This window comes from Peromyscus leucopus, chromosome 4 (genome assembly GCF_004664715.2).
Source record: "Peromyscus leucopus breed LL Stock chromosome 4, UCI_PerLeu_2.1, whole genome shotgun sequence".
Lineage (NCBI taxonomy): Eukaryota > Metazoa > Chordata > Mammalia > Rodentia > Cricetidae > Peromyscus > Peromyscus leucopus.
In genome coordinates, this window is record NC_051066.1 from 145,381,748 (window position 1) to 145,442,695 (window position 60,948).

General features: G+C 49.7%; 1 protein-coding gene across 1 annotated transcript; it reads left to right on the forward strand.

The window, feature by feature from the left end:
* Positions 1–14,086: 14,086 nt before the first annotated feature.
* Positions 14,087–60,164, forward strand: Ntsr1 (neurotensin receptor 1). Its single transcript, XM_028885329.2, is given in 5 exon segments — positions 14,087–15,326; positions 53,388–53,601; positions 57,473–57,563; positions 58,629–58,756; positions 58,759–60,164. Coding segments are annotated over 5 exon segments (1,269 nt in total). The 5' UTR covers positions 14,087–14,609; the 3' UTR covers positions 58,878–60,164.
* Positions 60,165–60,948: the final 784 nt, after the last annotated feature.

The following is a 60,948-nucleotide window of genomic DNA, read 5'->3' on the forward strand; positions in this document are numbered from 1 at the left end:
AAGAGGGGTCTCTTTTGCCCCTTGGCACTGCAAGTGACTTCCTGCTCATCCTGCATTGGAAGATGGACAGATGGATAGATAAACAATGGACAGACACAGAGAATAAGCTCCTGCTGGTCTGAGTCACCCAATTAGATGATATTTGTCACCAACCACATGAAGATCTCTCAATAGCTCTGGTAGAGGCCCCTCAACCAACACCCATTACTGGGAGGGGTCTTCTGTGATGAAATGTCCAGGTTCTTTGTGTCTTGAACAAAGAACTGAGCAAGGCACAAAAAAAGCAGTAACAAAGGGATAGATTCATTAAACGTGAAAGCAGAAACCACATTCTACAGAGCGAGAGCTGCTCAAGCAAGTCACTCATTTCTGGGTCCAGGGACTTTTAATACACAAGGGGAGGGAGTGGGTCTTGGACTAATATAGGTGATTGACATGCATGGATTACATCACACTATGTTTATTGTGCATAAACAATCTCATGATCCTGTGTTATGATTATAATCATCTTTTCCTTAGTGTATGCATGAATCTCAAGGAGAATCCCCCCACTGGGTTTTACTATGCAACTGTGGTTGGATTTATTTGTTTGCCGGAAGGAATTTGTACAGTTCAACGGGTAATCTGACATAGCACAAGGGAGACCATTATTTATTTATTTATTTATTTATTTATTTATTTATTTATTTATTATTCTGGTTTTTCAAGATAGGGTCTCTCTATGTAGCCCTAGATTGTCCTGGAACACAGCCTAACCTAGAACTCAGAGATCAAGCTCCCTCTGCCTCTTGTGTGCTGGGATTAAAGGCATGTGCCATCATCACCCCAGCCAGTGAGGAAGTCTTTTTCAATGATTGGGTCCTGGGATTAACTTTCCTCTGACTCCTAGTCATGTTCCTCTGACCCTTCCTTCCTGCCTCAAGCCCATTCTGGTTGATGCTGGCCTTCTCACAGCTCCATCGCCCCTGAAATACATATTTTGAGTTTGTATGCTTGGTCGCCTTTGACAGGGAGTCTCTAAGGTTGCTGGGTTCTTCTGATGTTTCTTTGATTCGATAATTGGTTGTTTTTGTGAGACTGCGTAGGCTGTCCCTGGATGCCTGGCAACCTTCCTGTCTCAGCCTCACAAGTGCTAGGGTTATGGATGAGGGCCATTATACCTAGCTTCTGTGTTTAAAACCCATCCAGAAAGGCTGCCATATTCTTCAATGTTGTAGCCCTTAGGTCTCCCAGGAGCTGTTGAGCAGTTCCCGTTTCTCAGGCAGCCTGAGTGTGAGTAAATGGCTAGGTCAGGATCAAGGAGGGATAAGAGAAAGGACAGGTTAAGTGAGGGCCAGCAGGGGAGTGAAAGCAGTTAGAGCCTTACCTCTGCTTGACCCCAGTGAGCCCTGGAGTATAAACTGCAGCCCAGAGCTTGTCCCATCTTGAGGGACAGGTCTGGGCTTTTGACTCATCCCACAAAGGTTAGTCAAGGGGGGTGGGGCAGGGGAAGGGGGCGGTGGCAGGGTGGGGGGTAGGGGAGCAGGAGGAGGGATGAGAGGGGCATCTGTGGTTGGTATGTAAAATGAATTTTAAAAAATTTTAAATAAAAAAAATAAGAAAAAAGAAAGGTTAGTCAAGGGACTCAATCAGCCTGAGACCTCAACCAACTTCAGCCAACACCTGGGCAGGGTGTGGTGATTCTAAGAATAGTCCTGTTGGGGTCTTGGCTTGCACTGTGCTAGCATTACCTCCAGAGATGTCCCCACAATACCTGCAAGGATGGAGAGCCTCACTCACCTTAAAACACTGCACTGTGGCTCAGGAGTGGGGTATATGTCTTCTGTTACAGGAATGGATCTGAGGCCAGAGGGCATCCACTAATATTCCCATCCTCTTGCATACCGAGGAAAAAGAAAAAGATTTGGACAGAGACACATGGCTAGTAATAGAAAGGCAGATAGTTTGTTAAGAGAGAAAAAATTTTTAACTTGGAAATGGGTCTGAGCTAGAGAGGTCAAGGCTCCAGAGAGACAGAGAGAGCAGGGCCATGTGGTTTTTCTATGAGCTGTTTGCATATTGTTCACTATGCCATAGAACTGTTCCCCAAACAAAGATGCTCCTGTTACCCAGGAATTCACAAAAGTCAGGGCTCCATGTGGAAAACTGGAACTTCAAATCAAAGGCTCTCCTGGTGTCTCCATCATCACTCAGGAAGTTACAAGGGATTTAGGTGTTCTGTGCCAGGGACTGTGGCTAGAGACCAAATGCGTCACAGTACCGTGATGTCACTGTGACAGAAGATTTTCAGTTCATGGTTTGGGAGAGCACAGCCCACCACAGTGGGGAAGGCATGCAGAGTTCACAGCATCTAGTAGCTGCTTGCTATGTGGCTCTGAACTTGGCTGAAAGCTGCAAAGCTGGACCCCTCCAGTCCCCCCACCAGAAGCAATTTACCTTCCCTTACAAAGCACTGCATCCTAAGGTTCCATAATGTCCTGAAACACAACCATCAGCTAGGGATGATGAGTTCAAACACATAAGCCTGTAGGGACATTTCACATGCAAACCATAATGGACGGATGTCCTGATGCCTGGGTGGGCTTGCAGCCATAAGAGCCCCTTAAGGTGAAGAACCACCTTGGCTGTACAGGGAGTCAAGAGGCTGGGAGCATGACTAGTTTGCAAAGTGCTGCTGCTGGCACTGAGCTGGTCTCTGGGTCAGGATGGGGTGAGTGTTGGCGTGGCAATCAACAATAGGCAGAGATAGGATCGCAGCCATGAATCTCTTCGAAGTAGCTCATTACTTCTGGAGATAAGAACATGACAAGCAGACACTGTAAACTCCCAACCCATGGGCTAGCTGTTCCACTCTGCAGCCTGTGCCATATCTGAGGGCTGAGGTACCTTGGCAGGTTTGGGCATTCTGAAGCACACCTGAGATGTGTGAGGCACCTTGTTGGTGATGGCTGGTGGAACCTGTGGCTCTGGTGCTCCTCAAGAGACTCCAGGAAGGAAGAATCAAAGAAGTATGTGGTTCCCAAGAGTCTGCTTTGATAAGCCACGATTTCCTTGATTGTTTTTGGAAGCAGCCATTCCCATGGGAAAGTTCCAGAAGTTTGTTGAATTGCAGGTTTGTTCACATGGAGTCACACATTTGACCATTGCTTTGCAAACCTATCTCATGGCTTTCTCTTATCACTGCCTGGTGTGTCCTCCTCTGTCCATATACCAAAGAGCCTGTTCAGTCCTTCTACGCCATGGAAAGACTGAAGTGTGGCAGGCCATGCCATCTGCCTGAGGCTTTGGTCACAGGCAGTGTGGATGACAGGGCCCGGAGTTCCAGCTCAGTCTCCAGCCATTCTACAATGGATGCCTCTCAGGACAGAGTTCTCCACGTCCTATACACTCATGGAGGGAGCAACATTTCCCTCTCCAAGGCTTGTTCAAAGTATAAGGCCATTTCGGGGACACCAGCATGTGGTCTCATCTCAGAAGCAGTAACACACAAGTGTACAAATGAGACACATGAAAGCAAAACAATGTGGATATGTGGTAGCTTACATGCAGGGCCACTCCCCGAGGTTCTCTCGGGGAAGCACCCACCCCCTTGTGAAAGACTCTCTCTGTCAATACCATGGCTTTCTCCTAGCTCCATGAGAAAGGAATAGTCCTTATTCATGCAGTTGCTACAATGCCACCAGTACCAGAGGGATTGGTCAGATGACTGATGAGCCACACAGCTGGGCTCTAATGGCCTCAAGTGGGCTGGCATCAACAGCACAGAAAGATGGACCTGGAGGGCTGGAGAGATGGCTCAGTAGTTAAGATCACTAGATGCATTTCCAGAGGACCCAGGTTCAATTCCCAGCACCCACATGGTAGTTCACAACTGTCTGTAACTCCTGCTCTAGGGACTCCGACACTCTCATGCAGACATATATGCAGGCGAAATACCAATGCAAATAAAATACAAATAAATATGTTATTTTAAAAAAAAAGAAAGATGGATCTGTATTGATGGTATTGACACTTAGAACCAACCCTGCCTAAAGAAAGGACTGTCTTAAGCCGGGCGTTGGTGGCGCACGCCTTTAATCCCAGCACTCGGGAGGCAGAGCCAGGCGGATCTCTGTGAGTTCGAGGCCAGCCTGGGCTACCAAGTGAGCTCCAGGAAAGGCGCAAAGCTACACAGAGAAACCCTGTCTCGGAAAAAAAAAAAAAAAAAAAAGAAAGGACTGTCTGGAACAGACTCCTGGAAGATGCCTAGAAACCTTCCCTTCCCAATGTACTGTCTGATAAGTGGACCCTGGTTTGCCTGGGGTGTTGGGACATGATGGATGCTGCATCGCCTCTGTTAATAGTGGGATTTGTGGTAGCTCTCATGGCTTCAGTCAGTCTTAGAAAGTGTTAGAAACCATAGTTAGCCAGGTAGGTGGTTGCCTCTGTGACTGACTCCAATAAAGGTCCTGGACACTTAGGCTTGAGAGAAATGAATGCTGTCTAGACTTTCCTGGTAGAGGAAATGAGACTGTGTTTGATCTCTCTTGAACTGTCCTCAAGCCCCAAAGACCTGCCCATGTTATGGTGACCTGGCCTATCTGTATGTGAAGATAAAACTTGTGTGATTTGTCCCCAAGGTCCTTAACTATTTAACAAGTGACAGTCGTGACTGGTGCTCCTGGATCATAAAGATGATTCAATTTAAGTATCAGGCAGAACCTACTACTTGGAATTTACACAATGATGAGTCCAGGCAGGGGCCACATCATGGACAGTGCAGAATCAAGGCTGCACCCACATTCCCGGCCTCTAGATCTCAGAGAAACCTAGCAAAGCGTAGAATGGAGAGTAGAGAAGAAGGATCAAAGGCAGTCAAAGAGCCTGGCCAGGCAGGGTCCAGACCTTCCTTTTCTCCCTCTGGAAGGCATGGGAAGAGGCAGCCCGCAGGGTTAGCACCTGCATGTTATTTTTAGGGAAAGTTTTACACTCAATTATCCATGTTAACTCAACATAATTCATCGTTTGAAAAGAAAACATGCAAAAATTAGACACAGCAGCCTCTGAACATTGCTTAGGTCAGGCTGAGCCAACTGAGAACCCAGTGTGTGTTCTGGAAGGTGGGATAAGGGAGTCTGCCTTTGGGAGCCAGTGTCCTCTGTGGGGCTGCCGTGCCAAGGACGGATACCTGGCACCTTTGCCATTTATTGCTTGTTTTTCAGCCCAGGGGATGGAACTGAGTTCCTGCATACCAGACAAGTGCTGTTACCGAGCCACATCCCAGTAGGGCAATCCTTGCTCAGCGGTCCCACTCGAGCTCTTAGTCTCCTCAAGAGACTCAGTTTCTCCTGAGGGCAGACTTAAGTCCCCTTCCCTCATCATACTGAGAACTCCAAACATCCAAACCACCCAGAAGGTGAAGAATTAATGTTAATTCACAGAGGGTTTTCTTGGGACATTCTGGAGCAAGTGACCCAAACCCAAGTCAAACCATGTTGAGAAAAACAGAGCTTATGTGACCAGAGTCCAAGGGACCAGATAGGCTGGGACAGGGACCCAAACCAAGGCCAGGAAACTACAGCTCCATTTCACCCCAGAAATGGTTCAGGGAAACAAGAATCTCAGGGACCAAGGAGCCCCTGGATGATAAGGGGGCCCTGGGGAGAAAAGAGTCCCAGAAAGACATGTGGCTGAGAAACAGAGGGTCTCCTCCAAATTATATGTGAAAAACCCCATGGGGGTAGTGTTGGGGTGTTTTGTGGGGTGACTAGGCTGTGGGGGTTCACCTCATGGCAAGGACTAGTGCTCCTATACACACACACACTTATGAAACCCCTCATTTCTCCTACTGAGTGAGGACCTAGCAAGAAGTACCATCCACAAAGCAGAAGTGGCCCTTACGGGACATGGAATCTGTCTTGCCCTTGGACTTCCAGTCACCCAGCATCTAACCTTGTTTTACAGCCACTCATATGGGCTAAGATAGATTCCTCCTCTCCCACTGTGGGGCATTTTTTGTCTAATGACTGCCACCACAAACAGATATTACTCATGGGAACCAAAGAAGGAAGAGATGCCGGGAGGTGGACACCCTTTCCACATATCCTGAGGCAGAAGTAAGCTGGCACACCCCATCAAGAAATGGAGTATTCACTGAGCCAGGGTGAAGGGGATAGAGGATGTAGGGACCCCTGGTAGACACTAATAAGAGCACTGACTCACTGTGTGGACTGGGTTAGTGCCAGTTCATAGCCCAGTCACCCCTTACCTACCTCGAGGTGTCCAACAGCTTCTGCCACCTGGATGCTAGTTGCCTCTACCCTGGCAGGACTGGTCCTTGGGGCTTCCTACCCTCTTCCCTCCCCCACCCCTGGCCCTCTCACCACCAGCATGGCCTGGAGCTGACAAGGGGATGCTTTCTGCATCCACTCATCCTGGGGCTTTCTCCTAGGAAGCAAAACAAGAGGGATTTGGCCTCCAGGATGGACAGTGGCAAGAGCAGGGTGGGCCCTGAGCCCCACTGGCCATTCATTCACTTATGTATTCCCCCAGGATCTCCCAGCATAGTGGAGGACAGAATACGGGGGCCTCGAGCCTCATCATTGTGCAGCAACACGATCTTTAAAAGTCTTATTAAAACAAAAAAAAAAAAAAAAAAAAAAACAAACAAAAAAAAAACCAGAGCCAGATATTGAGGTGAACGCTGAAAGATCAGAAAAACAGAACAAGCCACAGCCAACCTCACCTCACCAACTCCTCAGCTGATCTTGTTTCCTCAGGCTGAAAGCCTCTGAGTTCTCAGCCAAATGAATCTTAGCTGAACTGCTGCGTAGTTCCTGTACCCTCTCCACCCAGCCATACCACTTCCTGGGATTAAAGGCATGTGCCACCATTTCCTGACTCTTCCCATTATGGCCTTGAACTCACAGAGATCCAGATGGATCTCTGCCTCCCAAGTGATAAGATTAAGGATGTGCCATCACTGTCTGGCCTCTATGTCTAATCTAGTGGCTTGTTCTGTCCTCTGATCCCCAGATAAGTTTACTAGGGTACAGAATATATCACCACATTGCTCCTCCGTGTGATCAGCATAGGAGCCCCCAGGGGAGCACCTCCTGTCCACATCCCACCCTAGCCATGCCCTTCCCCATCACAGCTATATTCCTTCCCAGCCACACCCTCTCTCATCCATGCATATCCCCAGCCATGCCACAGCAGTTCCAATGGCTCTCTCCTGCTCCCTGTACTTACCTTGGTATTCCTGCTGGAGACTCCCACTCAGTCTCTGATCAGAGAGGGGATAAGATGTGGGGCCAAGTAGAAGAGTGTGCTGTGTACGCACAGTTAAGGGCAAAGTCCATCTGCTCCATCATAATTTTTCCTCTGTTGTGGGGCGTTTTGAATGGTCTGTTTGTGTAGCCCAGCTGGCCTCGATCTCCTGATCCTCCAGCCTCAGCCTCCTGTGCACCATTCCCAGCTTCAGAGTCTCTTCTTCTTCTCCTTCTCCTTCTCCTTCTCCTTCTCCTTCTCCTTCTCCTTCTCCTTCTCCTTCTCCTCCTCCTCCTCCTCCTCCTCCTCCTCCTCCTCCTCCTCCTCCTCCTTCTTCTTCTTCCCTCCCCTTCTCCTTCTTCTTCTTTTGGTTTTTCAAGACAGGGTTTCTCTGTGTAGTTTTGGTGCCTGTCCTGGATCTCACTCTGTAGACCAGGCTGACCTCGAATCACAGAAATCCACCTGGCTCTGCCTTCTGAGTACTGCAATTAAAGGCATGCACCACCACTGCCCAGCTCTTCAAGAGCTTCTTTAGGAGCCTCAGTCTGACTGGAGCATGTGCTGGGTGCTTACTGGGCGAGAGTTCTACACCCTGTGTTTTACAAGTGTCTGTTTCCCAACTCTCTGAAACAAACCTCCCACAGATGCACCTGCCACCTTGCAATTCTGCAATCACAACCCAGAATAGCCCCCCCTGGTCTAGAACCAAGATGTTAGTGAGTCTGGTCCCTTAAGGAAGCCTTGTGGGCTCCCATCGTGGTTGAGGGGGACTTCCACAGCTGTTTTCTCCCTGGTTCTGGCCCCCTCATCCCTACTAGAGATCCTTCCCAATTTGACGGGTTCCTTGAATGGCCCAGGATAAATTCCGATGCTAGACAGTTAGGAAGCAGCCACCTCACAGATCTTCTGAATGTCTGGAGCCCATGATTTTGCTGACAACATGCACTGTCCCAAACGAATAGGGTCAGTTCCATGAACACTAGGTAGTTGGCACCACCACTTCACAGATGAGGAAACCGAGGCTTGGGTACCTCGACAGACTCAGTGGAGGTAGCCAAGACTGAAGCCACTAGGTCAGATCCTAAACACTTCACCTAACCAAGCAGAGCAGACTTACCCAGGAGACAGAAGCAGCCTGGCGAGAGTTCCCAAGCTCCAGTCAAGGGAACCAGCTTTCATGGCACAGTAGAAAAAACTAAGGAAGCTGGATGTGGTGGCTCCCGCCTGTAGTTCTAACGCTTGGAAGCTAAGGCAGTGAGTTCAAGCCACAACTGACTTACATGATGATTTCAATGGTAGCCTGGGACACAGAGAAAGACCTTGTCTAAAATCAAAATAAGCAAAGCAAGAACTTAAAGATCTGCAGATGGCCACAGGGGCTCTTCTCCTTCTCCATTCTGGTTTCTGTTCTGGGCAAAGCCAGTGTTCAGCACCCCCTGGGGGAGGGACGTGGACGGGGGTGGAGCAAAAAATCTGGATTTCTAAGCAGGTACCTCAGCAAGCCTATGTCTATGGACCAAGACCCTAGAAACCCTGGGCTGGGGGCTTAGCATGGGATACACATGTGTGCATTCAGGCAGTTCGCAGGAAGGCTGGGGTGCTGGGGGGACGGGACACTGAACAAGAGAAACACAGCTGCCACAGGGTCATTGAGTTCAAGGGACGGAGATATCTTTGCACGAGAAGTCAGAAGAAAGTAAGCCGATCAGTCTTAGGTGCTCCCTCGAGGCAAGCCCTGATCAGGGGTGGGGAAGAGCAGTCTACACTGCACATGCCAGGCAGACCTTGGGAGACATGTGTTGATGTTGGCAACCATAGAGCAGAGCCTGGCAGAGACACATGATTTAAATGGGCCTGTTTCTGGCAGTGAGTGCTGGCTGAACCTCCTCAGGTTTGGACTAGAAGGCTCTGGGTGCTTTAGTCACAGGAAGGATCTCTGGGTGACTTGGGTGGTAGGAGAGCTGAGGACTGAGCTAGTGGGAAGACCAGGGATAGGGTGGCCAGCAGGGAGAGCAGTGGAAGGAGAGACAGGGATGTGTGTGTGGGTAAACTATTGGGTCTGCAGAATAGGGAATACCAATAGCTCCCCCTCTCCCCCCGCCCCAGCCATCCCTGACTGCTTGGTCCTGAAAGTCTCTGAACCACAGCTTTGAAATCGAGATGAGGCAGTCATGCTGACACACCCCGCCCCGCCCCCAACGGCGTGATAGCCCATTCCAAGAGGACTTCAGACACAAGGGAGGGTGACTGTTAGGCAAGTGCTTATGATAGCCACAGCAACATCCTGGGAAAGAGTTCCCTGAGGAAGAGGAAAGGGGCGTGGCACCTCCCTGCCTGGCTTCTCCTGCTGGCCTGCGTTCAGATGGTGCCAGTGTTTTGTGAATGCTGCTGTTTTCTCAGAGTGACATTCTGTGTTATTTGAAGAGGGGCACTCATTGTAAGACACCCTCAGCAGCCTTCACAGAGACCACATCATCTACACTGTACACATGGGGAAAACAGGCTTAGTTCAGTTCAGAAAAAATAAATTTATTTACCTTGTCAGAGCTAATCACCAGGGCAAGGTACAGCTAGGACTCCAGACCTTTTGTACCCTAATCGCATGACACCCCATGCCCTACCAATAGCCCTCTATAGCTGGTGGCCCTGTGGTAGCATGTCTCTTGTAGTCACACAGTGCACTCTTAGCAGCCACCCCACTTCCTCTCCTGTTTCTTCTCCCAGAATACAGCTTGTGACTCCAGAGAGCTGGCCAAGGCGGAAGGGTGATCTGGGAATATGAAAGACAAGGGTAACCATTCTATAGCTTAATGGACCTGGACCTTGGGCATCTGCCAGAAACCCCAGAGATGCTGTGAGCATAGCCAGACCACAGGGAAAGGAGGAGGCTACTCCCCACACATGCACATGTGTTGCTCTATTTTTAAGATTTCTTCTTGGAAGGCAGCAGGCCTTGGAACATGTGCAATTTCCAAACTGTGAGATGGAGCAGACAGCTGAACTCTTCAAAGTATCCATGGTGCCTATCCTCACATCTACACACATTTACATCCCACCTACTCACAGTCTCATAGGACACCAAATAATAATGATAAATATAACCCAGGTAGGGTATACACACCCTCAATGCCAGCACTTGAGAGGCTGAGGCAGCCAGATCCCAAGTACAAGGCCAGCTTCAGCATCTTTGGGAAACTCTGTCTCAAAAATAGAAAATAAGGTCCAGAGAGACATGGAAACAAACTGAATTTGATCTGCAGGACCCAAAAACTGAAAAGAGAGAACTAACTCCCACAAGGTGTCCTCTGATCTGAGTGCACATGCACACACTGTGCACACATGTGCCTGCACAAACACACACACACTGTGGTACACATATGCCTGCACAAACACACACACACACACACACACACTGTGGTACACATATGCCTGCACAAACACACACACACACACACACACACACACACACACACACACACACACTCAAATATATAAATAAAATGTTGGCCAGGAATGGTGATGCATGCCTTTGAAAGAGAGGCAGATAGATCTCTATGATTTCAAGACTAATATGATCTACAAATTGAAACTTATACTACCAAGGCTACACAGTGAGTTCTTGTCTCAAAACAATAACAACAAAAATATAATTTAAAAATTTTAATGGAGATAAATAAATAAATGGACTAGAGATGTAATTCAGTGGTAGAGTGCTTGTTTAGATGTGTGAGGTCCTGGGTTCAATCTGCAGCACCACAAAAATAGAAAAGAAGCAAATAAATAAATGTTTGCTGAGTTAAGTGTCTGAGCTTCAGGGGCTTCTTATGAAACAATAACTGGTGCACTATGATTGGAAATGTATTTATCTTTTTAAAAAATGTCTTTATTTTTAATTATGCACATTTGTGGGTAGGGGTGGGGTGGGGCATGTGTACATGAGTCATACACCAGTGGAGGCCAGAAAAGGATGTCAGATTCTGTGGAGCTGGAGTTAGAGGTGGTTGCAAACCATCTTCTGTGGGTGATGGGAACTAAACTCCAAGTCTTCTGCAGTTAACAAGGAGCCATCTCTTTAGTCCCATATTCAAACTTTTGAATTTATTAAGGAGGTTTCTTGTCCAGCAGTGGTCTAGAGGCCAGAGGAAGGAGGCATGGACTCTGATCAGTCGATGGCATGCTTTTACTGGAGCCTGTTGGACACGATGAGTAGGTGGCACAGCTCTCGTCCAACTGAGCTAAGTTGTGCATCTTCTCATGCACTAAGTGCCAGCTGTGTCTGTCTGAGCAGTTGGGGGTCATGCTATCAAACCAAATAAACAAAGATACCAGCTCTTAGGAGGGTGCTTCCTGGAGTCTTTCATTTGGTGGCTCTTTGAACTTGACTTTCACACATAGATAATAGCTAAAAATTCCACATAATGGTGGGACTCAGCCTTGCCCATACCACAGAAGGAACCTAGGATACTGAAATCATCTTGTATTCTATCTGTCTGAAAACACAGACCCTGTCAATAGCCCTTGGCCCTTGCTGCAGAGGAGATGGGTCAACTTTGATCCTGAAAGTGGGTCCAGATGGGGAGCAGCTGTGACTCCCCACAGCCCACTCCGGTTTCCTGATCCCAACACAGTAGGAATTAATGCTTCTCAAGCTTTGCTTGCTCATAGATATGTGGGGCTTCAACGTGTCAGTGTGGGACTTGAGCCGTTAGGATTATGGCTGGATCACCTATGGACACAGCTGGATTCAGGCTTGATCTTCGTACAAGGTGCTCAGCGACATTCCTGTTAGGAAGCATGGGTTGAAGATGCAAACTTGCAACTAAAGATTCTGCTGTTGAGTCTTCCTGGTTCAGAGCAGAAAGAATACTCCAGAAGGGTCCAGGAGCATGAGCACTGGGGTGCCCCCTATGAGGGCCTGCCCCATCCTTGTGCATAGCCAAGCCTTCTGGATGGCATTTTCCTAGCTGGTTTTAAGCAAATACCTTGTCATAATATTTGTGCTAAGTTGCCATTTATGATTTTTTTTTTTAAAGCTTTGACACTATCGCAAAAGAAAGCTTTGGAGACAAGGCCGGCTTAGCCAAAAGGTCAGGACTAGAAAACCAAACATGAGCTCAAGTTGCCTTTGAGATGGCCTCTCCCAGGTGATTGCAGCTCTGTTGCATATATATATATATATATATATATATATATATATATATATATATATATATACACTCCTGTGGTCACTGGCTATGGCCCTCCTCCGGGGAACCCCCTGATAGAGGAGGCCAGGTGGTACAGGTGGTACTACTGGTGACTGGGTCTAGGTGAGACCAAGGATACCACGGGGCAGTGAGGTGTGGGCTTGATACAGCCTCGTGCTATTACTTCCTAACCATGTCACAGACCAGCAGGTCCTACCCCACACCTGCTCATTTAGCTGGTGCCCAGTGTCTGTCAGAGAACAAATCTAGTCTCATCTGGGGCAGTTTTCAAGCCTGCCTTGCTGGCACAGTCGATGGGCAATCAACCAGAACCCATCAGTGCAGATTTAGGTTTCCCTTCTACAAAGGAAGACGCCAAGGCTCAGAAAGGCAGAGACACTTGTCCAAATATTAAAGGCCTGTTCAACCCCTACAGCCTCTGAGCCTGCTGTACAGGTTTCTAGCAAGGGGACACAGTTGTTTCCTTTGAAGACCAAATGTTTAAACACTACTTTTCGTGTGTTAAGATTCTGTAGTGACAAGACCAGCTTTTGTTTGATCAGGTGAGCCCAAAGCAGGTTAAAAGTATAAATCTGAGGGTCTCCCTGCTGGCTGAGCCTGGGTCTCAGGTCAAGTTTGAATCCCTGGTCTGAGTCATGTCTCTCATTGCTCACTGACTCCCCACAGCCCGCTCAGGTCTCCTAGTTCCAGCACAGCAGGTGCAGCCGGCTGGGTCCATGCAGGAATGCAATCCCTGAACCTCCGCCCTGCCCTTGGACCCCACAGGATCCCTATGAGTTGTCTGGAAGAGGCGTACAGGCTCCCAAGAGGGCCGAGTAGGGAAATAGAGGCAAGGGCCCTGGGGCAAGCAAGATGGCAGCAATCCTGGAAGCTCTTGCCAGGGCCCTGCCAAGAAGAACACGATGCAAAGACTTTTGTTCTGTTGGTCCAAGACAGGGGCAGGGTCCCCTGGGAAAAGCTGAACTGGGCTGAGTGCACAGGCTGTAGTGTTTCCTGCAAGGACAGATGCCTCTCCGTGTCACCCAAAAACCTGCCCTGCCCCTCTAAGCCCTGCAGGGCCCTAACTCTGAGAGTGACTGCTAGTGACCAAATCCAGGTGACTCCAAGAGGACAGAGAGGCCCATCATACCCGAGGGCAGCTGAGGACCACAGAATGGCCTGGGCCTGGAGTTTGGGTTGCTCTGCCTTCTTGCTCTCTGCTTCCCTCACCCAACCCTGCACAGGCTAGAGCTTATGGCACCCTGCAGGCACCCCGAAGGGAGGGGGTCCAGCCTGCTGTACAAAGGCCCTGCCATACTAGGAGGGTGCCGCCTCTTTCTCCGCCTTCCCTGAGTATACCCCCAGTGTCCCTGCGGGAGCTGGAGGCGACATGGGGTAGCTTTCTTTTGGGGGTGGGAGAAGTTAGGAAGAGAAGACTGTGCTGCCCCAGAGAGGCTGAAAGGAAAGATCCAATATCCCCTCACTCTGCAGCACCCATAAGGAATCCTGATTTTCTGGGGGTGCTCGTCCCAGCCCAGGCTGTCCCCGGGAGCAAGCAGGGGCTACCGTCAGCCAGTACCAGGGTGGGGAGGGGACAGTGGCTGGGGCCGCCTCTCTGCCTCTCCAACTCCCTCCTCCACTGAGGGCGCGGCGCGCAGCCGCCAGCTCAGTGAAGGCGCGAGGAGCCCCGCAGGCTCCGGCGCAGCAGGAGGTGTGCGAAGTCGGGGTGCGGGGAGAGCTCGAAGCAGAAGAGGGAGAACGAACGAGGGTGAGCACGCTGAGCAGCCGTGCGTGCGCTCCGCCCGCTCTGCGCCACAGGATCGCCTGACGAAGCACAAGGCAGCAGGGTCTCTGTCCTGAGGACATTGCTGCCACCCAGGCATTCAGAGAACCAACCACATAGAATCTGAAGGTCGAAGCAGCCCCAGTCTGGGACCGAGGAAGAGCGGAGCCAGAACGCAGATCCCAGACTCTGGAGGAGAAAGGAGAGTGGATTCCGGAGACAGCACGTCGCGAGCCCCAGAGCTCCCAGGATAGTCAGGATCGCGCGCTTCGCCGCTGGACGGCACGCCCCCCTTAGCTTCTGCACTCTCCCCTCTGGGCACTTCCTCACCTGCCCCAGAGGAACTTTCACCCGCAGAGGTGCAGGACAAAGCCACGCACCCGGCGCCCACCATGCGCCTCAACAGCTCCGCGCCGCAGGGCGCCCCTGGTGAACCCGGCGCCCAGCCCTTCCCTTGGCCGCAATCAGGACTGGAGGCGATGCTCTTGGCGCTCGGCTTGGGCAATGGCTCTGGCAACAGCTCGGAATCCGTCCCGGCAGCGCCTAACAGCGACCTGGACGTGAACACTGATATCTATTCCAAGGTGCTGGTGACCACCGTATACCTGGCGCTCTTCGTGGTGGGCACTGTGGGCAACTCAGTGACAGCCTTCACTCTAGCGCGGAAGAAGTCTCTGCAGAGCTTGCAGAGCACTGTGCATTACCACCTGGGCAGCCTGGCACTGTCCGACTTGCTCATCCTGCTGCTAGCCATGCCCGTGGAGCTGTACAACTTTATCTGGGTGCACCATCCCTGGGCCTTTGGGGATGCCGGCTGCCGTGGCTACTATTTCCTGCGTGATGCCTGCACCTATGCCACAGCCCTCAATGTGGCCAGCCTGAGTGTGGAGCGGTACTTGGCCATCTGCCATCCCTTCAAGGCCAAGACCCTCATGTCCCGCAGCCGCACCAAGAAATTCATCAGTGCCATATGGCTAGCCTCGGGGTTGCTAGCTGTGCCCATGCTCTTCACCATGGGCCTACAGAACCGCAGTGCTGATGGCCAGCACCCTGGTGGCTTGGTGTGCACACCCATTGTGGACACGGCCACAGTCAAGGTCGTCATCCAGGTAAGAGTGTCTTAAGTGGGGATTGTGTGCAATGCCACATTAGAGAGCGTACCAGGGCAGCCACTGTTCCCAGATGTCTGACTGTTTCTTTGCATTGGAGCCACACAGAGACTTGCAGCAGTGTTACCTTAGCGGCCCCAGTGAGTCAAGGCACCACCCGGGGAGACACAGCAGTGTTGCCTTGTGGAAAGAACCGTACCTCAGCAGCACTTTCTTCTCCCTTGTCTCAAAGTAGGCCCAGTGACATCATCCTGAGCACTGACAGAGCTCAGTAAGGCTGCTCCTAGGAGGCAGGGAAGGGGCAGAACACCTCCAGCAACTCATCCCTTCTTCTTAACTTTTCACTGGCAGCTGCCTGCCCCACCCTACTTCTTCCCCTCCTGTTGAGGGGGCTTGAGCCCCAGCAGTGACTTCCCTCCCTCTACTGCAATATGACGGACGGCACTCTCAGGGGAGGAGGCTGTCATCAGCCTTTCAAGAGGTTACAATGTCTGATCCCCAGGCGACCCCCCACCCCAATGCCTTCTGGTTGCCTCTTCTGGACCCAAACCCGGGAGTTGGAGCTTTAACCTTGGACATGTCCCTAGCCGAGTTGTAGTTTACCCACCTGAGAAATAAAATAGTCATAACATTGAAGAGAGAGCTAGAAGAGGGGTTCCCAGGTCCCCAGGGTGCCAAAGTACTTCCAGGCTGTGCCCTTGTTGCTGCTACTGGTAATGTGTCTGCAGAGTAGTCTGGGGTGTCTGGGTGTGGTGAGGCAAGTAAGATTGAGAAGGGCATCCGCAGGGGAAGCTGGAGCAGAAATAACACTTTAAGCATTGTAGTGCGACGTCCAGAGGCTTACAAGTTTGAGGCAAGTCTAGGCTACATAGTGAGACCTTGTCTGGAAAACAAGAAAAAAGAAAAAAAGGAAAGAATTATGATTTGAATAATTTCTTGGCCCCAGACCCTGGACAACCATGGAGGTACAGGGAGGGTTCTCCTTCACCTCAGGGTGGGCAAAGAAGGCAGAGAATGAGACAGTCTGGACAGGGGCTCCTGCCATCTTTGAGGCCTCCAGGGAAGCTAGCTGTCCCATGTGTCTGTCACTTTCCTCACCAAACCATGAGAGCCTCCCACAGCCTCCCAGCAGGATTCCATGGTCACTTTAGAAGCCACATGGTATGTTCAGGTGCCACCCAGAAACTAGCAATGCTGGGTGGCTTGTAATCGGCATTCCGACTCTGGGCAGTATTTAACTCAACAGGTCTTCTCTGAGGTGGGCCATGGGGCCAGAAATACACTTGTGCTACAAGTGTCCCTGTATGGGGCCCCTCCTGAGATGCCGCTCTTAGCAGGGATAAGCCAGTGCTCAGCTTCTCCATCGAGATCCTGCGCCTTGAGACAAGCACATTTGGTGGGTGTTGGAATTCAATGGGTGCTTTGTGTGGTGAGCAGTGGGTGATCGCCACGGCTTCTCACTTCCTTTGAGGCTTGTTTCTTCCTTCAAGCTCCTGTCTTTAATCAATTTTGGGGGGGGGGCCTGGGGACAGCAGCCTCTCCACCTGTAGGGCCTCAGCAAGAGGCCAGCACAACTCATCTTATCTTCTGAGGTTCCTGCAGAACCCGTTGGAGCCACAGAACTGGATCCCCATATGACAGGGTGTCTCCTCCCTCCCAAAGCTCTGATGCATGGGACTTGTCATTGCTTGGCAGCTTCGGGGCCCGTTTGACAGCATCCTGGTCATTGTCCATCAGTAATGCTTGTTGAGCACCTACCCTAGGCAGGCTCCCCTCTGTAGCTGTCATGGTGTTAGCTGAGAGTTTACTAAGTGCCTGCTGGCTGCCTTCGGATGAGCCCCTGGAGAACAGGGGCTTCCATTTTTCCTCAGAAGACTCAGCCTCATTCTTGGAGTGACTGATTACAGCATGTTCTTCGTCCATCTGATATTAACAGTTGACCAGGCCTCTCTGGCTGGGAACGCAAGCTCTTCTGGGTACTTGATGAGACCATTCCTCCCTCATCCCTCCTGCACCACTATCCACCATCTGAAGATGTGTTTTGTTTCCTGGGGTTATGGGGTTTGTGGTGTTCACCAGGATGTCTGGGTACCTGAAGCAGATCTGAATGGATAGCTTCTGCTCTATTGAGTCCCCAGTCAGGGCTAGCCATCCCATGTCTCCATCCCGATGACCATATTTGGAAGTATTGACCTGTTGGCCTCTTTCCATACAGGGACATCTCCCTGCCTTAGCACCTGCTGTGAGGACTGACTACTCTGCACACTTAAAGGATTCCATCTCAGGCACTTGTCAATCAGAATGATTAAAAAATGAGCTGAGAGTTAGGTGGTAAAACTTCTGAGCAACTGAGAACAGTCACTGTTTGGAGGCCACGCGTTTGGGGTGTAGCAGGATGGGGCGGGGCTGGGCAAGCAGTGGAAGAAGCAAAACAGCAGATGAGGCCTGGTACCCAGCTTCTCCCAGAGGCTTGAGACTTGCCTCTATACCGGTGACAGGAGGAAGAGCTGGGGACTTCATGGTGTCCAAGGGTTCCCCAAGACTGTCACATGTCCCTGCCCAGTCCTGAGCCATGTGTGGCCCTGATGCCACCCAGGCCAGCTTCCTGCTCTGACCTATAACTGTCCTGCTCCTGCTCCCTGCTCTGACCTGCTCTATAACTGTCTTGTAGTTCTCTGTTGCTGACCTTGAAGCTTGTGTCCAGACTATATCTTATATAAGTCCTGTGTCCACATGTCCAGGTACTGGACAGGTACTGAATATGCCCACATGGGGAGGAAAGGTGAGTCCATGGACTGTGTCCATCCTCCCCAATTCCAACCACTCAGTTATCCTTGAATGCCTCTTTTCCAGTGAAAATGGAAGTATACCTTTTGTAGTCAGACCCAACCTTAGATGCAGCATCATCACTGGAGAGAGTGCATACTCCCTCCCCGGGGCGGGAGAGGCTACACTCCACACAGGGAGAGGTGGTGCCTACAGCCGCCACCTAAAATCTACAGCAGATCGATTGCAAGGTGACATGGGGAGCACCCAGATTGGTCAGGGATGATTAGGGAATGAAAAGCACGTTGACTCCACAAAGAAGAAAACTGGTTCCAATAGTTTACAGAAACACAGCCTGGGAAAAGGTCACAGGTGTGTGTAGGCGAAGCAATAGTGAGCATTGGGTATTAATCTCTTTTATATACTTGCAGTGTTTCATGATCAAAGTTTGTTGTTGTTTTTTAATTACTGTGTGTATGCTCGCACACACTCAAGTGGAGGTATATGCGCGTGGAGTTCAGAAAATAACTCTGAGGAGTCGGCTCTCTCCTTCCACTGTGAGGCCCGGGAGTCACACACAAGTGGTCAGGCTTGCGCAGTGGGCACCTTTACCCAGCTGAGCAATCTTGCCATCCTGGTGATTAAAGGTTCTTTTGTTTTGTTTTTTGAGACAGGGTTTTGCTATGTTACTCTGGTTGTCCTGGAACTCACTCTGTAGACCAGGCTGTCCTTAAACTCACAGAGATCCACCTGCCTCTGCCTCCCAAGTGCTGGGATTAAAGGCTTGTGCTGCCATGCCCAGCCTGATGATTGAAGTTTTATTATTATTATTATTATTAACTATTTTACTAATGTGTATGTGAGATTGTGTGTGGTTGTACCCTGGAGCTGGAGTTACAGGGCTGTGAGCCGCCTGATGTAGGAAGCATTCTTAACCACTGAGCCATCTCTCCAACCCCTGGTCAAAGCTTTTAAAAGCCCAACAACATGCTATATATTGCTGGACATAGTGGTGCATATCTGTAATCTCAGCTCTCAGGAGACTAAGACTGGACTATCTAGGAAAACCTGGTCAGAGAGGACTAGAGTGGGGTGGGGTAGAACTTGGTTTATGAAATCTGGTGTTCAGGAACTGAGCATCGTGGGAAGATTCTAAGGCTATGGGGAGCAAGGCAGACTGAGATGGTCTCCCAGGAGGAGGTAACCCTCACCTTGAGAACAGGGTGATCTGTCTTGGTTGCTGGCCTGGCCTAGCAAGGCAGGACATGAAGGATGGAGACATGCAGGCAATCCAGGTGGGGGCCACACTGGGACCTTGCTTCTCAGAAAGCAACAGGGGCAAGGTCATACAGTCATGTCAATCAGGTGACTTTGAAAGAGCACTTGTCCAATGTATCCATCTGACTGTTGGTGCTTCTGCTGGGGATAAGGGTCAGTGTCTCTGGGAGATGAGCGAAGAGAAGGGAGCTTTTTCCTGGAGGAAAAAGCCTTCTCCACAGCAGCTCAGCTCAGGGGCTATACATGTAGTTCCTATAATATCCAAGCTCATAGGCCTTATCCTCAGACGGATAATTTTCTTGAAGACTGTTCATCCTTGAGGCCTTCATCTGCCACCCTGTTGTAGGGTGCCAAGGACAGTGGAGTTGTTCTCTGAGCCTCATGTCATAGTCTCAATATGTTGTACTGGGAGGCAGGGACTCTGGTTGATCAAGTCTGATAATGTGACAGAGATGCTCCCATGATCACATTCAAACATGAGGCCCCAGGGCCAGCCTGACATGGAGGACACTGCCATCATATCAGACCATACACCAGGATTGGAGGTCTGTCTGTTCTGCAAACTTGTATGATTTTCTAGCTGTTTGTGTTTACAGGAAGGAGAGATTCTCAAAGCCTTTGCGCACTAAGCTGCTATCGTCAGCGTTTTATCACAGACACAGAATGCAAAGTCGAACAGGGCTTTGATTAGCTTGGCCAAGCTGAAAGGACCTCTACCTTCTTAAGACCTGTGTCCTCTGGAGGCCACTTCGTTAGTGCCAGGAAGGCAAACCAGATACAGTTAGTGACTTGGCAGATGCTCCAGCAGTTTGGGGGACACCCCAGAGCAGCAGTCTGGAGCTGGGTTCAAATCTCCACTCTATAGATGAACAGCTACAGGACTCTGGGCACTTTGTTTCCTCGCGTGCCAACAGTGGATGAGTTAGTTCATATTAGACACTTGCAATTGCCAGGGACTAGAATAGCTCTCAATTCACAACGTGCAGGATTCCCTCCACTTCACGGAACAACAAAGATACAGCAGATTCATAGGCAGGCAAGGCCTCTTTGTAGAACACAAGACACTATTACTCCTAGGATGCTTTCTTTACCAGAGGCTGAGAGCAGTTCCATCATCATCTTTGACACCCCACACCGTTCACACGACACTAGGTCAGGGAACACGGCCAGCTGGCCAGCATCTATTTACCTCCTTTGAGAGATACTTGCTGTCTGAGGCAGAATCCAGGACCAGGTTTCTCCCGCAGCTTATTCTGAGGAATCCTGCTCTGAGAATGTGGAGGAGTTAAGATGGGGAACACAGCTTAGGAGGTCAAAGAAGACCTCTTGTAGGCTGCCAGGAAGTGGTGTGGAGTGTCAGGGAAGAGGGAAGGACAAGCACAAAGGGTCTCGGACAGATGTGTGCTGTGTGTGCCTGAGGAATTGGGAGGAAGCTGGGGTGGCTGGAGCCATGAGCATTAATGGACAGATGATGCTGTGGCTTTTACTCCAGGAAATGAGCAGCAGCGAGCTTCCCAGCAGAACAGTATGGAGGCGTAATGTTTTAAGGGTACAGATCTGTCTTTCTGCCTTTCAGGAAGCAATGTTGGGACAGTAAGAGTAGTGAGGAAGCCGCTGCCTTATTCCATTATTCCAGAAGAGAAGCCTAGGCCGGGCTGGGAGGGAGCAAACGAAGGCTTGACGCCAGACCCATAATCAATCTCTCTCTCCCTCCCTCTCTCTTTCCCTTTTCTCTTCCTCTACCTCCTCCTCCTCTCCTCTTCTTCCTCTCTCTCACCCACATGGCAGCTCACAACTATCTGCAGCTCCAGTTCCAGGGGATCCGACACCTTCACACAGACATACATGCAAGCAAAACACCAATGAAAATAAAATTTTTTAAAGAAAAAAACTCAACTTCCAAGGCTAGAGAAATGGCTCAGTGGTTAAGAGCACTGGCAGCTACTCCAGAGTTCTGAGGTTCAATTCCCAGCACCCACATAGCAGCTCACAACTACCTGTAACTCAGTCCTAGGGGATCTGGCATGGCCTCTGGACACCTTAGGCGCTATATGCATTGTGAGGAAGTGGTACACAGGCAGGCGCACATTGAGGCAAACACTCATACACAGAACAACTTCCGGTTTCCCTGTTGTGTCTACAATTTAATTTATATTAATCTTTTTCATTTCTTAAGTCTGTTTCCTTTGAGTTTAATTTGTTCTTCTTTCCCTGGACTGATGGACTGCTTTTCTGGTTTTGTTTTTCTGAAATAGGGTCTCACTTCGTAGCCCAGGCTGACCTCACACTTGCAGCAATCCTCCTGCCTTAACCCGGGTTACAGTGTAAACCTCCACACCCCGTTTATCAGTCTAGACTTCTTATGGTAAAAACTTAGATTGGTGGCTTAAGAACTTCATTATATATGGTGGTGGTGGTGGTTTATTTTGAGTCAGGGTTTCTCTGTGTAGCCCTGTTTGTCCTGGAACTCACTCTGTAGATCAGGCTGGCCTTGAATTCAGAGGTCTACCTGCCTCTGCCTCCCCAGTGCTGGGAATAAGGGCATGTGCCATTACATCGCAGCACAAACTTCGTTACTTCATGTATAAACAACTAATGCTACAAAATTCCTCTGAAGTATTGCTTTAGTAGCATCTAGAGCATTGGGTTTGGTTTTTGTTGTTATTGTTTTGAGACTTTCTCGTTCAAATATTTTCTTGTTTTTGTTAAGACTCCCTTTTGACCTCCAGGTTGTTTAAAAGTGTTTTTACTTCTAGATGCTCTGATGCCAGTGTACTGTATCCACTTACAACTCAATCCTATTGTTTTAGGAGAATATGCTCATATGGTATAAATTTAGTTTGTTGGAGATTGTTTTATATCCAGGATAATAGTCAACATTGGTAGATGTTTCATGAAACAGGCAGAATGTTCTGTTAGCAGCAGATTATTCTGTAACTGCCAATGCTTTTTGCTGGTGTTTAATTTACCTCGAAGGTTTTAGTTGGTCTTGTAATACAGTCTTTCTCTTTTATGAGCCCTTATCTTCCCATTCATTTCAGAGAGTTCCGCACCTCAAGACACATGATCACATGCTTGCTTTGTTTTGTTTACATCTTATTGCATGTATGGCCCAGGCCATGCTGGAATGTATATCCTCCTACCCCACCTTCCCAAAAGTCGGGATACACCATGCATGCCCAGTGCCTGCTAAAGCTTTGATCTTCCTTCCTTTGGGCCATCCTGTTCCTGGAACTTTTACATCCCTCTGTGGTCACTGGGTGATACAGGAGACATCAAGACCCTCTCTTCGGATTCTTAGTCTCACTAACAAAAGAATTTAAGAATGGATTCAAACAAAAGCTCAAGGATGATTTTATTAAAGTTTAAAAGGAAAAACTCTCAGGGCAGGTGTGATATAAATCTCAGCAGCTGCCTGAAGAAGAATGGAGGGAAAAAAAGCCATTTAAGCTGCTGTGGGAGTCAGACATACAACAGACACATGGCCACAGAACGTGGGGGTGGGGTGGGGGCTTTAGAGAAAGAGCAAAGGAACCCAAAATGTCAGAAAACATACATAGCTTCTGGCCAGCATCAGAAAGAGACAGAAAAGGCAGAGGTGAGGGGGTGCCTTTTGGATTCAGGCTTCAGAAAAGTGAGATGATTCAGCTGGACCTCATGGTGACTCAGAGGGACTACACCGGGGAATTCTGGAAGCAGGAAGTACAGTATCCCCTTAAAGGGAAAATTATTTCCCCCATCTCCTTAGCATAGTTTAAGGTGAGCCCACCTTCCTTAGATAATTGAGCAGACCCAGGCGAATGTTAGGTCTTCACCCAGGCCAGAAAGAGTTTTTTTGTTTTTGTTTTTGTTTTTCTTAATGGGCTGTCATTGTGACCGTAACAATCCCATGGATGGACCTAATGATTGTCTTTTCCTTAGGAGTGAGTCATATTCCTGGATCTTTCAATGGTAACTTTGGATTGTTTCCTGAGCATTTTAAACTTTGTTATGGTATTTTGGGTTATGTTAACCCCTGGAGAATGCTGGTGTTTTTCTTGAGGTGGGCAGGCTGTCCAGTGAGTGCTACGCCTTTGGTTGTACCATCTGTTGGTGGTAGTGCCAACATCAGTACCACTACTAAGTCCTTAGACACCTGAACACTCACCCTAGTCTTGGTTCATGGCTGTGGCTCAGGTCTCAAGCCCTTTACTGTGAGTTACATGCCTATGCTATTCAAGGACAATCCCAGGACTCATGTTGGGTCAGACACAGCTTCAGTGGGTCCCTTTCTATCTCTTCTCAGATTTCTTCCCATGATCCTCAGTTTCTAGGGCTCCTTTTCTCCATCCTCTGCCGAGGAAGCCAGAGTCTTTCATCTCATCTCTGCTGGCTTTCCAGAGTCACCCTTATGGTGCAGAGGTGAACACCCTACTAGCACCATCCCTGCTCATCCTCAATCTATCAGAATCTGGTAAACACTGAACTGTGGTGAGTCACACAGATGCTTCCCACTTATCACTGGTCTACCTGTGGTCTGTGCCATGTGACTTCTTCTTGTCAGTGGGCTACCTCTTCCTATTTCTTTACATATTTGATAGTCGTTTAATTGATAATAAACACTGCAGATAACACATTATAAGGCTCTGGATTCTGTTGCATTCCTTTAAAGGATCTGATTTCTGCTCAAGCAAGAGACTCCATGGCTGGTAGAGCATCCTCAGATTGCTCAGGCTGTATTTGATGCTGTGCTGAGTGGAAGAGGACAACACACACACACACACACACACACACACACACACACACACACACACACACACACACACACGATGGGCGTTTGCTTCAACCTGTTAGGGTAAGGTGTAGGTGATCCTCTGCTGGAAGATCAGTATGGGAACAGCCCCTCTCCTCTGGCTTTGCCCTCCAGGCCTTCCATGTTCTGTCTGCACCTAGCCCTACCAGCACAGAACCCACAGAGAAGCCTTGTGTGGATTCACAGCCCAGTCCCTGAACTTGGCCTCACTGGCTTAAGGAGCTGTCCTAACAAAGACTCCAGCTCCCAAAGACTCCATCACAAAAACATCCCCAGAGAGTACTGGTAAAGCTTCTGGTGCTGGGGGCAGTGCACAGCCTGTCAGAGCACAGGGCTTAGGCACCCAGTGATGGTTTACGGCTGTTTATAGCAGCGGAGTTTGTCTAGTATCGCAAGTGAAAGCTTTCTCCTGACTTTAAACATTGCCTACATCCACAAATATCCCAGGCAGCTAAGATGCAAAACTTTGGCTTGGAGGAATTATTACAACGATGTTGTAAAGAGGACATAACAAAGGAAGGTAGTTACTCGGCAAATGTTCAGCAAGTCTTACACTAAGGCTTATGAAAAGAGCAGAATTGTTTGGATTTCAACACGTTTAGCCAGTTGTCTGTGAAAAGGTGAATTTATTGTAAATTCCAGTAACTCTCCTTTGGTGTATTTAAAGGTTAAGAGCATTCTTGGGAGAGCTTTGTTTTCTTGTAACTCAAAATCGGTGCTTCTCTTTAAAGATGCCACACTTTCAGCCCCTCTGAGAGGTTCAGAGAACTCAGGAGCTGTTTGGAAATAATCTCTCCCTGGGAATTGTTAAGATGTAAACACTCACAGCCAGCCGTTGGTCCAGCGCATAATTTCCAAGAGTTCAGTAAAACCACACAATCCCCAGCTCCTGAGGGTCAAGCAGAGTGTTGCAAAGCACATCTGGGTCGTGTCATTCGGGAAGCTGAGCGCCAGACGTCCAGGCCTTAGAGTTGGTCTGGATCCAGGTGGGACTAGCTTGTTTATGAACCTGTCTGCTGTAGGCAGGATGTGCACAGTAGGAAGCAACTGTCCAGAGTCAGGTTTATTGCCTAGGGACGAGGAGGGGTCACCCCACCCAGCTCATAGCCCTCTGGGACCCACCTCCAGGACCCTGCACCCAGCTCATGGCAGGCCTGCAGCTGCTGGCCTCTACCAAGAACCTTTGAAGACATAAAAAACAAGGTAGGCCGGACTTTCAGACTCAGCCACCTGAAGCTCCCCTGTCTTGACTGCATTCAAGCCCAGAGCCCCTGACACTGCCTCTGTATTTCCTGTTCTACTGATGATTCTGAGTCCAGAACCACACTCAGGAAAGGCATTTGTATGAATATGAGGCCAGCTTTGAAGGTCTCTCAACTCCTGCCTGGTCCCCAGAGGGGTCTTCCTATGACAGCAGGTCAGGCATAAGACACCAGTGTTGCTTAGAAGGACAAGGGAAAAACAGGGGGAAGAAGCCTGACACAGGGGCCCAGCCATGGTTTCTGCACCAGCTGTGCTTTTGGGGACAGGGACAGAATGACCAGAAAGTCTCCTCTGTCCCTATAGACCTCAAACAAGTTTCAGACCCCAGTTTTTTCCTAGCCTCAGCATCCATTTTGCTGAGATGGACTGTACTCCCACAGGACTTTCCCCCATGAGGGCTGAACTGAATTCCAGAAGATGAAGTTGGTGGTGTGCCGTGTACCCGATCCTGACTTGGAGCCCTGCAGCTCTGGCCCAAATAGAGGAGGTTCATCCGGCGCTCTGCACCTTAGAGACTCCAGAATCCACTCAGATGCCGGAGCAGTAATCTGGGGTCAGGTCAGGCACCCCCAGCAGAAGAAAACATTTCTGGAGCAGCCAGACACCCCTAGGGCCCCCAGGCTGTCAAATGCGCCTGCAGACTGGAAGCCGGTAATTGCAGGGCTCTTAGGCGTGTTAGCGCCTGTTAAACTTCCTGCAATTAATTTTCCTGACAGCTTGTTTAAAAGGAGCCGTCTAATGTATTAAAAATACCTGTGTTTGTGGCAGATCAGCCAGGCGGTGCTCACAGAGCTTCTAGAGAAAACCATCAGGGCTGGATGTTCGTGCTTTTAACTGCACTAACCTCAAACAAGTTTGAGAGCATGCCTGAGATCTGTGGCCACCGTAACCCAGGGCCTGACACCACTGACTCACAATTATGCAAATATATTCTCTTATGACCACAGAAACCAGAGGTGTGTCTCAAGGCCATGTTTCCTCTAGGGGCTCAGGAGGCTCCCTCCTCTTCTTCCAGCCATGATGGACTCAAGTGTCCTTCACTCCTGGCCACATCCCTTCGGTCTCACTGGTCTTTATTCCATCTGTATATCTGCCCTCTAGCAACATTTGTCATGGGATTTTGGACCCACTTTGAACCAGGACAATTGCATCTAAATCTGATTTTATATTTTGCAGAAACACTTTTCCCAAATAAGGCTGTATTCAGAGGTTGAGAGGTTGAACACACACACACACACACACACACACACACACACACACACACACAGAGCCACCATCGTGTTATCTCAGTATACTTTAAAAAGAGGCCAAGGTCTGGTCTTTCTGGTCCCAGGGCACAGCCAATGCTGTTCCTTGAGCTATGCCTAACCAGTACACTGGGAACTTTGATAACAGGAAGATAAAAACAAACCAGAAGGATCTGAATGCAGCCTCAGAAATGCCCAGCCCAGTTCACAGTTGTTGAAGATGTTTCCTAAGGTCAGGAGGTGAGGTCTCGAGCCAGGACAAGGTGGGACACAGGTAGGGCAGGGTGTGATCCTGTCTCAGGCATAGCCTCTGCCTTCAGGGAGACCTCAGGGCTGAACAGCCCCTTTATCTTCTGCTCCGTCCCACTCCATGCTGAGACGTTACTCTTGCTGGATTCCTAGATGTGTGCCAGCGGGGTTCCCAGGACAAGGCAGGCCAGCTCCTCCATTGGCTGCCTCTTCCCCAAATGCTGTATTAACTCCCCACAGCTGCCTCTGGATTCCATCATTTACCCACACTGTGGAAAGGACTCCCCTCAACTTGACCAGCTGCCCCACCTGCCTGGTCACAGACTTGTCTAGTTGCTAAGGGGCATGTGCTTGCTGATTCCAGTAGAATCCTGTCCCGTAGTATAGCAAATTCAGGAGCACACTGATCTGGTGACAGCACAGTGGGGGGTCACTGCCGCAGACCCAGGGCTTGAGTCTTACCTATTGGCTACTGCTGTCTTGTGACTTGAAGCATGTTCCAGAGAATCCCTGCTAGGGCCCAGGTCCATGAAGGTGCCACGATGGGGATACCGAGGGCCAGCAGTGCTGAACATTACTAGGCTCAGTTCCTACTGTAAGCATCACCTCAGGGTCTGGGGGAGCCCAGAAGGAGCAAGAAATGAGGACCAGCTGTGGTTGGGCTGCTCAGCTTCAGGGTATCCTCAGGCACAGGCTAGAGGGCCAGGCCCTAGGAGGATGTGGCAGAGCAACTGGCCCTGATCAGGAGGCTGGAGGCTCTTCCTTTTACCCACAAATCAAGTTCCACTTGCCTCCTGGGCCTTGTGGCTCCTCAAGAGACTCACTGTCCTGTTCCTGTTGTGGGACAAGGCTGCAGCAATGTGTTCTGAGTAGCTAAAATAGGCCTGCCCAATTGCACTCTGGCCTAGGACCTGACCGTTGCAGCATTACCCAGCAGAGGGTGAGTGGCTGTGATTGACACTGGAACACATTTCAGCCCTTCCCACGGCCTCCCACTGAGTTCTGATGGCATTCTTCCTTGACCTTTGTAACTAATTCACAAAACAAATGGGCATCCTGGGGGCCTTCTGACACTGGCCAAACTTGTCAGCAGGATTGCCTTGCAGACAGCCAAAACTCAAGCACTGGGCTACCTAGCAAGTCTCAAAAATCAAAACAAAACAAAATCTGAGCACAGGAAGTGGAGGACATAAAGCTACCTGGAGGCCTGCCTTGGAGCCTTGGGTTCTAAGGAGCTTGAAGGGCAGGTTTCTGTTGAGTGAGCTACCAGTAAGTGATGCTCGGATTCATTCCTCCTGCCTTAACAAGGGTCCTGTCAGAGCTGAAAGCAAGGAGGACAAACTACTTAAGAAAGAACCTGGGGAGGCGCCCACGGGACCCAGCTCTGCTCTCCCTGGGCAACGGACCCCATGCTAGCCGTCTACCTGCAATTTACCCAGGAAGCCTGCCGTCGGGGCCCCTGCAGGCCTGCTCCACCCAGAAGACCCCAGTCTCCTCATGACCTTGCTGTTTGTCAGCCAAGCAGGGCCACTCTTCACAAACAGTGCGAAGACAAGGACCAGGCCAGCTCCCTGCTGCCTGTTTTGAGTATGGGACAGACCTGTAAGATACTTCTAGGCCGGGCTGTGCTTGCCCAGCTTTGGGTGTGGCCCATCAGCCCTGGGACTGTTGAACACAGATCACAGTGGTACATGTGTCTGTCCTCCTAGTCAGTCAGGAAACTGGATTCCTTAGGGAACAAGTAGGTTCAAGTATTAGGGTTCAGCGAGGAGTGAATGCTGGAAATAAACAGAGTGCTCCCTGGAACTATGGGCCTCCTTCCTCAGAGACAAGGCCCAGCCAGCAGATGTGTCTAAATGCCAGCGCCGCTCCTTGTGAAGCTACTGAGCAGTACCTGAGTCTCCAATCTCAGCATTGCAGTGACCATGCATGTTCCCCTCCTTGGCTGCCTCTGTACACCCATCCTAAGGTTCCTACGAGGATGAAGGGCTACATCAACTGAGGGGTGCTGGAGAGCAGGAAGAGTTTTGGGAGGACATAGGAGTCTGCTCTGAAGGCAAGGAAGCAAGTGTTTTAAGGGTACTGATGACCCCAGTATTTGATCTATGACCCAATAAGAGGGTTTGAGCAGCTCCAGCTTTATATACCTTCCCTTCCCCAGATGCACATTGGCCCCTGCCTTCTCAGAAGGACCTCAGGCTTCCCTCCTCCCCTGTCGTGTGTTTAATGTACTCACAGCCTGAATCCATTCTATCAGATGGACAAACAGAAAGCCCACCATGTGAGTGAGCAAAGCCTCATCTCTACATACACCAGCCTTGGTCCCAAGAATTCTTCTGTTTTAAAAAATGGAGAGAGCTCATCCCTTGGTGTCCCTTCCTCAGAACTATGGATTTTTGGTGCAAATAAACTGTGGTGGTCTCTTTTTTTTTTTTAAAAGATTTTTTTTTTTATTATGTATACAGTATTCTGCCTGCAGGCCAGAAGAGGGTGCCAAATCTCATTTCAGATAGTTGTGAGCTACCACATGGTTGCTGGGAATTGAACTCAGGACCTCTGGGAGAGCAACCAGTGCTCTAACCCTCTGAGCCGTCTCTCTATCCCTGTGGTGGTCTCATTGCCTGTCCATTCAGAGCTGCTGCCACAAGCCCTGGTCACGTGCTTTGTAGAAGACAGCACATGCTCAACCTGAGCAAGCCTCTGTGTCTTGCTCAAAAAGAGGAAGAAAGGGTAAAAGGAACGCTGTGCTGTGGAGGGGGCTGGTCCCAGGGAGTTGGGGTTCTACCAAGCAGATCTGGGGCAGTTGAAGTGGAGTTTGAATCTACCAGGTCCCCTGGTCAGCATGGCCACATGCCACCTGCACCCAGAACCAGCCTTCAGTGGGTCCTTACTCAGGGCAAAGGGTCTTTAGGAGACAGAGACAGTCAGGTGGATTTATTTTGAAGCAATCATAGCTGCCCAGTTAGTAGAGGACCCCTCCAAGACCTCCTTGGCCCACCCCAAGTCTTCTAACTAGATCCAGAGAGAGACATACACAAAAGTGAGAGGTGAATGTCAGGGCCTTGTCCAGACCCAGGAGGAAGTCCACTCTGAGGTGTCTGCTGTTCCTAAATACACACACAGTTTAACTGTCCCTTCCCTGGCCTGTCATCTGGTCACAGTGACCAGCCTTTCTGCTGTGGCCCTGAAGGGACTGCCATTTCTGAAGCAGCTGGTTCCAATGAGGAAGGCTGGGAAAGAGACCAAAATGGAGACACAGGAACTGAGGTGTCCAGCCCTTGAGGAGAGATGAAACATGGGCAACACAGGGAGCTAGGGGCTCCTTTTGCTTGAGGGGAGATAGCTCAGAAGCACACAGTATTGAGGGCAGCCTCAGGTGGAAGGACCTTCAGTTGAGCTGAGAGCCTGACCGCAAGCAAGTTCCACAAAACAGGGACCTTGTAAAATGCACGCAGTCCCTAAAATGTCTGCAAAGCAGCAACCAAACAACCCAACAAACCAAATCCTGGCACATAATACTCACAAGGACAGAGAACAATTGGAATGCTTATCACTGCTGGAAGGATACAAAAGAGCTCAGGTGGGAAATTAAGGGGTTGGGAGTTACAACTTTTTAAAAATTATTTTATGTGTAGGTGTTTGGGTGCATTTATGTCAGTACATGACATGCATGCGTGCCTGAGGAGGTCTGAAAAGGGTGTTAGATCCCTGGGAACTGCAGTTACAGATGGTTGTAAGACACTGTATGGGTGCCAGGAACAGAACCAGGTCCTCTGGAAAAGCAGCCCGTGCTTTGGAAAAGCAGCCGGTGCTCGTAACCACTGAGCTGAGCGTCTCTAACCACTGGGCTGAGCGTCTCTCCAGCCTTAGGAGCTACAACTGTTAATGGACACTTTTTAGGGCAGTTTTGTAATTTGTTTGAGACAATGTCTCATTATGACCCCCCCACCCCATACACACACACACACACCTGTTAGTTTCCTCTGTTGAAAAGATTTTGCATTGTGAGGTACATACATTGTCACAATTTACAAGTATTGACAAATTAGTAAGAATTGACAGAGCATAAGGACTCCTCCTTGGTGCTTCACAGTCGGTGGCTCTGGATAGATGCATGGTATCCCATCAAGGATAACAGCTATACTGCCTCCCAGTGCTCTGGGCTCCATCTGTTCACCATCCCCACCCCAGCTCTGGCCAACCTTTCTTATTTTATTTTTTTAAGCCAACTCCTTATTTCCTTTTCCAGAAGGTCCTACAGCTGGAGTCAAGTCACTCTTTCAGGCCAGCCTCTTTCCTTTGCTAATATTCATTCAAGGCTCCTTCAAGTCTTTTCCTGGTCTGGAAGCTCATTTCTTTGTATCTCTGAATTAGATGTCATTATTGTTCCGTTAATGAAGAACATCTCAGTTGCAATTATGACTAAAGCTTCTACCAACATATCTGTGCAGGTTTTTTGTGTGAATATAAGCTTTCAGCTCCTTTGGGTAAAAAACCGAAGAATGCAATCATGGAACCTTACGTTATAAATACATTAGTTGTACGAGACACTGACCCGTCTCCCACAGCAGCTGCGCTCTTTCGCCTTCCCCCAGCAATGATGAACATTCCAGGTGCTCTTCATCGGGATTTGGGGCTTGTTTTAGGACGTTCCTGTTTTATTCCATTGCTGTGTTACTTTTTCCCATTGCTGTGACCAAATTCCTGACCAAAAGCAATTTTTATTTGTTTGTTTGTTTGTTTGTTTTTAGAGACAGGGTTTCTCTGTGTAGCTTTGCGCCTTTCCTGGAACTCGCTTTGGAGACCAGGCTGGCCTCGAACTCACAGAGATCCGCCTGCGTCTGCCTCCTGAGTGCTGGGATTAAAGGCGTGCACCACCACCACCGCCTGGCGGCCAAAAGCAATTTAATGGAGGAAGGGTTTATTTTGTTCACGGTTTGAGGGTCTGGTCCATCACGGTGAGGGAGGCACAGCAATGAGGGAGGCACAGCAGTGAGAGCGACTGCTGTAGATTCGGTGGCAGGAATGTAAGGTAGCTGGTTACATTGTATGGCAGTCAAGAAGGAGAAAGTTTATCTGCTGATACTCAGACTGCTTCTTTTTTCCCCTCTTTTGTTCAGCCCAGCACTCTAGACCCTGAGAAGTGCCCTCCACATTTCTTTGCTTCGTTAAACCTCTCTAGAAACACTCACAGACATGACCACAGATGTGTCTCTCCAGTGTTCAAACCCAGAGGAGTTGAGCTAATAATCAAGGCCTTGAGTCCTGTAAGGTGTGGCACACAGCACCACATCACACAAATTTTTTGTCCATGTGGGTTTTCTTACTTGAGGTTCCTGATTAGACTTCTGCCCCTTTTTGTGTGTGTGCTTTCTTATTTATTTTTAAGAGTTTTGTATATTTTTGATCAGCCTATCATAAGTGCCTTTTGCAAATACTGCTTTCCAGGTTTCTTCTTACTTAATCTTTATTTTGGTTTTCTGAGACAGGGTCTTATGATATAGCTAGTGCTGGCCTCCTGCTTGCCATCCTCCTGCCTCAGGCTTCTGATGCTGATATTATAGGTGTTACAATATCATGCTGTCTTTTAACAGCATTGTTAATTTTAATAAGGCCCAATTTATTGGTTTTTCTTTTTTTTTTTTTGATTTTTTCGAGACAGGGTTTCTCTGTGTAGTTTTGCGCCTTTCCTGGGACTCACTTGGTAGCCCAGGCTGGCCTCGAACTCACAGAGATCCGCCTGGCTCTGCCTCCCGAGTGCTGGGATTAAAGGCGTGCGCCACCACCGCCCGGCGTTGGTTTTTCTTTCATGGAACATTCTTCTGTTTAAAAATCCAGCTGGTTGTGGTGATCTCAGAGTGTAATCCCAGCATTTGGGATGAAGAGGCAGAAGGATTGTGAACTCAGAGTCATAGGAAGCTACACGAGACCCTGTCTTAAGAAAACTTAATAAATATTCATTACTAAACACAGGGCTAGTCAACTTTTCTCCTGCTTTATTTTCCTGAACTTTATATTAGATCTGCGATCAGTTTTGATTAGTTTTTGGAAGGTGTAGATCCTGTCATTTCACAGATGGTTGTCCAGGGGTGACCTGCCCTCTACATACTGCCTTGGCCAGAGAGCCAAGGTCCTGTGTGGGTCAGTTTCTGGGCTCTCTTGGCTTCACTGACCACACCATATTGACTATGTAGTTTTGTTGGCAGTCTTGGATTTGGTGGTGTCAATACGAGTGTATGCCGAGTGTCCATAGATCTTCAGAGGTGAGAAGAGAATGTAGGATCCCCTGGAGCTGGTGTTATGATAGGTGGTGAGAACTGAACTTACGTCCTCTTCAAGAGCAGCAAGCACTCTTAACCACTGAGCCATCACTTCAATCCTTTCATCTTTTTAAAAATTAAGCCAAGTTTTTATTTGGAGCAGGCTGGTGATGCTCAGGATAGCAAAGCAAGTGCTCTGCCATGACCTATGCCCAGTCCATATCTCACTTATTGTGTTATTATAAATAGTATTTTATTTTTAAAGTTTTTGCATTAATTATTTAGTACAAAAATATAGTATTATGGAGCTGGGCAAATGGCTCAGTGTTTAAGAGTTTATACTGCTCTGGCAGAGGACCCAAGTTTAGTTTCCAGAACCCACATTGGATAGCTCACAACTGTCTGTAATTCCAGGTCCATGAGATCTTGCCTCTTCTGGCCTACACACATACACACAGAGACAGAGAGACAGAGAGACAGAGAGAGAGACAGATAGACGCGTGCGCATGCGCACACACACACACAGACAGACAGACACGCACACATGCATACACACACAAATATTAAACAAATATTTAAAAACAGACACAGTATTATATTTTTTATTTCCATTGTTCATTGTTGGTATATAAAAAGCAATTGAATTTTGTTTATTAACCCTTTATCTTACTTTCCTATAATTATACTAGTTCCAAGAATGTCTGTTTTTGCTATTTTCTACATAGATAGCTATCTACACACAAAGCTCTCTCTTTCTTCCCAACACACATGCCTTCTTTTCCCCTTTTCTTGGGTCTTATTGGCTAGGGTTTATTGTACAAGGTTAAGTTGGCATGGTGCTGGGCAAACCTTGTTCCTCATCTTAGTGGAGTTGGAATCTCACCAGCAGTAACATTATCTGTGGGCTTTTGTTATTCACCATGTTGAGGAAGACCTCCACATCTAGCTTGCTAAGAGTTCAGTCATGAATGGGTTTTGGATTTTGTCAAAAGCTTTCTTTGCATCTATTGATGTGATTGTGTGTGGACTGCAATCAAGTGAACCCTTGATAGCCTTCACCCAGAGTTCCAGAAGAGACGCTACCAGCAGATTAATCTCAGGGGTTCACTAATAAATCTATGTACACAAAACTCTTTAGTCCATACACTTTATTCTTCTGAGTCAGTTCTCTATCTACACAGCTTCTTTTCTGCTCTGTTGTTTAGCTCCTTTCTTGCCTGATTCTTTCTACCTCTTTCTGCTGTTCCCTCTAAATGCTATCTTAATTCCTTCCTCTTAGTTCTGCCCCATCTTGGTCTTTCTCATCTTGTTCTTACCCACCTAGTTCTTCCCCCTCTGGCTCTTCCTCATCTCCCATCTCATCCTTCTAGTTCTCCTCCAATCTAGTCCCCCAAGTCTCTGAGGTTTACAGTTATATACCCATGCAATAGCAATGCTCTGGCTAAGGCAAGATCACCAAGTTTGAATTCTTACAGGGTCATAAAGGCAGGTAAGAATTTTCCTCAGGCAGTGACTGTCAGGCTTTCTTTTACAACCCAAAAGGGGAGTGGTTAAGGGAGGAGGTCAACTAAGAGCTAAAATCGGTTAATATATCAGAAAAAGGAAATTTATGTGCTCAAACTGCATTCCTAGAAGTGATTAGGTAAAATGTTAGGAGTCTATAATGTTAGTATAAATACCTCTAAGCCTCTATAAGAAAAGGTATCTGAGATTAATTTGCACAAGAAACAAAGCTATGCACCTAACATTCATCTGTCTCCATGAGGGTGTCTGTCTACCTTAATTCAGGAGACTCAGTGGTTGGTCTGAAATGCTTTGTCCTATCTGCCCTTTGGCCTTGGATGCTAGAGAAGCATATCATATAAAATACACTGTTAGAAGTTCTTGGGGAAGGCATGAGAGCACACAAGAAATTAAAAATCAAACAACACCAAATACTCTTTGAGATTTGGGTTCCTCTGGAAGAACGCCTTGATTCTTCCAGGTACAGCTTTACCATATACAGCTGAATCCCTACTTCATATTTCTGCAGCTTGTAGCAGTCATAGTGTATAATCTTGCTATGCTGTTTGGGTCTGTCTTGTGCTTGTCTTGGTCAGGGTTACTCTTGCTGTGATGAAATAAAACACCATGACCAAAGCATTGGAAGGGAAGAGGGAGGTTTTTTGGCTTACTCCTCCACATCACAGTTCATCATCAAAGAAAGGCAGAACAGGAATTCAAGTATGGTGGGAACATGGAGACAGGAGCTGATGCAGAGGCCTTGAAGGAGGGCCGCTTACTGGATTGCTCAACATGCTTTCTTATAGAACCACCTGCCCAGGGGTGGTCCCACCAACAAAGGGCTGGGCCCTCCCCCATCAATCACTGATTAAGAAAACGCCTACAGGCTAGCCACAGCCCAATGCTATGGATGCATTTTCTCAGTTGAGGTTCCCTCCCCTCCAATGACTCTAGCTTATATCAGGTTAACATAAACTAGCCAGGACAATGCTGTTATAACAAACTGCCACAGACTGGGCACTTTCCGGTGAACAGGATTTTATTGGCTTCATGGTTCTGAAGACTGAGAGATCAATATCAAGGAGCCAAATTTGGTGGTAGACTTCTTTTTTGTTTTTGTTTTGAGACAGGATCTCTCTGTTCCTGGCTGTCCTGGAACTCACTGTGTAGACCAGGCTGATCTCAATTCACAGAGATCTGCCTGCCTCATCCTCCCAAATGCTAGGATCAAAGGTGTGTGCCACCATGCCTGGTGTGGTGATGGTCTTCTTGTGCTTGTAATGCGGCAGGGCAGAAGAGCAGCTAAGAGGAGGGCAAGAGGACCAGACTTGCTTTTGTAGCAAACTTACTTCAGGATAATGAAATTAATGTGTATGTGAGGGCTCTTTCTTAAGACCTAAACCTCCCACTAGGTCCCACCTCTCAACCCTGTTGCATTAAAGATTAAGTTTCTGTGGTGGTTTAAAAGAAAATGGCCCCCAGAGGGAGTGGCACTATTAAGAGATATGGTCTTGTTGGAGTAGGTGTGGTCTTGTTGGAGGAAGTGTGTCACCATGGAGGTGGGCTTTTAGGTTTCATGTATGCTCAAATACTGCCCAGTGTTTCCATGCACTTGCTGTTGCCTGCAAGATGTAGGACTCTCAGCTACCTCGCCAGCACCATGTCTGCCTTCACACAGTCATGTCCCACCATGATGATAATGGACTGAACTTCTGAAACTGTAAGTCACCGCCTCAATTAAATGTTTTCCTTATAAGAGTTGCCATGGTCATGGTGTCTCTTCATAGCAATAAGAAACCTTAAGACAGTTTCCAACACATAGACTTCGAGGAGCACATTCAAACCATCACATATGTGTTGCTGTGTTTAATTAACTAGTATTTTCCTAAGGTTTTTTGCATTTGTCATTTTTTTTGTGATTGGTTCTGGGGTAATGCTGGCCTCACTGAGTGAGCTTAAGGTCTCCCTATACATCTATCTTCTCAGAGATACTAGAGAGAGTTGTATTACTTTTATGTGTTTGGCAGGATTCACCAACAAGCCATTTGGGCCTGGTACTTCCTGTTTTAGAAGGTTATCCAATATCTATTAGATTTCTTTAATAAAGACTGTTCCAATTGTCTGTCTCTTCTTTGGGAGTTTTGGTGGATTCTGTATCTACCTGTTTCATCTAAGCCAGGCATCTTCAATTTGTGGCCTCCAGGCCAAGTGCATTTCAGGATAGCCCAATCCTGAGTGTTTGGGCAGTTGACAGGTTTCAGTTCCGAAATACTCTTTGATGACAGAGAAACCATCATGGGAGGGAATCAATGAGTCTTGTCACCCCAAGCAGGCTGTGGTCTGAATACCAGGAAGAGAGAGAGAGAGAGAGACTCTGTGTGTGTGTGTGTGTGTGTGTGTGTGTGTGTGTGTGTGTGTGTGAATATTCATGTAAACATTGGACTTGCAAATTGAAGCAATTTAAATGTCATGAGCACCTGTGGCCGTGTTTTGGAGAAGATCTGTCAGAGAAAATGCATCATGATTACAACCACAGCGGGAGGAGGGGCCTCCAGCCCTCTGCGCAGCCACCAGGCTGTCCTCACCATTCACAGCCCCAGGAGGGTGAGAATTAGTGCTAACCTGGTGAGCCCAAAGTTGATGGTGTGATCCCCTCCAAAGCAGCTGTCTGAGGCCACTTGCGTCTTGGGGACAGCTGTATTTCCCTTAGCAGGTGGCTTCTCCAGGTGGATCCTAGCCCAATCTTCCCATTCCTGGTTCAAAAAAAGTCCTAGAAAGCTCCTCCACTGTGACTCACCTGCAGCTCAGGGTGAGTTCCAGCGGCAGAGGAAAGAAGCAGGGCAGGGAGGAAGACAGGGTAGCTCTTTCTTGTCACCACTCCTTTTGGTTTTAAAAAACAAGGTGTTTTGTTTTGTTTTTCCTCTCTCAGTTGTTTGTTTTTGTTTTTAAGTAGATTCTCATAGAACCCAGACTGGCTTCAAACTGCTGCCTCTGCTTCTCAAGTGCTAGGATTATAGGCATATACCGTCACATCTAGCTTTGGTCCCCACAATTGACTGGGGTCTCACTATGACCAGATGGAAGATTCCAAGCTGGGTAATGGGATTATATCGCTAGCAATCCACGGAGGCTGCTTAATGATCAAAGGAATTTATTTGAACGTTAACTCACAAGACATAATAAAGGAATTTGCTGCAGGATCCTGAAAGAGTGAGGCACAGTCCAATGCGCTGTTCGCTGGTGAGCTCTGCCCTGGTCCATACCAGCATCCAAAACCATGAGGTAGAGAAAAGAGAGCACATACGTGCATCCCAGGTCTTAAGGGTCCCCCAGTGGCCACGCCCCAGGGGCATGTACCTCAAGGTCATAGACAGGTGTGACAGCTACCTGCTACCTCACTGGGGCGGTGCTTGAGGGCATGGCTTAAACAGCCACCCACTACATCTCCCCTTTGTCTAAATAAGAAAGTTCTAACCTAACAGCTGGGTGAGCAGAGTTCCCGAGACAAGCAATTACTGCGAGGATTAATTGTGCTGAGCGCGTAATTACTATTCACCTCACATGGCGGAAGATAGCTCTGAGCGCCAACCAGCCGAGAGTCTGGGGGTTCTGTGGACCATCTTCACTTTTCAGTTGAGGAAGAGAAACACAGTGGTGGGTACTTGGGACCTGCTCTCTGACCAGCCTGTGTACCTAATCTCCAGGGTCCTCTCCCATCAAGCCCTGAGGCTTGGCTTGGCTTAGCTTTACTACGTGCCACTTCTGAGGTTTGGTCAGGAAGAACTCAAGAGGTAGGGAGAGAAACTCCAGTGAGATTTTGCAGTGCCTTTCCAGAGTGTGAGTCCTGTTCCTACCCAGTGAAATCTTGGTGCAGCTGGCTCAGCTCGCACAAGCTCTGCTTATGGGGCCTTGCAGGGAGAGGAAGAGAGGGAGAACCTGTTTCTGAAAGGTACATCACCCCTCCTTACCCAGTACATGTGATTTATAAGTGGTTTAAGATGAATGTCCCATCCTTGGCCTTGTTCAGAGTCATGTATCCTAGGAGTGATCTGTGAGCCCAGGACCTCACATGACCAGAAGTGAGTCAAGGATACTCCATAGGAAAGGCAGGAAGATGATATGCTGCCCAATGGTCTGTAGGGTGAACACCTTAACATTTCCCTTCAAGTCTTCCCAGAAGAACAGATAACTGCCCTGTCCATGGCTACATTTAGATGCCCTCTTTAGGAAGGGTGCACAGCTTTTAAAGCATCAGTAAGAAAGGGAGCATGGAGTATACAATACTTCACTGACACATTCACATTTTGAAATGATATTTTAGATATAATGAATTAAATAAAATTTTATTAAAATTATTTACAACCAGCCATGGTAGCCATGTCTATAATCCCAACACTGAAGAGACAGAGGTAGGAAGATCAACAGTTAAAGCCATCCTGGGCTACATAGCAAAAGGCTATTTCAACAAAGCAAAACAAAACTAATTATTTCATGAGTGTGTGTGTGTGTGTGTGTGTGTGTGTGTGTGTGTGTGTGTGTGTATGTGTGTAGTGGGACTTTCCTTTGGACCACCAGCTCACTAAAAACGACACAGAGATTTATTATTAATTATAAAAGCTCAGCCTACAGCTTAGGCTGGCTCCTAACTCGTTCTTCTAATTTATATTAACCCATATCTTTTAATCTACATTCTGTTACGTGGCTCGGCTACCTTTACTCTGTGCTGTCCATCCTGCTTCCTCCACATCTGGTTGGTGACTCGGCCTTTCTTCTTCCCAGAGCTCTCTCTGTCCAGAAGTCCCTGCTCTATCTCCTGCCTAGCTATTGGCCATTTAGCTTTTTATTAAACCAATCACAGTGACACATCTTCACACAGTGTAAAGGAATATTCCACAACCTGTGTGTGTGTGTGTGCCACCTCTGATATGTGTGTGTCTGTGTGTATGTTTCTGTGTGTGTGTCTGTGTGTGTGCCACCTCTGATGTGTGTGTGTGTATATGTTTTTGTGTGTGTGTCTGTCTGTGTGTATGTTTTTGTGTGTGTGTCTCTGTGTGTGTGTGTGTGTGTGTGTGTGTGTGTGTGTGTGTGTGTGTGCCAGCCACCTCTAGTGTCATTCCTCAGGTGCGGTCCACATTGTTTTGATACATGGCCTCTTATTCGTTTAAAACTCACCTGTTGGCAAGGTGATTGGCCTCAGGGACTTCCTGCCTCCACCTCTCCAGTGCTGAAATTGCTAGTGTGCTCCACCACACCAGAATTCTTTGTTTAAACAGGGTCCTCAACATCAATCTCACGTCCTCATGCTTACAAGGAAAGCATTTTATCAATTGAGCCTTCTCCCCAGGGTAGAACTACCTTTAAAATATGGCTGCTTTTCCTTATAGCCTGCTTCCTGTTTCTCCTTACCCCAGGACAGGGGCACTTTGTAGACTTTCCTGTGTACCTGAGGAGGCCCTGAGGAGCCTGTCCCACCCACTCAGGGCAGGATGTCCTCTTCTGAGGACTCCTTACTAGCTCTGGAGAACCCATTGTTGGGTAAAACTGACAGGTTTTGTCCTCAGCCGGTCCTGGGGAAGAACAGACAGTAACTCAGCACAAACTGCCTGCTGTCATGAACACTGTATATAGAAGACAGAAGACCAAGACCATCTCCAATCCTTCTTGCTGAACAGTGCCAGATCCTGATGGGGTTAACAGGTGCTCCATTCTTGTGGGTCCTAAAGACCCAGCAGCATCAGACACTCAGAGGAGGCTGTACTGGAAGGTCAGTCTGTTCCCACATTGACTTCCAAACAGACCTGGCACCCTGGGCAGCTCCATTCACAACTATGCAAATCCCCAAATTCACTGATTGCAGAGAAGGTAGGAACCAGGATGGAACCCCCAGCAGGAAGGATGAATGCCTATTTGCCTCAAAGCCTGGTGGCATTTGAGTGAGACTGCTTCTGTACAAAAACAAATAAAAAAAATCCTCAGTGTTCAGCCTGGAAACACTCAGTCTAACAAATGAACCAATTATGTCTTTGTGACAAAGTCATTATTGGAAGGAAGATGAGATTTCTTTTGAAGTGGGGTGAAGGCTTCAGAGTAAAGTGATCTCAGTCCAAGGAACAGACCTTCCTTCGCCCCTCCTTTTAGGGTTCCTCCCCATGCCCATCCCAAGGGGCAGCAGGGCACAGCCCCCATCCTGTTGTTTCCCTGCTACAGGTAGGTAATGTAAGGTTATGGTACTTGCTATAGACAGTCAGAGGCACCAGGCTGCATCATCAGAAGGGACAATTGGCTCGGGGCTGGAGAACAGCCCTCACTCTCACCCAAAGCCCAGTGGTGAAGGATGTAAGATCATCATTATAAGCTGAGGTTTTCTCCCAAGGGGTTTGGTCTGGATTCTGTATCCATCCACCACCACTTACCACAGCCCTGTTTACAGGCAGGTGCTTCCCTACTCAGTCTGTGGATCTGCATCCTTCAGTGGGAAGCACTGTGTGGTGACTGAAGGCCACTGCTGGCTCTGAGGCAGGCTTGCTCTCCAGCTCATCCCTGCAGTAATGGGCAGGGCCGGGTGCCCAGCCCAGCGGAGGCAGGCAGGTGGGGCAGCCAAGCTTGTTCCTGGCCCAGGTCTGCATGACTATGCTTGGCGTTAGGGAGACCTTGAGACCTGAGAGGCCACTCTCCCTGAATTTCTGAACACATGGAAAGATGTTAGCCACACTGCCTCGCCTGCCTCAACAGGGAACCCATGGAGATACTGAGTCTCCTGATGGGCAACAAAGGCAGAGAGCTGGGAGAATAGTGGAAAAGAAGGGAGGCCCAGCCACTGGAGACTCAGTCTCACCCTGAGAATCCCTGCATCTGGTTGTAGGGCCCTGGCATTCGGCTCCAGGTAACAATCTAAAACCTTTACCAGAGGGGCATGGACCCACGACCACACTAGATAGGCACTGATCACATATCTTCCCCAGGGTCATGGTGGGGGTTCTAGGCCCTAGAACCTTACAACACCTGGCACCCATTTTACATCTTCAAGTGCTTTCAGAGTTCTGGATGGCCAATAGCTCATAGGAGCTAAAGCAGAAACCACCAGTTACAATGTACACTCATGTGTGCATGCACACGTACACACACATACAGAGACACATGTATAAGCAGACCTGATACACATGGGCACAGGCACATCTGAAACACAGACACATGCACATTTGCACAGAGACACAAGCACACAGATGTACACACAGATACATGCTCATGCCAATGTAGCTGAGCTAGCACTTGCTGATTGCTGGTGCCTGTGGGAAAGCATCATGGGAGCAGTCAGCTCTTAGACCCACAGGGAGCAGAGAACACTGTCTTACGTTGGTCCAGTACCCCAGGACCACTTTGCCTGATTCTACCCAAGTATGAACAGCGGCAAAAAGCCAGTTCTTTTTGCCGCTGTTCATACTTGGCTTAAGGAGCAGTTGCCAGGTTCCCAGCAGAACCTAAGGGTTGGGTCCAGTGATAAAGCCCTCTCTGCAAGAAACAGATGTGAAAAGAAGCCATGCTTTGCTCTCTGAGCTCCGCAGAAGCCCCAGGATGACCACATAGTGCACTGACTTGTCAAACCCAGCCTAATCCTCAGGCTGGTGAGAAGGACCCCGCCCTCCCCTTGGGTCCCCTCTTCCCTTATTATTACTAGAAATTTTAGGAAGTCCTGCTAGAGTTCCACATGTCACTGGGGAAGTGAGGAAGAGGGTGTCCCATCTTGGGGTTATTCGTGTCAACAATAAAAGAATTTAAGAATGGACTCAAACACTTGAGGATAATTTTATTAAAAGAAAAACTCCAGGACAGAAAAGGTATAAATCTTGGTAAAGGAGGGAGAAGAGAGAACACCATGCCTTCTTTACTTAGGCATGGAGGTTTGGCAAGCAGGCAACCATATGGCAGACAGGGTGGATGGCAAATGGATGCATGGCTTTAGAGAAAGAATGAAGCCCAAAGTACCAAAGGAAGCGTATTTAGGCTCTGACCAGCGTTCAAAAAAAGAGGCAGAAGGATTCAGGACTCAGAAGGCTGAAGGATCTAAAGGCCCTGATGATGGTTCTGGGGCCATGCACAGATGGTGGGAGGGAATCATTAAAGGAATAAACGTTCCTCCCATCTCTCTGGCAAAGCCTCAGGTGAATCTGCCTTCCAGAGGGGTCTTCCCTCAGCCAGGCAGTTGACCTGCCCAACTAGAATAACTATGAGGAGAAGAGACAATGGTATGTCTCCACCAGGGGAAGATTCGTTCTTTTGTCTAGGAGGCAGCAGCTTTCCCTTAACCAGCCTTCAACACTACTGTAAAGTTCCCTTCAGCCCTTAGAGCTAGGGTTTGTTACTGGTTTTTGTTTGTTTTTGTTTTTGAACAGAGAGAAACTAGAAGGGTCAAGCATGTAAGGAAAACCAGGGCCGTTTCCTCATGAGTTTGAGTTCCTGGTCATGTGACTCAGCTGGCCTCCTCAAAGATCCTTGGGTGAGGACCCAGGAGATCCTGATATTTGCCGTGTGTCTGTGTATGTGTGTCCATGTACCTCTGTGCCTCTGTCCAGTCTTTCCGTGTGTGCTTGAGAGCCCATGCACACGTGCAGCTTCCAGAACACAGAGCCACTGTGCTGATGTGACCGAGCAAGCAGGATGCCAGCAGTGTGGATAGCACCAGCTGGGGACAAGGCCACATAAAAGACCCGACTTGCTTGAGTCTCAGAGAAATGGTCACATGGATCTTCTCCCTCCTACTGACAGCTGACCTTGACTCCATTTCAATCACGAGAATTTGCCATCAACACTCAGCCCAGCCTTGCTGTGGATTTTCTCCTGTAGCTGCTGTGGTCCGGGAGAATTTACAGACCAAGGCCTGAGTGCCTTGAAGTGGCCATTTCAAAGCCATCAAAGGAAACTCATCTAGCCTGCAGGAACAAGATTAGCAGGGCAGAGACTGCTGCCCCAAGGAGCCTGGCTGGATGGCTGGATGCAGCCCATGCATTCCAATGCCTGGAATAAGGCTTCCTGCTGCTGCAATTAGCATCCAGGTCAATGGCAGAGCCCAGCAGCAGCAGCAGCAGCAGCAGCAGCAGCAGCAGCAGCATGGAGAATAGACCACTGACTCAGCCTGTCCAGTGGGTGCAGCATCCACCTTCCAACTAAATAGAAACAAGGAACCACCCCTTCCTCCTCTCCCCAAGGCATCCTGCCCCCTTCCTTCCCCTCCTGCCTTTCTCGCTTCTCCTCCTCCTCCCCTTCCCCCTTCTCTTCCTCTCCTCCTCCTCCCCCCTTCCTCCTCCTTCTCTTATGTGCCCCGGCAAATTGTGCTTGTCTGAGTTGGGCGGGGAGGAGTGTGGGAGAAGGCCCTAGTGCAAATGCTTACTCCGAATGCTACTGGAATGAAACAAATCTCGTTCCATATACACCTTGAACGTGCCTGACAAGGCATTCTAGTGAGAGTGACTGACAGCCCACGACTTTCAACAGAATGTGAATCAGGATGCCAAGTGCCTGCAGAAAGATGGATTCGTTCAGTGACAGGAACAGGTCCTGCAGGGACGTTTCTGAGGGAATGAAGCCCCAGTTGTCCATGAAAGGTATCCGGCCACTGCCAGCGGAGACACATTAGGGGAGATTCATGTAACTGGAGAAAATTCACCTTTCATCATACTGTGTGCACAGTGGCAGGGAAGCTACCTTCAGAGGCTGTGGAACAGGAGGGCAATGCCTAGCTTGGCAGCAGCAGGCTAGATTAAGCCATGAAAGAGTTCTTGCCTCTGCCAAGTATAGCCCGTTCTTAGGGTTGTTTTAAACCATTTTGGATGTGAAGTAAAAGAGCCCAGGAGATGGTTTCTCACCTCAGAGTCCCTAGGAATGGGACAGGTCATCAGCCATGCACGCCACCAGCCTAGGCCCATTGGCTATCCTGGAACTGGAAACCACAGCAAAGGTTTATGGTGGAGAGGACAGGACAGTGGCAGATGGTGTCCAGCTGCCTCTAGGTGACATCTCGCTTCTCACACTCAAACACATGTTTTGGTTCCTCCTCTTGCTACTTCTATACACCTGGCACTGGTGTGGGAATACAGTCCCAATGGTTATGGTAGTCCCCATTCTTCTCAGATGGACCGTGACATGACTGTAAGCATGGGTCTTTCAGGTAGGAGTCAGCAAGCTGAGACCCTGATTGACTGCTGAAAGTAAAGTTTTATTGGCATATGGCCCAGTGTTCATTCACATACTTGTGGATAGTTTGAGCTGTGATAGCCAAGCTGAGCAGTTGTGACAGAGATCATCTGGCCCACAAAGCAAAATCACTCACTCTGGCCCTTTACAGCAGGTATCTGTGGACTCCTGCTCCAGGACAGAGGAGGATGGAGAGGAAGGACCTCAGGGCAGGATTCAAACGGTTCCCACTGTCAGGTTACGGACAAAGACGACCCACCTCACTTTAACTCAGCCAGGCTTCTTTGCTTTGTGGGCACAGTGGCAGGGCCCACAACGGTCATTGTGGGGCTTCTTACTCTCTCTCAGCAAGGACCCAAGCCATGGCAGAACTGGGAAAGTCAGTGCAATGCAACCCTGCCCGAGAGCTTGGGTTGTGGAGTCCTGGCTCTGTACGTACTCCGCAATGCTCCCGTGCCAAGTCCAGCACTGGGTCCTTGCTGAGAGAGAGTAAGAAGCCCTTTCAGGTGCCCCACCACATTGCCCCATCATCAGGTCCAGCCATAGCCCTGGCCCCTCTCCAGCTGTATCCAACATAGGCTGCCGTCCTTGACTCCTGTCCCAGGTTCTGCTGAGCACCCCAAATATATACACAGCTATATCAATTCCCTGTTTCTCGGCCCAGGACTCCTGCCCCTGTCAACCTCTCCTGGCCCACAGGATCCCAGCCCACAAACAAGTGTTAATTAAGCCTTCATACAATCTTGAGCTCACCTCTGCCTCCAGCCAAGGCCTCCTCCCTCTCAGTGCCTGTCTCCTCCAACTTCTGCAATTGAGACATCTTGCAAACATCAGGTTTTGGATAAGTGACTATGAGCCTTAGATAAAGTGAGCTTGGGGACATGTAGTGCCTTAGACAGTGCCAGAGGATGTGTAGAATGGAAGGGTATATAAGCAGTCCCAGGGAAGAGATGGGCGGGCACAGCCATAAGTTCTGGAATTTCCAGAAAGAGCCAGGTTGCACCTTCTCTGGTCTACAGCCTGCAACACAACTGCTCCCAGCTTGGAACAATAATCAGCAACCGCCTGACTGCTAGGGTCGGTCTATGCAGCATAGCAACAATTCCTGAAATGGCCAAGGCTCCTTCTGCACTCCTGTGGAAGGACATCAAGGCTGGCAAGCTAATTTGAGACTTTGAGAGAGCTGTGAGCCTGGGGAGGCTCCCCAAGGCCCTGGTTCTCAATACTCTAAGGTTGACTCATGGCCTGGCAATGGGTGGGTAAAGCCCTGTGCCAGTGTCTCTCCTTCTGTAGAAGCAGACAGAGCAGGAGAAGCTGTAGGCAGCAACAGCATGCCAGGTCCACCTTGTCCTCAGACTTCAGAGATCACCGGGGATCATGAGGACAATGGTCAGGGCCAGACAGCTTAGGGTGATCTGGCCCATCCTTTCCACCATGGGGGATGGCAGGCCCAAGGTGAGGCAGGAAGGAGTTCAGGGTCACTTGAGAAGATCAACTCTGGCAGTCCTTCCTCTTCCCAGCCTTCTCCCCTATCTAGAAAGAAAATCAAAGCATTTATACCCACAGCTCTCTGATTCGCAGACACTCTGGAGAGCATGAATTTGCATGCTGTGCCATTCATAAAACAAAAAAGCCTCTTTGTTATTATAAAGAAAAGCCCCATGTGGCTGTAAAGGACAAACAATGTAAAACCTAATGAAGTAATGGGACATAGTGAGAGCTTGTAGACGGGGAGGGAAGAGCGGTCTTTAACAGAGAAGTTCCTTTCCCCATCCTCCTTCTCACGGGGCAGCATTTGAGCCACTGTTTAGTTTCCTCATCTTCCAGCCTTTCAGCCTCAGATATGGGGGGCGGGGAGTGTGTATATGTGTATTGTGTTGAGAGTGTGTGTGTGTGAGAGTGTGTGTGTATGTGTGTTGTTGAGAGTGTGTGTGTGTATGTGTGAGAGAGAAAGTGAGTGTGTGTATGTGTGTGAGTGTGTATGTGTGTGAGAGTGTATGTGAGAGAGAGAGTGTGTGTGTGTGTATTGTGTTAAGAGTATGTGTATGTGTGAGAGAGTGAGTGTATGTGTGTTGTGTTGAGCATGTGTGTGTGAGAGAGTGTGTGTTTTGTGTTGTGTTGAGTGTGTGTGTGTGTGTGTGTGTGTGTGTGTGTGTGTGAGAGAGAGAGAGAGAGAGAGAGAGAGAGAGAGAGAGAGAGAGAGAGAGAAAGAGAGAGTGCTCTAGGGTGTGTGCGTGAGTATGGAGGCTAATGGTTGATGTCCAGTGTCTTCCTCTGTCACTGTCCACATTATTTCTTAAGATGGCCTCTCACTGAATCTAAAGCTTACCAATTGGCCAGACAGCTGGCCAGCAAGTCCCAGTCCCCAGTCACCACCTCCCTAGTGTTAGGATTACAGTCATATATCTGAAGGGAAATGGATGAGCAGTGGATCTGGGTGAGAGACGAGGTGGAGGGGGGAGTGACTGGGAGGAGTGGAGGGAGGGGAGGCTGGGGTCGGGATATATTGTATGAGAGAAGAATAAAAAAAAAGGCAAGCACTTTACTAACTGGCCATCTGCTGCCATTTCTAAGGAGCACTCACTTCTGCCTGCCCTCAGATGCCCCACGGTCCTACCCAGCAGGAAGCTGCCTTGAGGCAAAGTGTCCCCTAGCCAGAGGTGAAGCCCAGAGCCTGGTCGCCCAGAAGGCCAGAGCCTAGTTTTGCAGTTATGGGTGAGTCCTCTGACATCTCTGAGGCTCTGTGTGGGGGAATGAAAGCCCTCTACCAACCTCTTCCCTCACAATGGCCATCTCTAAATCCCCTTCCTGTGGGTGAGGACACTCCCTTCTATGTTCGATATAATCAGATTTATTGAGCAGGGACAGAGCACTAATCCCATTGGGACGCCGACGTTGAAGAGCCAGATGTCCACGGGGAAGTGTGGTGGCCAGCTTTGGCAATAGGTGGTAATTAGAAATTGGGAGGAGCAGGCAGGATATTTGCTGCACAATTACATGGCAAGAAAGCACACAGCAAATTGTAGGGCTGGAGATTCAGCTGCAATGAGAATGGGATGGCGTGGTGCTGGTGCATAGGGACGGGCAAGGGGCTGTGACCTGTACGCCTCACACTAAAAGTACACTCTGAGATGCACTGTGTGTCCTGCTTACAACCCCTGAACCCCAGCAGCCAGCCTTGTCCCAGCCTTGCAGAGCCTCCCTCCCAAGGCCAGCATGAAGCTTTGCATGATCACTGGAAATATGAAGCTAATGTCCACAAGTCCCAGGCTTTCCTGGCATGGAACAGAGAACTTTCTTGGATGACTCAACCTTTGTCAAGGGCTCTAAATGAACTGTGTTGAGCACTTGGCCCAATGTCTAATCCTTCAGTGTCAAATTAGTACCCTGCATCTTAGGAAAATGCAAACAAAAGGCGTATCAGCAAAGCTGATTGAATTGGCTTGGGTTTTTGAAATAGGAACACAGCAGATGCATCTTAGCAAGTGGAAGCTGCTTTTCAGGGCATGGTTATCCGTGGGAGGAAATGCTACTGTCCTAGCTGACACGGACAGAGTCATGGACTCATTTCAGCCACGCGCTGCTCTCTTGGCTGCTGGTACAAAGTGAGACTTAGGCACAAGCCGGGGCCCTTTCCTGCTCCACTGTGTCGGGTACAGAGGGGGGGGGTATGGGCCCAGCAGTACCCAGCCCACCGACTCTGGACTGCGCTGCCACTGAACTTGTCGGGGACCTTGAAGTCATTTGTTGTTCCTGTGGCTGTCCCACAGATTTGAACGTTCTTCTAATGGGCTTTTTGGATGACATGTACGTGAAGGCGTGGCAGACAGATGTCAGTCTGCCCTGCCCTGAAGAGTTCCTCCCCTATGCAGACGGCTTGGGGCCAGTTTTGAGAGGAGCTAGGAACACTGAAGTGTCTTGTCGCGTGTTTCTGCCCTCCACCCAGTCAACGAGCCCCACACCACCAGCTGTGCTGAGGGTCTGGACCCCGGTGGCCTGCACCCATCCTTCGGTGCTGAGCCCTCCCCAGACACTCGGGCCTGGCACAGGTGGGGACGAGGACAGCGCTGTTGAGAAGGCCATTTCCCTAATCCAATTGAGGCCTCCAGGCTGAGTTAGTGTTCTCCTGACAGCCAAACTGGTGCCAGGCCTCCAGCACAGCCGGGCGCTGACAGGATGTGGATGTTCAAGGCTTTCTGTTGCCAAGTCCACAATTAGGCAGCAGCCTCCACGCCTCTGGACAGCCCATCGAAGGTGGCCAGTACGCAGAGAGGTGGGAGGGAGGTACGTGCCATCTGCTGGGAGCAGAAGGGCAGTGGGGTCCTGCCCACACACTGTCAGAAGTAGGTAGTTGCTGTCCGCGGTCCTGAGCTCCCATGTAGGATTTAAGAACTACCCCACAAATCTCCCAATGGACTCTGGGGTCCAGCCTCTTCCAATAATTCCAAACCAGAAAAGGACAGGGGCCCAACAGTGGGGTGGGGGCAAAGTAAGTAAGTGGATAGAAGCTTTCCAAGAGGTGTCCAAGGACTCCCAGCCTTTGTACTGGATGCTCCCTAATCTGGTAGCTGCCCAAAGAGGTACTACCTGGAAAGTCGAGGGATGTACTCAGCACACTCACTCATGAAGATGAAGAACTCCATCCTGTACTTCATCTGGTTGGGGTCCGGTCTGCCTCTTTGTCTCCCTTCTGAGCTGCAAATCCTGGAGCTTCAGTTTCCAGTCCTGGTATACCTAGAGCTTGTCTGGGTCAAAGCCACCACTCCCAGATCTCTGCAAGGGTAACATGGGTTCAAGCGGAGACTGAGACAGCATGGCATCCTGGGCCTGCCACTCTTGGGACACTCATTCTAGAAGAAGCTGCTCCGGCATTCTCCTTACACCTGAAGCCCTCTCCTCCCTGTTAGCCACTTGACTGGAACCCAGCCCTCAAGCATCCTGTGGGGACTCCGAGATGATGGCTTCTTTGTCTTCTTCCACAATCCTGCCCTGAGAACAAATGCTGTTCAGTCACTCTCGCTCCTGTAGAATTCTGGGCTGGGTCACTTTAAGAGACCCCCCTCTTGCTTTCTGGGCCCCAGCTGCCCACCTGTGAAATGAGAATAGACCCACCAGAGGCAGGCTTCTTTTGTCCCTAATATTTTCCAGACCTGGGAATAAATGATGGCTTTGGTGTGGCATGAGGGCCCTTGTTCACACCAGGGCATCTTCTGTAAGGTACGAGACATGTCCAGTCTGTGCGGTGAGCCAGTTATTCCAGTTCCAATTCAAAAAGGACACCTGAAGCTTGTACTGCCAGCCTCCGAACAGATTGGTCATGTTTTCTGCAGTGCCAAGCTGTGCCTTAGAGGAACTCGGGGAACCATCATGTTTCCCTTTGCTTCCTTTGCTCTCTCCATAAACTGTTATCTTGGGGCACCTGGTACCAACCAGTGCCCCAGGGAGCAGATGCATGGGGACTGGCCGGCTGCCTTGGTGGCAGGCATTTGAATCATTCCGTTTTTGTTATTTCAAACAAGGCTGCATTGACAATCTTGATATCGGGTCCTTCTGATGTGCCTTACACCATCATCCCTGGTCTCAGCAGAGCTGGAGAAGGGAAGCCAGGAAATGTAAGGGCACAGAACCTACTAGTGCTAGCCTTTGAAGACTGTCTTATATCTGCAGTCTGTCCCAGGCTGGACCACTGCTGAACTTTTCCTGGCTGGGGCTCAGCCACCCGTACAGATGAGACAGTCTCCTGCAGACCAACCTGGGCTGGTCCTGAAGGTCACCACACCGGGAAGGACTGCACAGGAAACTTCTCATACCTTACCCTCTGTCTTTTGAAGCTCGTAGACTTTGTAACCCCTTCAGCGCCTTCCTGTCCGTTGTGGGCTGCTAGCTGGAGTGAGTGAGTCCCGCTTTTTATCTAAACACAATGGGCTTAACTAGGGGGTGGGGAAGCCTCAGGATTGTTCTGCAGGGGAAATGCAGATGAGGGTAAGAGCTCCAGCTCAGGGGCCAAGGCCACCATTTGGTGGCCTGAGTCAGGGGTACACTCTACCAGCTGCTTGCACCCTCGCCTGTTGTCAGACAGACTATATATCTACCCCCCACACCATCTTTGTACAAGCTTGGACTCACCATCCCTGACCACTGTTTCTTTTTTCTTCTCTACCCTCTATTCTGCCTTCTTTCTTCTGCACAAAAATATAGATTTAGGGAGACCAGTGGCTGGGCTACCCCTATTCCTCATAGAAACCACCCCAGCTTCCTGACAAGAAACCTCAGCTTGCTTCCTTTGCCCACCCTGATGGTAATTCTGGGTACTACTGAAGGCACCCAATGGTGGGGGCACTTTGGGTCACTCTTTCAATAAGAAATCTTAAACCTGGAATCTGACTGGGACTTGCTCCAGGTCAAAGCTGCCCAAGGACGTAGGACTCCTCCCGTCTGTCTAAGGTTCAAGTCTGCACCGCAACCTCCAGCCCCCAACTCCCATGTGTTCTGCCACCTTCTGGAGCCCCTCCCTGCATTTCCAATCCAGAATGGAGTGGGATAGTAACAGCCAGGGTGCAAGGACACCAGAGGCTGGCATGCCCTTGGGGTCCACTAGCCTCCCCTAGCTGGCCTTAGGACACTAAAGGCAGGTCCTGCCACCCATGAGAGTTGGTACACATGTCTAAAACAGAAGGAGAAAAACAAAGAGAGAGATACCAGGGGAGACACACACAGAGACAGGGAGGCAGAGACGCTGTGTGTGCTGTGCCTCCCAAAGACCTGCAACACTGAGTCTGGCCCTTCCCAGCATTTACACATCCCTGCTGTGATGAGACAGCCCTTCCCACAGCAGGTCACTAGCACTGCTGTCCCCTCCTGCTTTCCTGCTATTGGCTGTGTCCCTCCACACTGCTTAGAGTCACAGATCAGGGTAGTCTTGGGTCAGCCCTGTCATGTCCGCTAGGACACCCAGAGCTGGTTCGGACAGGCACATTGGAAGATGCTGTGGGTGCATCTGGTTAGGTGGGATGGCACTGAGGCATCCTACTGTGAACTCACCATGATCCTCAAGCTGGCAGAGGCCATAAATGTTCCTCAAGTCTGTTCTGTGGGGACAGGACTGGGATGCTCCTGCAAGTTGGAAGCAGACAGTTTGGAGGCTGGGCCCCACCTGGCAAGGGGCAGAAAAGGGCTCAGCCTGGGAACCTTAGGGTTAGGAGCGTGGGGGCCAGTGAGAGCCCAGAGCAAGTCCCTGTCTTGCTGCTCTGCTCTGGCTCTGTCCGGTCCCAGAGGTAGCTGTCTGCTGCCTGTGTTCAGTGAGGTGTGGTATTTTAAATGTTTTGACATTTTAAATCTGTGTTGGATACATTCTGTGTGTTTAATTCCACCACGACTCACCAGAAATTGAATTAGTGTGTCTCCTGGGATGGGGCACAGCTGGGCCCAGAGCAATCAGAGAACTTCTTGCCTACCCTCCATGGGCTTCCAATGGACTGAGCTAAGAACATGGCGGGAACAGCTCTGGCCCCTGAGCCTGGGGAGCAGGGGATGGAACAGATCCTCTATTCTCAATGTCAGAGGGGACACAGCTTGGAGAAGGCACACAGGGCCCAAGAGGGAGATGGTGTTGACCAAGAACATGCAGAAATACCTTCTCTTGAATCGTTTGTGCCCTGACTGTTGAGCAGAGCTTTGTCAAAACGGCAACTTGGACGGCTTCTTTCCCAGCCCCTCTCCCAGTGATGGTCTGTGGCTACCTGGGAGTGGAGGCAAGGCCTTCACAGATGCTACAACCAAGCCCAAAAGAGGCCCAGGGAGTCCAGTCAACTCCAGCACTTTGGGTGGCCACTCCCCTCTTTCCCAGGATCTGGCCATGGCTGTCCTCACCACAAGTCACAAGTTTTGTGCTGGCCATGTTCTCTACGTGTTTCAATTAGGACATGCCCACATTTGTGTGGCTCCAAGGGTCAGCTGGACATTGATGAAGAAGCCAGGTCAGAAAACAAATCCATGTCCAGCCTCTTGGCCACAAGAACCTCAGAGACTTGGTTTCCTCAAATGTAGAATTATGTAGAAAGCCTGGACTGATGAGTAGGGCTACGCTTCTTCAGACCTCTGAGAGGCACCAGGTGGGTGGGAGAATGTATGGAGGCATCAGTGCAAACAGTTTGTATGCAGAGTGAGAGCCAAGGACCCAGCCTCACTGAAAAGACCATGCTAAGTTCTAGAGTCCTGGACATGGTATTCCCAGACTCAGGACTCGGAGCCCAGAACCTTGTCAGAACACCTAGGGTTTTACCTGGTCCTAGGAGCAGAGGCTATATTGATCATTTCCAAGCAGATTGGAGTGGGAGCTGAGTTTGAGGAGGAGTTCCAGGGGAAGGCCTGGCCCAGTGGGCAGGCTAGATGGGCATGGCCTTCCTAACTTAGGAAGTACCTCCCAACTCCAGCTCTGAGCAAACTACCATGATAGTCCCCAGTGGATAAACAAAGTCTATGTCTGAGACTAATGGCCGCCTCTTGCTCTCTGCAGGTTAACACCTTCATGTCCTTTGTGCTCCCCATGCTGGTCATCTCCATCCTAAACACTGTGATTGCCAACAAACTGACAGTCATGGTGCAGCAGGCCAACGAGCAGGGCCGGGTCTGCACTGTGGGGACCCAGAACAGTTTACAGCACAGCACATTCAGCATGTCCATCGAGCCTGGTCGTGTCCAGGCCCTGCGCCATGGAGTCCTCGTCCTACGTACGTAACCTCAGACCCCGGGGAGCAGACAGTGCTGTGGGGCTCAATGTGGGGCTCAGCCCAGAGCCAAGGGTAAAGGCACGGCACAGAGTGTGGGTCCACGCTCAGCAGCAGCACTCTGCCTGTTCACTCCCTCATACCTTCACTCAGTCAACCAAAGGCTGGGTGCCAACTTTGAGCTCAAAGTCTTGTTCACAGACATGGGTCGGCTTTCTTGCTGAAAATCAAGGCTCTTTCAAGTAAGCAAGTGCACCCCAGGCACACTCACAAGTGATGTCACATGACCAGACCTGGCAGCTGGGGACCTCATTGGAGGCAACATCTAGCTATTCAGGACTAGAGGGTCCTGGTAACAGAGTTGTAAGCAGAAGGCATGCCAAGCAAAGGCCAAGTGGTCAGACAGTACTTGGCAACAATGCTGAGCGGAGGGGGTAGGCCTGAATCCTGCAGCTGATGCAACCTTAGGAAACAGTCATTAGGTGTGTTGGATGGGAAAGACTCAGGACAAAAGTCTTTTTATTCTTCAGATCCATGTCTTGCATTTTTTGCTATGACTGTGGCTCCTTCCTTGTCCTGCCCCTTTCCCAGCAGCTCCAGGTGCAGTCTCAGGGCAAAGCATAGGGCAGCAAGGAGTCCCCCAGGCCAGCACCTTAGAGCCCAGAGTGGCTGGCACCAGCTCTGAGTGGGTCTAGGTGGCATTCCTCACAGATGTTCTCCTCTATACTCAAAGACAGCAGCTGTGAGAAGGACTCATTCTCAAACACGCCCTCACAAGACATTGGCAAACCTCAAAGCTGGGACCCCACTAACCTAATGTCTCTCAGGGTAACTGGAAGAATGAGTGGGGCCTGGGCCTAGTTCCAAGGAGGAGCCTGAGGCTGAAGGTAGGGAGGAACACCCAAGACCTCAAGCAGAGCTGTCTGGGGACATCAGTGCTCAGGGCTGCCTGCTAGGACACACCTGGGCCAGGACACCGTCAACTGCATTTTTCATCCTGCCCCAAAAGTCCAGGCCCACCCTAGAGAGGGAATAGCTGTCCCCTCTTTCTGAGTTGCCCTTTGCCTTATAGTCCTTTGCAGGCCCTGCCTGAGCCCCCATCATCCCTACCTGGCTATGTCTGTAGCAAACACACAGAGAACTAGAGCTGGCCCTTCCTGCCCCCAGCCAGGAACATCTCTCAGGTCAGGGTGCATCCTCTCAGGCGCAGGTACACCTTCAGCATCCAGAAAGGATGGCCAGGTTGGCATTCTTTATGCTGGGCCTGGTCACTGTCAGCTCAAGCAGTACAACTCTCCCTCACCCATGTCAGCCCAGGCAGGGGATACTGTGGCAGTAGTTTTCGGGACTTGGAGACAGCCGCTGGGTGCCCTTCAGGGCCCTAAGATGCCACAGCTCTGCTTCTAGCAAATTAGGCAGCTTCTCTCAGCACGATGCAAACTGAAGACCTCAAGGGTCCATATTGAATAGATAAAGGAACAGACCGGCAAGCTAAAAGGCTAGAGCCAGTACCTTGGGGTGGTCCCTGTAGTGACTGCCCTAGTAAGGCCCCAGATTTGACCTTCCTAGTGACTGCTCACCTGCAAGGTTGTCCCAGCTAGGAGAAGCTCTGCATAGTGTGACAGAAAAAAAGTGGATCTCTACCAAGTCCCTACAAGGCAGGGCTTCAGTGCAGGCAGGTCAGAGAAAGAAGAGGGCAGAGACAGAAGAGCATATAGACATGCTCAGGTGCCCTTGCCCATTGCTGTTTTCCAGAACTGTTCTGGGGCCACCTGTCAGCCTCTTGACTGAGAAACCCAAAGAGGCCCTGGGAGACTCCCTACAGATGCCTACACTCCGTCTCTGCTAGTGCTGCCTTGGAAATGGTTCCTTCAAGCCTCACCTCTCATGATGACCAAACCACTGCTGGTCACAACCTCCTCCATCCCTGTCTTTCCTCCACAGCGGCTGCAGTGGAGCAGGACAGGGTCTTGGAGAGGGGGGAAGCTGCAACTGTGTGCCGTAGCAACTGTGAGGACCACAGGAGAGCTGCTCAGAAGGCAGACAGAAAGAGGGACCAGAGATGCCTAAATCAGTATCCTTCACCAGAGCCTCTGTTCCAGAGGTTCTCTGGGGACCTAGGGGTCTTCTCCACAGGGTCCAGATGACTCTGCCTCGGTACCTTGGGTGGATAGTCCATCCCAGCCTCAGTGGTCCATCCCAGCCTTGCTGCCTGGTGCTTCTGCTCCGGCCTGAAACAGGCAACTACCCTCATAGTTGCTTCCGTGTATCCTCCACAGTACCAAGGTAGGCTTGCTTAGTCGATAACTCAAATGCCCAGCCCCAAGGGCCTGTCACTGCCCACCAGAAGCTTACAATTAGCTCTGCCTTTTCCTGGCCTTGAGGCTCCAGCTAATCTGCCTGCCCATTATCAGTGAGTGACTAGCTGGCAAGGGTATACCCAATATCTCAGACCCACTCTGTCTGAGGGTCCACTTACTCCATCATGCTACACTGTTCTGAGATCTTACGTTGCTGTATGACTATCCAGCTATTCCAACCTTCTGATCACACCCACTGGGAGCCAATTTACCCAGGGCAGACGTCAGAATTGAAGGGGAGACAACTACTAAGCCCCTGCTAGGACCCCAAGGTACCCCAACTACTTCCAGTAACTTTGGGGGTCTGCACCCTCAATGGAACAAAACTGAAAACCTTGAAAGCTCACATTGTATAGATAAGAATACAGAGGCCAACAAACCAAAGCTCCCCACAAATGTCAGTCCAAGGGCAGAGCCATCCCGATGCTCAGACCACTGTGCTGACCCTCAGGGTCCCACATCCTCTGTTTTCAGGGAGCTCTCCCAAGTGCATTTTTTTTTTTTTTTGGTTTTTTAATTTTATACCAAAAGTGCATAGCATAAAATATCTTACCATAATCATTGTTAGATGCTCAGCGTGGGACATTAAGCAACTCACACTGCTAAGTAGTAATTGCACCTCACCACCTATGTGCAGGACCCCTCATCTGTCCCCCCGCCCATCCTGGGGGTCTGACTCCACTCCTGGGAGGTATAAACAGAATCATGTAAGAGTTGGTGGCTAGTGTGTCTTGATATACAAAACATCTTCGAAGTTTGTCTGTGTTGGAGCATATGTTAGATGAGAATCTCCTGCCTATTTAATACTGAATAATATTCCATGGTACAGTGCTCACTTCATGTTTCAGAAGTACACATTCCTGTGTGTGCATGAACCACATGACCACAGACAGGGTGTGGTAGCAGCTCCACCTGTCTGTCCACAGGCTCCCAGGTCTCTTCCACTTCTGTGATCAGTTAGGAATGATACTATTGTGAACATGGGGTACAAGCATTCCTTTCAATTCTTTCAAGTTGATTCCCAGAAATAGGGGTGCTGGATCATGTGTTGAGTGTTGTTCTGTTTTTGCAATTGCTGTTTATCACAGTGGCTGAAACATCTAACGTTCTTGCATCTCTTTGGTTGTTTTGTGTGTTTGCTTTGTGTGGGTGTGTGTATGTACACGTGTGTGTGGAAGCCAGAGGCTGACATCAGATGTCTTCCTCTTTTGTTCTCTTCCTTCTCTTTTGAAATGGTGTCTCTCATGAACCTGGAACTCACTGGTTCAGCTGTGCCGGCTTGCCCATGAGTGCTAGGTATGCACATGTCTCCGCACTGGTCAGCAGTCTCCTGGCGCTGGGTTACAGACACCGCTACACCAGGTGTTTTTACTACCAAAAAAAGAAAGAAAAGAAAAAGAAAGAGAGGAAGGAAAGAAGGGAGGAAGGAAGAAAAGGGAAAAGGCCCATGCCCTCAGAGTGTCGTCTTGTCTCTGTGGCTCTCTCCGTGGTTCTGAGACCAAGGACTCTTGCAGGTGCTGTTGTCATTGCCTTTGTGGTCTGCTGGCTGCCCTACCACGTGCGGCGTCTCATGTTCTGCTATGTCTCGGATAAACAGTGGACTACGTGAGTACTTGGACTACAAGAGACGGGGGCAGGGCTACCACGAGCCCCACCACCCACAGGCCAGTTTGGAATGAGGTGGGGCTGTTGTGAGCCTGTGGTTCCAGGGAGGACGGCTGCATGAGGATGTCTGTAGCCCAGAGGTCAGAGCAGGCAGCAGATCCTCAAGGTCATGCCTGAGACATTTGTGTCAGACCTGAAGGTCCTTTGGGTCACAGCCACCCCAGGGTTGGACTTGAGGGCTCAAGAGCCTTACACAGTGCTGTGACTTGTCACAACAAAAGGAAAAGAGGCAAAGTCAGGGGAGACAGATAGATTCAACTCCAGCTGCAAGCCTCTTGTGAATGTTGTTAACTGGGCAACCCAGGGAGACTCGATGTCCAGGTTCTTAGAGGAGACTGGTCAAAGAGGCCCCATCTGCTAACCCTGAGTCAGGCTCCCAGAGGGAAAGTAGGTGACCAGCACGAACCCCGTTTGTGCAAACGAGTCAGCTGATGGATGCCATCTGAGGGCCAGCCACTCGGCAGGCCTGCATCTGAGGGCCAGCCACTCTGCAGGCCTGCTCTGCGAACTCTTTCTGTACCCAGAACAGAGCTACCAGAAACACGAGTAACGGCACTGTCAGGATAATAGGCGTCAGTGGACAAGACATAGTTTCTGCTCACAGGGAGATTTTAGCGAGCACAGGAACATCCCCATGAAGGCTTCTGAAGCTCAGGGATGCCTGGGGGTGGGGATCAAGATCATCATGAGTGGACACAACATACACAGGCATCAGGAGCTTTAGTGGTTCCTGTTTTTGTTATATGGTTAGGGACCAGTGGGCCCTGAAGCCTTAGGACAATGAGCCTCTGAATAGGACTCTATGGACAATTCAGATGTGCTGCTGGGAGAAGTGGGCAAAGTGGAGAAGCCATGCCCAAGTGGGGCTGTGTTAAAGCCAGATCCATCACAACCCCAGGACAAAGGCCTTAGGGATGCTTTGGTAACCCAGGCCACCATCCTGCCCATGTCTGCTGCCTGTACATGCCGAGGGCCCTTGGGGTCTAAATTCCTGCCCTCCCACAGGTTCCTCTTCGACTTCTACCACTACTTCTACATGCTGACCAACGCTCTCTTCTACATCAGCTCTGCCATCAACCCCATCCTCTACAACCTGGTCTCAGCCAACTTCCGCCAGGTCTTCCTGTCCACGCTGGCTGCCTGTGTCCTGGGTGGCGGCACCGGAAGAAGAGGCCAACGTTCTCTAGGAAGCCGAACAGCATGTCCAGCAACCATGCCTTCTCCACCAGCGCCACTCGGGAGACCCTGTACTAGGCCCTGAGGAGGCTGGGAGGAGGCCTCAGCCTCTGTTCAGGGCAGCACCCTCCTAGGCCTCCACGGGGCCAACTAGTGGCCAGTCTAAACCGTGCCAGTGAGGCTGGGGCACCCTCCACCTGGAAGCTTCTTTCTTTCCAGTTTCTCTTTCTTTTCTTCCTCTGCCCCCTCCTCCCCAATCCTCTGTTCTTGCTCCTATCCCTCTCCTACCTCCAATTTAAAAAATGAGAACAGAGGCTGCTTCTCTTCCTGCTCCCCAAAAGGCCTCTAACAAGAAGAAATTAGCACTCACCAAGGATAGCCTCCTTTGTTCCCAGACTAATGGATGTTTAGAAAGAAGAAATGAAAGCACCTCCTGGGCTCTCGGGCAGATGGGCTACTGCAGTCATCACAGCACCGTGGGGCCGCACCAGCTGGGCCAGGCAGTGACTGAAGCTGTACTTGGGCTCCAAGTTCATAGGCATAGGCTCCATGTCAGCTTCCTCCTGCCTCCACTCCTGCCCTGGCCCAGCAGATCCTGTGGCTCTCTCTGAGCCTCATGTCCAGACCCTTCCTTGGCAGGCTGGCACACTGCCTCTCCCAGAGTGGTCCAGAGAAATCCCCAACATTCTCCTTAAGGCTCAGGGTCCACAACAGAAAGCTGAGAGGATCCACACCTCTGTCTCCACCCAGGACAGCTATAGCCCACTAAAGAGACCCAAGTTCTCACTGGAGTCATACAGACCTGGGACTCCTGTCTTAGGCCTGTCCTCACAAGAACAAGCTTCAAGTGGCCTTGCAGGGACACCTGCACTGGCACCTTGACCTCTTGAATCTGCAAAAGGATGGCAGATAAGTGGGGCCTGGCCTCCCCTGTCCAGGTGCCTTTGCAGGGGGAGGAATACACAGTTCTGCGTCTCTATACAGCTGTAGAGATTAAAGTCTGGCAGCTGCTGGCTTCAGGGCAGGACTCCTGAGAAGGGCACTGAGCCAGGTCCTCAGCAAGATGCCAGTGTCTGAAACTGTGCAGGTAAGGAAAGACCAACACCCCAGCATCCAGCTGGCCAGCAGCCCCAGACTGAGGCATATGTCAATTTGTTACCAGCTGCCAAGCAGCCGCCCTGGCCCAGGTTCTAGGCGCCCAGAAAAGCAGGCACCTTTCATCTCTGGGCGCTGTCTCCAAACAAGACAGAACCATCTAGCCTGCAGCCAAAAAAGTTGGCTGAGCACTTGGAGATGGTCCCAGGATGCCCTGGACCAGCAGGGTAGGACTAGCAGGAGGGCCAGAGAACCAAGCTCAGCCTTTTGCAAAAGAGTCTTGGGCCCCATTGTCTGGAAAAGAAATGAATAGATGGGCAGCTGGCCTGTGAGAACAGTACTGCTGTGGGACTATAAAACATTGGGTTGAATGTTGGGTTATCTGCGGTCACCCAGATATAGCCACTCTGCCAATAACATGACCCCTCAGGTCATCAAAGGCAGGGCTTGGGTGAGTCAGGCTCATGGCCAACACTAGGAAGATGTGATCAGCCCAGAGGTGGGGCCTCTCAACCCAAGAACTATCTACATGGGAGCCCCTCCCAGCCCTGTGGAGCCACCTTGCCCAGTGAGTGGGTCACAGGCCAATGCTTTTTCAGGAGGATTTGGACTTATACCCTGGCCAGGCAGCCCAGCCCCAGGTCCCTATCCTGGATTCCCAGACCTTGGGCAAGCCGTTCTTCTGACCCTCAGTTTCCTCCTCTCAGCTGACTGGGACTGTCTTGAAGGACCCAGTCTGGAGTAAAGAGAAGTGAGATACCCTGAGGCTGGGTAGAGCCAATGCCCTATTATACAACCTCCCAGATATGATGTGGCTGTCACTAGAAGTCCTTACTGTGGTCCTTACTGTCCTCTTGTCTGTGTGTTTGACGTAGTTAGGGACACATCCATGCACCACCAGATGCACCTGTGACATGACTTGGTATCCTCAGCTCAGGGCCAAGTCAGGATGGAAATAGTTCTGGAGGTTGACCTTGGTATCTGGGCCACAAATCCAGAGTTTCATGAGTCCAGTAGTGATATGGACACAAGTCACGTGCCCTTAAATATATGA